At 48.0% G+C, this 58,300-nt stretch overlaps 1 protein-coding gene across 5 annotated transcripts; it reads right to left on the reverse strand.

The window, feature by feature from the left end:
• Positions 1–4,035: 4,035 nt before the first annotated feature.
• On the reverse strand, positions 4,036–46,012 carry DNMT1 (DNA methyltransferase 1). 5 transcript variants are annotated; one of them, XM_026481360.4, is made up of 40 exons: positions 45,861–46,012; positions 38,279–38,315; positions 37,213–37,320; positions 36,801–37,020; positions 36,093–36,171; positions 34,912–34,987; positions 33,030–33,064; positions 32,570–32,654; positions 30,322–30,356; positions 29,231–29,315; positions 27,459–27,493; positions 26,678–26,759; positions 24,786–24,820; positions 24,410–24,455; positions 24,235–24,315; positions 24,053–24,162; positions 21,274–21,392; positions 20,905–20,997; positions 20,143–20,294; positions 19,603–19,790; positions 19,314–19,497; positions 17,603–17,700; positions 17,254–17,401; positions 16,044–16,159; positions 15,661–15,865; positions 15,449–15,582; positions 14,279–14,452; positions 12,363–12,584; positions 11,113–11,305; positions 10,297–10,381; positions 9,988–10,116; positions 9,558–9,840; positions 9,094–9,235; positions 7,904–8,070; positions 7,301–7,478; positions 6,445–6,640; positions 5,951–6,117; positions 5,604–5,720; positions 4,684–4,774; positions 4,036–4,391 (listed from the first exon to the last, which is right to left on the reverse strand). In XM_026481360.4, the coding sequence occupies exons 1-40, from the start codon at positions 45,938–45,940 to the stop codon at positions 4,357–4,359; spliced, it is 4,845 nt and encodes a 1,614-aa protein (XP_026337145.3). In that variant the 5' UTR covers positions 45,941–46,012; the 3' UTR covers positions 4,036–4,356. The 5 variants fall into 5 exon arrangements, with proteins under 5 accessions (XP_026337145.3, XP_026337144.3, XP_048082978.1 ...); XM_026481359.4 differs by having other exon boundaries at positions 32,549–32,654; XM_048227021.2 differs by lacking the exon at positions 45,861–46,012 and adding an exon at positions 45,295–45,723.
• Between the last annotated feature and the right edge of the window lie 12,288 nt (positions 46,013–58,300).

Genomic DNA, 58,300 nt, shown 5'->3' on the forward strand with positions numbered 1-58,300 from the left:
AATGATCATCGCAATCTATTCTTTCCCCTGATTTATTCGCTGCCGTTCTGTGGGAGACAGAGCTTTCTCATCAGCGGGCACCACCTGCTTCGCATCAAACACATTCTTGCCAGAAAGGCCTGACTTCCCCCCTTTTTACTGACGTCAAAGTACGGCATTGTGTTTAACAGTCACCTCAAATGGTAAGGAGGCTTGAAGACATCCGTGGACGTCATCGTCTAGACGTACACCAACCCACTACATCACTGTTCTTGTCGATTCCCCACTTCCACTAGGTCTTTCTTCCCAGGAAAAGGCTGAGTTGAACTCTGATGGAAGAAGATTCCCTGCCAGGCAGCCAGAGAGGCAGAAGCTGCTGGAAGCCATGTCACCTCCCTCAGCCCCAGGGGGCTCCCCCTTGCTGGCTCAGACCAGTGCTCTTGGGGTACATGGAGGCAGGAGTACCTGACACGCAGCCACTCCCCTGGGCCACCCCTGAGGACAGGCCACCGCCCAGCTCAGAACCGGTGGCCAAGTCACAGCACACAACAGTTTCTACTCCTCACGCCAAAGTGAATCTTCAAATGGTTCTCGGTAGCGTGTCATCTACCTAAAACAAAGACTTCAACTGGAAAAGTTTCACAAAAATAAAGGAATTCGGCAGGTTGGCTAGGTTAAAACCAACAAACCACGTACCACACAAAGTCAATAATCAAGACAAGTTACTCTGTCCGCACAGGCGAAGGACCACTGCTTAGAAAGGAACATCCTCCCCCTCCCCACCCCCCAATAAAACCCCAAAAAGAAATCCCATTTACGTTGGTGATGGAAGGATTAAATATCTAGGAATCAAGTTAAGAAATCTGCAGTATCTGCGCCTGGGTGGCTCAGCTGGTTAAGTGTCCGGCTCTTGATCTTGGCTCAGGTCATGATCTGGGGTCCTGGGATCGAACCCCACCTCAGGCTCCACACTCAGTGCACAGTGGGCTTGGGATTCTTCCCTCTTCCTCTCCCACCCTCTCTGCCCCTCCCACTGCACTCTCGCGCTCTCTCTCTCTCAAATAAGAAAAATCTTAAAAAAAAAAAAATCTGCAGTATCTATATGAAGACAAATGTTGAGGGACAAAAATATCTGTAACCAGGGCAAGACCCTATTCTTAGGAAGGCAGGCTTGTCATTAGATCAGTTTTTCCCAGAAGTCTAAGTTTAATGCAATCGCTATAAAAATCCCACTAGGTTTTTAGAAGATATGCCAAATCTACAGTTTGACCCAGCCATTCAACTACTAGAAAGGTACCATGCATGTGGATTCGGACACATGAACCAATGTACATGCCACCATTTGACCAACTGCCCATTGAGGGACAGTAATTTTCAAATACAGAAGAGTAGAAAACCAAAAGTTTTAAAGTAAGAAAACTGTTTAATAAGCTATTTTTAAGTAATCTCTACACCCAACACGGGGCTCACACTCACAACCCCGAGATCGAGAGTTGCACACTCCACTGACTGAGCCAGCCGGGCACCCTCATCAACAGTTTAAAATAAAGGCATTCCTTCTACTTAGAAATAAGTACGGACGAACTGGTGATAGACATTGGCATAAATGAAACCCAGAAACATCACACCGAGTGAAAGGAACCAGATGCAGGAGCCCACACTGGACTGAATAGGTCTAAGTCCTCTATGGAGACCCAGTTGGACCAGAGGTTGCCTGATGGCAGGGGAAGGGGGGTGAGGAGGTGGGGAGCGACACAAGGGGATTCTGGAATGATGGAGACATTCTACAGCTTAAGGATGTGAGTTCATTTGGGGACGCCTGGGTGGCTCAGTCAGTTAAACGTCTGCCTTCAGCTCAGGTCATGATCCTAGGGTCCTAGGATCAAGCCCCACGTCGGGCTCCTCGCTTCTCCCTCTGCCTGCCGCTCCCCCTGCTTGTGCTCGCTCTCTGACAAATACAATCTTAAAAAAAGGAAGGAAGGAAGGAAGGAAGGAAAGAAAGAAAGAAAGAAAGAAAGAAAGAAGGAAGGAAGGAAGGAAGGAAGGAAGGAAGGAAGGAAGGAAAGAAAGAAAGAAAGAAAGAGAAAGAAAGAAAGAGAGAAAGAGAGAAAGAAAGAAAGGGAGAAAGGGATGTGGGTTCATTTATCAAAATACAAGCTGTACATTCAGGACTGGTTTCCTATTAGACCTCAACAGAAACAAAACAGAACCAAACCAGGGGCCAGCAAGACATTCGCAAGTAGAAAAGCCTTTGAGGCGTAGCTTTAATCGATGCCACTGTTGGTAGTAGGGGAAAAAAAATACACGCGCTGTACTCGGGCAGAGGAGGACTTCGGAAGGATTCTGTTATCTTGGTCAAGGGGTTTAGGAATGGGGAAAAGATACTTCCCTACTCACGATATACATTTTTTTTTTAGGAGGGAGGGGCAGAGGGTGAGAGAATCCTGAAGCAGGCTCCCCGCTGAGTGTGGAGCCGGAGGCAGGGCTCCGTCCCAGGACCCTAAGACCATGACCTGAGCCAAAAATCGAGGGTCAGACACTTAACCAACTGAGCCACCCAGGCACCCCCTCACAATATGCTTTCTAAATGAATTTTCAGCTTAAAAAAAAAAAAAAAGGTAGCGGGACAAACAGAAGGTATAATTGGAAAATAAAATCTGATAGGGGAACTTTAGCAGGCACCATACCAGGCTGTCGCTTACCATGTGCATTTGTGACCTGGCCAGTAAGCAAGCGGTGCTTCTTCTCATCCTTACAAAAGCGATGTTAAAAATGAGGGGTCCTAGAAATACGGAAGAAAGCACTAGTTTCTGATCTGGGGGGTTGGGAGGACCACATAGGCTCTGAGGAACAGAAAAGCAGAAAAATGTAAATCTAACCCCTAAAAATAAGATTCCTACATGGCAAAGACAGGACGACTCAAGGTCCAAGTAACAAGCAAGGGGGAAAATCGAATGCCCAAACGGCCAGCAGCAAGGACCAAGTCACGCAGCATCAGAGACAAGGAACAACTGCCAGCGGCCACCGGACACCTGAAAGTGTTCAATCGCTCCTTAAAATGCTAACAAGACTTTCTCTAGGCCATTGACGAGGATTAAAGAAGCAAAAGCCAGGGTAGGCTGCAGGAAAGTTTGCACTGTTGGTGGGAGCAGCGTTAAAACCTCTAGGGGGGTAGGTCAGTCACATGTTCTGAAGTAGAAACAGAAAACATTTACACTCAAGGATTCAGGAATCCCCCAGTATTTCCCCGAAGGAGATGGAAAAGCGTGTACAACCGACGTTCAGTGCAGCGCTCTTTATAACAGGAGGGAAACATCTGACCCCTTAGCAGGAAGGTAGTTTTAAGTTTGGACAAGGTTTAGTCCTTCACTCTTATGACTAAGACACCTGTGACTCACTGAAGGGGAAGCGACAGCTGAAGAGCCACCAAGGGCGCCCTTTACCGGTAGAGGTGGTAGGACAGGTGTTCCTTATCCTACCAGTGGTCCTCTCTGTCGTGTGTGCTGGTGACCAACACTTCTTCGTCTGCTTCTGCTCTGTTGGCTTCTATAGAAAGTCTTTTCCCAAAGACAAACCAAAGAAAAGGTTTGGCTTAGAATTCAGTAGGACTGAATTAGGCTGAATGCCCAGAAAGCCTACTTAAAAGATTCTCAAATAAAGCGTTTGTCTGTGGGTACCAGGCCAGGGCGCCGAGCGACTCCTCTTTCTCCACCATCCGCTACACAGGGCTTCTACCCTCATGGTCACAAGATGGCTGCTGCACCACCAGGCATCCCAGTCCTTTCTAGAGCAAAGAAGGGCTACACTGGGGAACGCCAATGAAGACTGCTCCTTTAAAAGGTTTTCCTGGGAGCCACGCTAACAAATTCCACTTGCATCTTCTTGGCCAGATCCGTCACAAGCTAACCCCCACCCCAAGCATGTACACGGCACACCTGGAGTGACCCAACTTCAGACCGACCCCTCTGTGGAGTCCCCTTCTGCTCTGAGGAGCCCATGCTCATCCAGACCCAGCTAAGAGTCGGCCCCGCAGAAATCACAAGTCACCAGCCAGGGTGATTTATAGGAGAGATTTATTTGAAGAAATATTACAACATATAAAAACTACATAAAGTCTTAATTTCCACTCATACAGTGGTAAATTTGATATAACGCATAATAAAAAACTTTTAAAATCCAGAATGCACAAAGTACTGCACAGTTTGATCACTAAGTCATCAGTTGATAAGCAAACCTCACAGAACAGTTTTATGCCAGACAAGGCCACAAACACCGTGAACGACACATCTGAACTGACAGACCGACAGGTTAAAAATACAACATCAGTGCATGTTGGGGATCCCTGGTGCCAGAAACACGGGCGACGGGAGGGCAAAACTAGTCCTTAGTAGTTTCCTCCTCCTTGATTTTAACTAAAGAGGAATAAAAGGTAAAGTCACTGCAGAGCACACAGACGACACTACACGAGCAGCAGGCAAGTGTCACAAACAGGCTAAAATCAAGGGCTGTGTTAACAGCCAGGTGTCGATGCTCACGGCCCACCACACAAGCAGCTGCAGCAGCTCGGAATGAACATTCAGTGAGACTGCTGCCAGGTGCTCCCCAGAGATTCCCCGGCCGCCCTGGCTAGCGTCTGAGCCAGGCCACGTGGCAGGCCTGAGCAAAGGCCCTGAGCCAAGTGCACGCCCGCTGCCCCCACCGTACCTGAGGCACTCTCTCGAGCTTTGGCCAACATACAGCGCTTGATCTCCAAGCCGATGGCTTTGGCCAGGGGCGGCGGCACAGCATTACCCACCTGCAGGAGGGAAGGTGGGAGATGCCTGGCTTGGCATGGCCGGGGTTAGCACCAGCCTCTTCTCAGAACAGTGATGAGGGCACAAAGACCCAGGTCTGCTCACAAGGGCCTCCAAAGCCCTTCCACCATGATGGCTCTGGGACCCTCCAACCAGCCACCTTCACACCCCAAACCCCGTGTCAAGACCACCCACAGAAGAGGGGCCTTTAAAGGGCTGTAGAAAAACTCCGATCCAGACATGGAGGTCACCATGCTTCACTCTGGCTAAGAGGAGTTGTTTCTAGAAAACAGGATTTGGGAAACAGGGGAAGGCAGGAGGTTGCTGCTATAACCCCAGGCACTGCTGGCTTTGTGAACCACGTGCAGGCAGTCTTAGATGGAAATACACTGAAGAGAGAGCCAACTCAACACCCTGAGAACCGGTGAGGAATTGGTGGTTCACGCCCACCCCTAGCAACTGTGAGTTTTCACCACTGCATTTACTCTGCTCCTTCACGGAAGTTCAGTGCCCTGGAACTTTCTCGTCTGGGCTAAACCTGCCTCAGAGCTGTAAACAGCAACTGATGTGCTAAATGACAGCCTGACCTGGGGGTACCCTGGGCCCTGGGGACAGGATCCCTCCTTCCTGAGGATACTGAGGCCAATCAGCCAACAAACTCTGGGTGCTCAGTGCCCCCTCAGAAGTGACCATGTGTCCTGCTTTCCACTGAAACATCCTTCCCCCTGGTCAGAGTGGCCTCTCTCCCATCAGGGCCACCCTGTGTGAGACACCGTTCGGCCCCTCCTCAAGGACAGAGGAAAAGCAGGCCCGGCTCCACGGCCCACTGACCTGTCGGTGCTTATCTAGGATGTTGCCGAACAGCCGGTAGGTGTCCGGGAAGCCCTGGGAGCGGGCACACTCCCGCACACTCACGACACGGTGCTGCTCAGGGTGGAGAACGCGGCCCTGGGGGTGAAAGGTGAGGTGGGAAAGGGGAACAAGACTGGGCCCACCTGCCCTTCGGGGCAGGAGGAGGGAAGCTGCCCCACGGGAAACTCCAGCCTTCGGCCTCAATGCTCAATCCGTCTCCATCAGCACAGAGGCAGGAGGGGGTGAGGAGTGCTCGCTTCTCATGGGCAGCTCCCACCCACTGAGCCCATGCCTCTGTCCCCTCCCAGGCACGCCCTCAGACCTACCTGCTTGCCCATGGGCTCAGGGTTGGTGACGGTCGTGCTGAAGAAGCCATCCCACTCCAGCCGTCCATAGAGGCCGGCCCAGTGGTTGTGCCTGTTGCCGGTGTGGGGCAAGCACCAGGGGATGAGGGTGTTGAACTGTCTAGCCGCAGAGTCACAGGCTTTGCCCGCTAGAAGAGAGGGCTGCGATGAGACTGTGGTTATGGAACAGGAGGGACAGAGCAGCCGACAGTCCCCAGCTGCAGACAAAGCTTTTAGGACGTCATGCTCTCAGCATCTATTTACAGCATGGCATCCAGGTCTGGCGTGTCTGTGCCTTGCCTGGGGCCTCAGGTCAGTGCACAGCAGTCCCCAGTATCTCCTGCTGGGAGACCCCAGGCAAGAGTGCTGCTCCTCGGAGGCCCCCGGACTGCTGCAGGCGATCAGAAGCTAAGGGGGGGGGGGTTCAAGGTAAACCCAAGAGAAGCCCCAACCCAGGGCACCGGCAGGGTCCCCACCTTCCACACAGGAGCAGACCCCGCGGAGGGCCCCAGTGCTGCTGCAGCCGTTCTTCTTATCATGGTACGTGTAGCGCAGCTTCCTGGCCATGGTGCCGTCAGAGAGCCGCACCTCGATATTCGGCAGGTCGCGCCAGTCTGAGCCGGGGGCCAGAGGGATGTGCCGCATGCGGGCGGCCACCAACGCACTCATGTCCTGAAAAAGCGCAGCAGGGCCCAGATGTCACTTCAACCAGGGAGCATTTAAGCATCCGTGGTAGTCTGGGCACCACCATTCTTGGAACTGGAAACACCAGTGACCAGGAACCCCTAAGGGGTTTGTATCCCATTGTGGGAGACAAACGTAGCCCAAATCAACAACCTGGGGACTGCATGTGCCATGAAGGTAACAGAGCAGGGACATGGAATAGCATGGGGGAGAAGGGACAGCTTAGGGCAAGCTGAGAGGGCTTCTCTGAGGTGGCGACAGGTGAGCAGTGCCCTGCAGGATCAGAGAACCAACTAGAGGAAGATGTGGGTTTGGTGTATCTGGGAAGACACACAGAACGTGGGCAGAAGAGATGAGGTCAGAGGCAGCAGTGGCCAGACACCTGCTCAGGACGAGCAGCAGCTCAGACGCTCTATGACTGTGTGCTACTGCGGGGGACATGGACGGTTGGGGCAAGAAGAAAAGCAGGAGGCAAAGAGGAGAGGGCAGGAGTCAGCTGAGAGGACACTGATGTAGGCTGAGCCCGAAGGGCCCAGGCCCAGCTCCTGCCTCCCACCCCACGCCCTGGCTGGGCTCCAACCACACGTTCCTTTCTCATGAGGCCACTGGACCGACTAGGCTGGCCCAGCTCTGGCAAGGCACTGTTACCTTACAGATGTGGTCCCTGAGGATGGGCTGGTACTGTGAGCCCCGGAGCTGCCTCTGGAACCAGGACTGAGGCTCCCCATTGTACAAGATCTCGAGCGCCGAAGCTCCATTCCGGACCTCAGGGAGGTCGGACATGGTGTCCCTCACAGTGATGGTTCGGAACGGGCCCGAGCTTAACCTGCAACGGCACAGCAGACAGCTGACAACTCTGGGGACCCAGGCCACGACTGTCCCTCATGTTACAGGTGCCATATCCTGACGGCTGGCACTGCCCCCTCCAGGGAGGACAACCTAGCTCAGAAGTCAAAGGACCACCCAAGGTCACGAGGGCGGCATCCTGCTTAGACCTTGTGTACAAAGAGGACAAGCTGTGCTATGGTCTCTGCTCATGACCACAGCCATGTCCAGCGGCTGCCCTGCACGTAGCCCTCACCTGGAGGTCAGAGCAAGACCAGAGGAGGTAAAGCGCTTGTGTGGCAGGCCCGACACCACACTGCCTGCTCTAACACGTTCTCTTCAGCTCAGGCCTCTCGAGAGACCCGCCAACACCAAACCTCCCAGGTAAAACAAGTGCCGTGACATGGGGGCAAGCGGGGCTCCCACCTGGTGATGTTGCTGACAAACTTCTTGTCGTCCACCACGACACTCAGCTGGCAGGCCCGAGGCGCGAACACGTGCAGTGGCTCCGGAAACAGGGGAAGCTTCTCTCCGGGGGCCGCAGCCAGGATGATGGCCCGCCTCCGCGTCTGGGCCACGCCGTACTGACCAGCCTGTGGAGCGCGCGCGCCAGACACACACAGTCAGGCGGGCACCTCCAACCAGCCCCTAATTAACTCAGTGGGTTTGCTCCCAACAAGAATAAGTGGGACCAGATGAAAGAGGAAAGATCCCATGCGGTGGCCACTAGTCCTTGGAGAAGATGGGAGTAAACCGTGCTGGCAATTCCAGCCAGCTCTTTTAAGAGCTCTACGCGGGACCCCATGATCTCAGCGCTCGGGGAGAAGAGCAGGCAGACAGCCAAGGAGCCCTGCGGCCTACCTAGCAGCAAGCGGTCACAAGAGCTGCCAGCAAGGTTTGATGGGTGAGCCCGGGACCCATGGAGGCCGGACATGGGGGTGGTGGTGGGCAGCCCAGCACTTCGCTCACACAGACACTACCTCACTGCCTTCCAGCCAGACTTTCTTCCCATTTTTGAGCACTGCTTCATCTTTAGTTATGCCATTAGTTACTGAACAGGTATATACAGACTAGCTGCTTTTCGGATCAAGCCTAGTTCCCTCTGATCACCCAAAATCTCTGTCCATGCAGACAAAGCTGCCAGTTGCTACCTGGAGTATGATCTTCCACCTTCTCCTGAGGTTTCTAGGTGAACTTTCACCCAAGGGATATTTCTGCTAACCGGTAACTCTGTGCACCCTTCCCCAATTCTGGTTTCACCCACCCCCTGGGCGGATCTAGCTGCTACCCAGAGCTCCACCGTTGGCCACCACCCTTTCCTCTCATGAGGGAGGAGCTGGAAACACATGGCCCCTCCTCCGGCACAAGAGGATAGGATTCTCCAGACCGTGAGAGGTAGGCGGACTTACTGGCACACCGGCTCTGGGCTCCCCAGACCTGCATGCTGCGAGCTTGGCGACGGTGGGTGCGGGCCCCAGCTGCCACCTCCCCCCACCCTCACTGGCACAGGTCACTGTAATACAGGTCTGTCCCGTTCAACGCCATTTCCAGTCAGAAACCACCTGCCGCACTCCAGGGACCACTGAGCCCTCCCCTGTGCACCCCCGCCTGCCCACCTGCAACACGCCAAAGGTGCACTGATAGCCCATGCGGACGAGGCAGCGGAGCGTGAGCTTCAGGACCATGGAGCGCTTGAAGGAAACGAAATTCCGGACGTTCTCCAACAGGAAGTAGCGGGGCCGGTAGTAGTCACAGTAGCTGTGGGAGGTGGCAGAGACTACGAGGGTCATCCACATGCACCAAAAGAAGACCTACTCCACCAGAAGCTACACCCGAATGCTCAACGCTTGCTCACTGGGAGGCGACACCCGCTGACTCTCCAAGTCCCTCTGCCGAGAAGCCAGCCATGAACTCCCCGGAGGCAAAGGCTGGGTGCCTCGGCTGCACACACAGCCTTCAGCAGGCACACCGGCTAACCCAGCGACTGCATGCTGCTGGCACAACTGGTGTCGCAGCCCCAGGGCTGGCCGTCTAGCCACCCTCAGGCAGCCCTGAACACAGGGGCTTCTACTCCGTTTACCTGAGAAAGGAAACCACCAGGGAGTTCTTGAACTTGGAGTAGGTACGAGAGTTGAAGCGGTTCATGCCACTAAACCCTTGGCAAGGCGGCCCACCACACAGCATCTCCACGTCTCCCTTCTGAGGCAGCTTCTGACCGCGGGGGTTGGTCGCCTCCCCGGCCATGACCAGCTTCAGCAGGACGTTGCAGTCCTCCGTGAACACCGTGGACCCAGGATTGTTCAGCCGAAATGCCTGGGCCGCAGGGTCCCACATCTCGATGGCCCACAGTGTTTCTGAGATGCCTGGGACATACAAGGACAAATGTGTGCAAAGAACCCCCTTGAGTCACACTCAAGGCAGAACTGTGACCGGAGCCCAAAACGTCTTCCAGGTAGAACCGGCCTGATCCAGTTTTACTAGTTCTGCAGAGAAACCCTCGCAGTATTTACCTGCTTGGTGGAATCCTTCCGACAACCCCCCACAGCCAGAAAACACATCCAAGGTCCGCAGCTTAGGCAGTTTAATTTCTGCCTCTGGTTCACTCGGCTCACACGTTTGAGACTTTGCCCTGCCCTTCCCTGGAAGAGACAGGCCACAAGTGAGGTCAGAGCCCTAACCTGCTCTCCTTAAACCCTCCTTCTGAATTCACAGTGAAGAAGGAGGTAACATCAGAAGCTGTATTTTCACACCAAATGATTCATCAGTCCCTGACTTACGTAAGACAGACTTGAAGGGAACCGTGTGGAATAATGACATACCTTTACCCTTCCCTTTTCCTTTATTTCCAGGGCTACGGGCATGGTTTGGAGGATCTTCAAAGCTTTTGTTCTTGGCATTATAGGCCTAAGAAGGAAAACCACAACAGTCTGGCAGAGAAACACACTGGTCCCTTTTCTAACAAAGGGAATTTAAGTTAATCTGATAAAGATCCACATAATTATATGGCCATAAGCAATTAGCCATCAATAAGAATACTTCGATTTTATTATGATGGAAACGGCGGTGGGGGGGAGGGGAGTTCTAGGATACAAATATTTTATGTGGCCAACACTGGAATTTCTGCTATTCTAAGTACCTGGACTACTCATTCTAAGAACAGGCAAAGTGATCACTGGGCCACCCACAGTGCAACCTGGGGGAAACACAGGTGTGTATCAACTTCAGATGAGCTAACACAGGAAAAGCCACGCTCAAACAATTTAAAAGCGATTAGCTTAATGGACAGACTCCCAGATCCTTTCTCAGTCACCAGTGCTCAGCTGTAGAGACCTCACCTGGCCACAGATGCCTGGGTGAAGCGGAGGAGGGGCAGGGCTGAGTCCGCCAGGGAAAGCGGCACCTTTCCCTAACTCACATTAAGGCACTGGTAGGGCTAGCAGAGGCCACCTAATAGTCTCCAAATAAACTGTAGGTGCATAAGGACTCTCAAATGTTACTTCTGGCTTAAAAAAGTGTTAAGTTCCAGAAGAACTTGAATACCATAGATTCATACCCTGGGTAGTTCATTCCACTACTTTCTTGGGGGCTGGGACTTTGACCTGAAGCCCCTCCCTCCAGTAAGTCCAGGGTACCACCTCAAGGAAGTAGAAGCGGTCCGGCCCCCCAGCGGAGAAGTCCTGGAGGCACCCAGGCAGGTCCTCCCCATACTCCACAGTACAGCGGCCCTGCACGGCCTTGAAGTCCACCACCACCTCCTCGTCGCTCCAGTAAAGCAGGTTGATGTCCGCATGGTAACTCGCTGGGGTAGACTTGTGGGTGTTCTCTGGCCTGAAAACCGAAGCGTCTTTGTTAGCAATTCTCTTTTGTTATTAACTGACAAAGAATTAAACAGCACCACATTTCTGGGGGTGCTCAGAAAACCAACAGGTAAAGACCACAACCCCCAGTTAGGCCAGCATCATTTCTTTTTTTTTTTTTTTTTTTTAAGATTTTATTTATTTATATGACAGAGAGACAGCCAGCGAGAGAGGGAACACAGCAGGCGAGTGAGAGAGGAAGAAGCAGGCTCCCAGCGGAGGAGCCCGATGTGGGACTCGATCTCGGAACGCCGGGATCACGCCCTGAGCCGAAGGCAGACGCTTTAACGACTGTACTACCCAGGCGCCCCAGGCCAGCATCATTTCTATCCCCCTTCGCCGGCACTACCAACTACCAACCGAGTGTGATTCTATGCCATGAACTCAGCAAAGGACCTGCTGGCTTCACCACGCACAACAGCTGCCTTCTGCTCGTTAAGCATCTAGAGCTTCCTTGTCTTGCCTATACTAGCCAGACTTCTCGTTTCTTTTCTGCTAATACAAATGATTATTACACAGACTTTAAAAAAGTCTTTGATATACATTAGTTAAGTGAAGCAACCTTATATCCATCTCTCTGATTAGTTTCAGGTTAGCTCCTAACCACTACGAGTTACTAGGATCCCAGAAGCAGACTGAGTGAAGCCAAGAACTTGGGAAACAGAGGGGAACTGCAGAAACAGGATGGGGCACCTGGGGAGAACAGGACAGAATGGGGAGGGTCAGGGGAGGGGGCAGAACTGACAACCCTAAATAGATGGCAGAGCCCAGGACATTCCACCCCTGACTTGTCACATGCTCGACTTCTCCTTAAGGATTTCTTTGGGGGAGAGACTCTGTCACTTTAAAACAAAGGTCTAAAGCAAGGCTATGAGATATAATTTAGTCACTGTCAGCACCCACCAGATAATCAGAAACACTTAGAAAAACAGCTACCTCTACCAAAGTCTTCAAATATCACTGTTACAACCCCATTTCCGACTTCTAGAAGGGTGCTGCCTCCTGGAAGAGCAGAGGCCCTCACTGACCTGTAGAACTTGTTGATTCTGATCTTGATGTCGGTCTCGTTGGGCCTGCCATTGCTCTTCTTGATACAGAAGATTTCTTTTATTCGGCCAATTCGATACGGCTCAGGGGCATCCAGGTTACTGCCTTTGATGTAATCAGAGTATTTCCGGTAGTGTTCTGGATACAGATCTTCGTCCACAGGCTCCTTGCGCGGGCGTTTCACAGGACTGGACAGCTTGATGCTACGGAGAAGCAAGCGCTATGCGTAACTGAACATGAAACCATAAAAAGCAATTACCTCAGCCTTCCTTACCAGCCGGTAATAGTACTACTTAACTCAAACACCTTATAAACTAATGCAGCTAAGTGTCCTGAGATGTAGAGAAATACTAAGACTCACCCACAGTTTAAAATGAGCATTCTTGGGGCGCCTGGGTGGCTCAGTGGATTAAGCATCTGCCTTCGGCTCAGGTCATGATCCCAGGGTCCTGGGATCAAGCCCCACATCGGGCTCCCTGCTCAGTGGGGAGTCTGCTTCACCACCCCCCCAACTACGCCTCCACCGCCTCACCTCCTCGTGCAGGCTCCCAAATAAATAAAATCTTTAAAAAATAAAATAAAAGGAGACTTGTCCATCCGTGCACTGCTGGCTACCACAGCTGCTTGCACTGTCTGAATCTGCCCAGCTCCCGGCCACATGGAAGGACTGTACTTCCTGGCATCGGACTCATTCTGCTCCACGAATGTGAGAAATGGCAAGAGAGCACTTCCGGGCGGGAACATTAAACTGCTAGGAGAGCCTCCAGGTTGCTTTCCCTTGGCTCAGACTGGCAACTTTGAAAAGGCAGTGGTTCCACCAGCTCAGCTCTGAGTGACCCAACTGCCCAAGTGCCCTGCTGAACCAAGATGGACACACAGTATGGGCAAGAAGAAAAGCCCCCATTTGAGGGCTTGTTCCCAAGGCATAACCTGTGCTCTCCCGACTGAGGTGCTGACCGAGGTGATGCTGTGAAAACCAGAGAGTGGAGACTCGTGGTCTGGGCAAGCCGAATTTGGCCTGACTACTGAGGTACAGCCGGTCATCCGATCTGGCTGCACGCTGTCAAGGCTGCCATTCAGGAAGGCCACTGCTGTGCTTTCCCACCAGGCCCCCTTAGTCTGACAGGTTCCAAAGGGGCCTCTGAGCATCTGTGTGGATGCCGTATTATGCAGTGAGCACCTGGGCACCCTCCCCTCTGCACCAAGGACAGCGGGGCATAAGGAGGCTACACATACTGACTGCACGAGGCCGGAAGGCTCTGCCCTCTGTGTTCTGTACTTCACAGTAACTGAATGGAGGGTAGAAACTGGGTTCCAACTGAGACTTTAGGAAAACGCAGCTGAAAGTCAGGAAACGGAGAAGTTCAGAAAGTGCTGGCTGTAAATGCAGCCACACGCTAGTTCTTAGAACAAAGACCGGCTCAAGTGTGGAAATTCCTCGGCTTTATTTGTCCCCGAAGAGCCCCAACCTTCTGATACGCAAAGAGGTCTCGATACTTCCTGGTAAATGGGATCACAACTCCTTTTCGTTCAGTCTTTACTCTAGGCCAAGCACTGGCCTAAGAGACCAGCAGGCGAGACCGTCCTCCCATGGGACAGACAGGGACCGGGCGGAGATGGGCTCCTTCCCAAAGCCTCACGGCTGGGCAGGGCCCGACCACGGGCACTCGCGCCCCCTTAGCTGGCGCATCCTCGGACTTTCTTCAGGCTTACGGCTACACTCTGCAGTGAGCTATACTCACTCTACACAGGACGGCTGGCCATCGCTGATCACCAGATACTACGGTGACAGTTCCAGCAGCAGCTAGTCCTCGGGTTCCAGGGTTGGGGACATCTCGAAGCCAACTCTGTACCGGTCCAGAGCTCATGCCCTGACCTGGGCAAAGTGGGTACTCACTTGAATGTGAAGGCCTCGGGGAGGAGGTACACGCCATCACCCACTCGATACTGGACGCCGTTCTTGGTGGCCGAGCTGTAGAGAACCCGGGTGTCCAGGTCCTCGATCTGTTCCAGGACCCTGGGAATTTCTTTTTGCCTCATTTCAGCCAGACGGGCACAGCTTACACAGAACCTGAAGGAGTGAAGGACAGAAACAAAAGGCCCTGAGCTGGTTGGTAGCAGCTACAGCAGCAGCCAGTGGCCTAACCCAGAGACTCCGATGACCAGCAGAAAACAGCTGCAGATATTTGAAGAAGTAGCTTTTCTGTAGTTTATGTTCACACTTTGAAAACACTTACTTGGGACCAAAGATATTTAACACAAGAAAATGACAAGCCAATTCCACTTTTGAGTATTTGATATAAAAACCCTAAGACAAAAAAACAAAACGAAACCCCTAAGACAAACAGAATGTAGAATATGGTAAAGAACACACCCCAAGCAAGAAGGCAGAGTGGTTCAGTGAGAACTCGACATTAAAGGAGTCTAATACCATTCTCTCGAAAGGCTGAAAAGCTAGCTGGTAAATTCAACATTATTTCTCATCAGTAAGCCCATAAAGGAGATCTAGAAATGGCCTTCATTGGAGATCAAAAGGCGGCAGCAGCGCAGGCTGACGGGAGAAACACCAGAAGCATGTAAGCCAGCCCTCCCAGGCTTCACCCCACCAGCCTCGCTGCTGCTTGAGAGACGCCAGTGCTACACTGAGTCCGAACAAGTGAGGTACAGAGGCTACAAAGGCAGGCATGGGGCACTGAACACCTAGAGAAAATTTAAAAAAGCAAGCCTCCCTAAAAGCAGTCACTCACCAGTTAGAATAAAGCAGCATCAGAGGTATTGCTTATGAAAGGAAACATCTCAGAAACACAAGGAAACATGCAAGATCTGTAGCACAAACGCCGAGAAGCACACAAAAACACTCGTCCTGCTCCTGGATGGGAGAGCTTCTGATGAAGCTGGTAAGTCCGCACCCAGTCCGTCCGTACACTTAAAGCAACTGCGACCCAGTCAGGCTGGTCTTTGATTAGTGGGGGAAAGAGACCCCGCCAGACAGCAGCACAGGAGAGTCTGGAGTGACGCACAGAGACGTGCAGGCCCCAGAGCACCACTGGCCGGGCCCGGCACTCACTTGTACTTGTTCTCCTCCGTTGGCTGGGTTTTCGGGGGGGACTCAAATCTTGCATAGTCTTGATCATACCACAGCTGGTAGAAGTAGGTCTTTCCATCATCCTCCGCCATCAGAGCCTCAGGATCCATGCCTCCCTTTGAGCACAAGGACGTGGGGTCAGCCATGACCCCATGCAGGGAGGGAAGGGCACGCGAGGGGCGCTGGGCACTCACCTCCAAGGCCCAGTTTTCCGATGGAGCTTTATAGACAACCTTCACCTTGCTATGGATGTACGAAAGCTGCATGTCCTCACACTCATCGACCAGGAACAGCTCCAAGGGGTCCGACGTGGCTCCGAGGACTGTGTCTGTCCCGGCGCAGAACCAGTGGGCGTGAAACATCTGCCCGTTGCTGCTGTCCTCCCACAGCGCAGTGACCCTGGAGTCCGAACAAAGCCACTCACTTGCTCGGCCAATCTAGACTGAATTTACTTAGGGCAACTTGTGTTTTATTTTTGCAATTAGCCTAGCAAAGAGCCGCTGCTGCTCTTCGTACATAAGCATCTCCTAGTTGTCTAAGAGAATGTGTGAAGTCAAACAAAGGAAAAGATACAAACCTTGCTAAATATAGCGGTTTTGAAGAGTCATCTGGAATAACAGAGACACAGTCCCCCACTTCCAGGGTTTCTGAGTCGATGTAAACCTTCTTAAAGTAATTCTTCTTCCCATCAGTCTGAAAACAAGAGCTTCATTTCAGGTGAGGATGGGTTTGAAGGTCCAGTCTCGGCTTGACCTACCTGTTCCTATTACTTTGCATAAAAGCCTAATTTCCTAACAATTTTGTTAAGTCACGAGGCTCTACCAACCTGGCTACAACAGAAAACATCTACCTCCCTTAGCTGGAAATCTGCATGAAGAGCACCACGTTTCCTCCTCGTCAGCCCTGCCCTTTAGTGTCAGCTGTCAGATTCCAGCATTTGATTTTAAACAGTACCAGTCCCAACTCCTAACGCCAAGATCCTAAGGCCACATCCCAGCCCCAACTCCTGTCAGCTACAAGGACCTACTTCTTCCACAAGGAAAGCTAGTTTCCACCTGAGAGCCTCGGCCCTGCCTCTCCCCCACATCTTTGTGAGGCTGGTTCCTCGCCGACCTTCTGGGTCTCAGCTCAGATGTTGCCTCCTCGAGAAGCCCCCAAGGCCCCAACCTCCCTCCAGCCCTCCACCCACCGGACAGTGCATGTGCCTATCCTCCTGTCCCAGAGGACCAGCAGCACAGGACAAAGGTTTAGCCACATCCAGGCTTACAGCAGCATCTGGCAGGGGTAGGCCTCATGCTACAGACCAGATCTTTGGCTTACAGACATCAAGGAAGCAATGCTAAAGGAAAGCAAAGCTCTCCAGCTTTGGTAAAAGCTGTGCCTTAGACAATCACAGAACTTAAGGGAGGCAATCTGCTAGTGTCGCAAAAACACCCACACCCAGGCCAGAGGGGGCAATGATGGCTCTCTTTGAAACAAGCTTTGAAGGAGAACAAGCCGACACCCCTAGGTCAGTGTCAAATGCCCACTTTGGAATGTTAGGAAAATGGAGTCCGTGGGCACACAAGCAAACAAAACAAAACAACAACAACAGCAACAACAACACACTTCTGGTGCATGGCCAAGGGCCTTGGCTTCTCTCACTGGCCCTGCTCCTTTCACAGGCAAATGAGCAGCTTTCTCCGCTCCAGGGCTCAGGCTGCTGAAGAGGTTTGGCAGTGATACACAGGGGGACAACTGCTTTGTTAGAGGTGTGGCAATAAGATGACCATCTGCTCCAGGATTACCTTGACAGCGTCTCCAACCCAAGAGATCCGATTCTTGTTCTGTTTCTTTTTCTTCCCCTGATGCATTTTTTTGGGTGATGGCATCTCTGGAATATTGTCATCAACTTCTTCATCGTCATCTGCCTCCTTCATGGCCATGTTGGGGCACCTATAAAGTTACTTGTTATAAGCAAATCCCCTTTTGTAAGTAAAACCTACTGGGTAAGATAATGGGGACAGGGCTGGTGACAACGCTAGACAAGGGAAGGCTGCCTGCTCTGGAAATCTCGGCCCACCTGTCCTGTACAAAGCTCATTTGTCATCAGCTGGTATTTTCCTCTGCTACAAGAAGAGCGTCAGCCAAACCTACCTCCTCTCTTGGCAAGCCTGTTTGCTCCGTCCGCTACCACCAAACTTAACCATATCTTTACAGGCTTTACACTGTCCACATTCGGGCTGTTGACAAACCTAAAAATTTTTAAGAAGTGAATGAAATGGCCATTAGTAACTACTGGTAACCAGTTTTTTGGTGAATTACAATTTTAAAAAATTGTATTTAGCCTCATTAGGTTAAGTATGAGAAATAAGTTCGGAACAAGATCCCATTCATACCCTCTAGGTTAGCAAATTTAAAAAGCAGGGCATGTGTTGGGACAAGTGCAGAGAAACGAGAGCTTGCAATGCTCAAAGGGTAAGCCAGCACCAGCATTTTGGAGTTTTCTAGACCAAAGTTAAACATATAACCCACACCCCAGCAATTTTGCTTCTATGTAGAGACAGTCACAAGAAACCTCATTCAAGGACACTGCCACGGCACTGTAACAGAGGGATAAGCTGGGATATTCCCAGAATGAAATACGACTAAATAATCAAAGTGAGTCAACTGGATCTAACCGCATCAACACGTAACAGGGGCATATACCAGTTGTGTGTATTTAAGAAGCTCTGAACATTGCACATACATGTGCTAGATGAAAAAAATAAAACCAAAAGAATGGTGAGAACATGTGAATTCCTGTTAATGAAACAAAAGGAAAACACAGTCCAGCAGACAGTGTGAACACAGGTTCTAAAGGAAGTTGTGGTATTTTCGCATTTGAGTTTTTGTCCAAAGTCAAATACAGGCGGACCTTAGTGCCAGGCCACCACAGTAACAGGAGTCGAATGAAGTTTGTGGTTTCCCAGTGCAGATGAGAGTTATGTTTACACTACACTGTAGTCTATTAAATGTGTTATTAAAAAATAGACTTAGGTCTTAAAAAAAAAAAAAAGGTGTTCTTTAAAAATTCTTTATTGCTAAATATATGCTAACCACCATCTGAACTTTCAGCAAACTACAATCACTGGGCACAGATCCCCATACAGATGATGAGAGTGAAAGACTGCAAGAATAACCACAGTGTGACAGACTCAGACTGAGCAAATGCTGCTGGAAAAATGGCACCAAGACTTGCTCAATGCAGGGCTGCCACAGAACTTGTTTGTAAGAAGCAAAATAACCCCCAAAACAAAAACACACCCCACCCCCCCGACAAAAAACACAGTATGTGCGAAGTACAGTAAGACAAGGTGGGCCTGCAGTAGACACCAAAACATCTCCTCTCTAGGTGACTGGAGAAATTAATCCCCCTAATCCTGAGTGAAGTAAATATAAGAATTCACAGGGAGAGAGGGCTTTTAAAAGGCCTCAAATCTATTTTGGATAGCATCCTTACTATGCTGGGAAAGTTACACTAGGAGACAAGGTTCCTGGGAAGATGTCCTCCCCGTCAGAAGCGGCAGCACCTCTGTGGGGTGATCCCTTCCTCTGCACTCACCCGGGCTGCCCGACTCAGTGCGATCCACACAGAACAGACGCCACCCAGGAGGTCAGCCTCTCTAGTGACAGGAGCATTAACACCGAAGTGCCGAAGCACACCTCTTTCCACAGCTGTCCGGTCAATCTGTTTGTCCCATGAGGCATGCAATCTCCCCCCCAGGTAACTGACTTCGGGTTAGGGGTGACATCTGAGCAGTGAGTCTCAAGCCAGAAGAAAGAAGTTCTTCAGATTACACACGGAGCCCAGCCCAAGTGAGATTACCTCACAGACGCCACACCGCCGGCGTTTGAAGGCATTCTCCTTGTCTTCTCTGTCATCCTTTTCGATTTGCTCTGCGAAGAAAGTGTCAAAGATCTGGTAGACCAGCTTGGTAGTGGTGGCTTTAGTGGGGCCTTTGTCCTTCTCTTTGGCAGAATGCCCAATGGTCCGACGTCTCTCAGCTCGCCTGGGACAGAGGTTTCCATGGTGTTAGCAGGCTGGGGAGAAGCGCCCAGGACGCTCTACCTTCTCTGGTCTCACGTCTTCAGTTTTACTTCTGCTGCATCCTTACCTTTTTCCTAGAGTGACCCCAGCCAACTTGATCAGGTCTCTCATGCAAGGGGTCAGAAAGATGGGCTGCTCATCACTGTCCCCAGCCTCATCATAACTCTCTACTTGTTCTACCACAAACTGGGCGTGTCGAAGGAGAGAATCCTCTGTGAATCGATTCAGGTTGAGCACAGAAGGAGGTACAGTGGTCTTTAAGAAAAACATCAGAAGTTTCTCTTAGGCTTAAGCAAAACTTCTTTTTTTAAGACTTTATTTATTTATTTGACAGAGCGAGAGAGCGAGAGCACAAGCAGGCAGAGGCAGAGGGAGAAGCAGGTTCCCGCTGAGCAGAGAGCTTGACGCGAGGCTCGATCCCAGGACCCTGGGATCATGACCTGAGCTGAAGGCAGACACTTAACCGAATGAGCCACCCAGGCGCCCCAAGCAAAACTGTTCTAATAAAACTGAAAAATGGTTTCTCATTTTAGATGAGTTTTCTAGCAACTTCTATGCTGCATGTAAATAGGCATAAATCCCAGGTTACAGACCCTGAGCCTCTCACCTCAATCTTATTGATCAAGTCTTCATAGGTTGAGTCTGGGTTGCTCTGCAGGAACTCAACCACGATCTTACTTATGTAGATCTTCTCCTGCATCACGCTAAACAGCGGCGCATACTCTGGATTGGGATCCATCAGAATGTATTCGGCAAAAGCTGAAGTCAACAGAAATTTTAAAAAGTGGTTTGAATCTAACGGCAGCTATGATGGCCAAAGGACAGGGATGAGTCTATGAAGACTCTGGAACAGTCTAAGTCATTCCATACGCCAAAGTCAACAAAATGCAAAGTAGGTTCAGAGTTAACTCATTCAGAAGTGGTCTAAGACAGTTAGAGAATGGGGGGGGGGGCGCCTGGCTGGCTCACTCAGTAGTGCACACAACTCGAGCTCAGGATTAGGAGTGCAAGCCCCACGCTGGGTGTAGAGATTCCTTAAATAAAATCTGAGGACAGCTAGAGAATAGGAGACTGGCCAAGTGGCCTTACTTTGGCTCATCTTTGTTTTTGGAATTCAGTCTGGGTTTGAGCTCCAGGAATAGGACCTGCTCGTTCTTCTAATTGGAGGGTCAGTTCAAGAGCCAGCTGTAACTCCCTAGAAAAGTCATCCCACTGGAACCTGACCTAGCTCCCACACAGTCACAAGTTAGTCACCTGCTGTTCATGTGAGCCTGAGGCATCCCACCAGAGCCCAACTGAGCCCCAGGGAGGACAGGAACAAAGGCCCCCTTCAGATCCCATTACAGTCCCCGACTGGCCGCATACTTACAAGTGCTAAAGCCAATGAGCGCCTTTTCACCTCCATCAAAGCCAGTGATCCACCATTCGTTTATGGGGCCAAGATTTTTGCCATTAACACCACCTAAGAGAAGAAAATGAAAGTTTCCTGAAAAGAAATGAACTAAGAGCTAGAACTCCCAGCAAACCCCAGAAGGGCCAGTGGCACTGAGCGCCCACAAGCCGACTTCTCTGGTCAGCCAAAGCGGGCAGTCTGCAGAACCAGTGGAGTATGCGAACAGCTGTCCACAGCACGGGCCTAAGTCCCAACTTGAAGAGGCAGCAGTTCCAGAAGAATACTGCTTTGTAGGTGAGTTTTTTAAGATCTCGTCCCAAACAGAACCTGGAGCGCCCCACTTACCTTCAAGAGATGGGTCATCATCATATATTGGTTTTGCATAACCGGAAAAGAAGAGTTCAACGTTCTTCTCAATGAGGCCGGTGTCGATCGGGCACAGGTGACCGCGCTTACAGTACACGCTAGACAGGCAACAGACAGCCATTACCAGCTGACCCATGAAGGCATGTATTAGTACTGAGTTCCGTTCAGACCCAAGGTGACGGGACCAGGAGCAAGTCCTAGACTCCTCCTTTTTCGGCTGCTAGAACACTAGATCAGCCCAGTGTCCTCACCCCAACAGTTCTACCCAATTCTCCCACCTGTGCATCAAGAGGACCTTGATGTCTGCAGACCCAGGTGTCTACAGGGGTGACACCAGGAGATCAGTGAGTCTTACGGTGGGAGGACAGGAAACCTCATAAGGGAATAGTAACTACATCTTCCTTGGCTGAATACTGCTAACAGAGAAACACTGGCTTCTCAGCCCCGTTCCACCTAGAGCCATGCAACCATCGCCTCCATCTAGCTCCAGAATGTTTTCACTGCCCCAGAGAAAACCTCATCTCTGGTAAGCAGACACTACTTCCTATTCCATCCCTGCCCCTGGCAATTTCCCACTCTGTTTCTCTGCATTTACCTACTCGTGATATTTCATATATGGTTAGTGTTACAGGAGTTTCACCTCAAAAAAAAAAAAAAAAGCTTAATAAAGCCTATTACATAATAGCATAAAAGCTGTACAAAGATATGGGAAGGACAGACTTCTGCCTCACTTGGAGGGTTAAATCTTGAGCTTGAAGGCATCCACAGTCCTACCAATCAAATGCCAAACTTCAGAAGAACATGAGATCAGGGTGTGTGTGTGTGTGTGTGTGTGTGTGTGTGTGTGTGTGTTGGGGGGTTCCTTCTGCTCCTGCCAGCCTCAAAGACTACTTTCTGCACCAGAGGTACCATCTTACCCCTTAAAGGCCCAGGCAGGCCACACATAATCTGCAGCTCTCGAGAACACCACCCTCCACCACGATCCCAAAGCCTAGGCCCTTAGAAGCCAGAAATCCTCATCCTGAAGTCTCATAGAACTTAAAAAATGAAAACACGAACACCTTGAGGTGAACTCCCCTACTACGTGCCAGGCATGATAGACAGACATGGGTAACAGCTCTGCCCTCAGGACTTAAAGCCCAGTGGGATACATGGACACCTATCAAGGAGAACAAGATACTGCGGACCTACAGAAGAGGAGGAAATAGCGCCCAGCCCGACAAGCTATCCACGGGCCCTCTAGGTAGAGGTGATATCAGCGAGAAGTTCTAAGTTCTAGGCAGGGGCAGGACCCACCAGTTCATAGTATGGACCCTGCCCTGGACTTGTTTCCACTTGCCACTTTCAGCCCAAGTACCAGAGGTCAGCAGTCCCTAAATAACTCAGGTAGTCTGACCCCAGCGGCCCAAGGCTAAAAAGCATATTTTCCCTGGGAAGTGTGTCTTAATGCCACCTCCCCACTGTACAGGAAGGGGTCTACAGCAGACGCCCTCTCAAGGACGGAGCCCGGAGACCCAAAGCTCTGACATTCCTGACGATGGCAGGCCTGGGTCCAGCTGCTGGTCCTCTCCCGAGCCTCTGTCCTGAGAGACAGCAGACAGAACAGGGGGGCATGCACGTCAGCTGTACCAACACAGCATGTTTCACTGGCAGACGTGTGGGCCCAGCCTTGAGGGTCCCTGGTAGATGGACAGCATCCTGACCCAGATCAGGATCCTGATCGTGTTGGAGAGGAAGATACAGCCAACCACCGAGCACAGGAAGCATGAAATGTGCTGCAGAACATACATACTGGGCTTCCTGTCTGAGGGCAAGAGAACCCCTAACTTGCGGTGGGGCTGGGATGTTATGGAAGTGATGCCCACCTGAGGCTCACAGCAGGAGTGGCGGAGGCAATCCACCCCCACCATTCTCCACAGAAAGGGCAAAAGCACCTGCCAAGGCCTTAAAGAAACCGTGGGCTAGTCCTGGAGTCAAGCCATTTCCCACAAAGTGAAGCCTCAGAGTGAGGCTGGAGCTGAAGGGACAGAGGGCGCGTAACAACACGGAGACTCTGCGCACTCAAAGGTTTGTTTGAGCCTTGCCGAAGGCATAGTCCAGATGCTAAGACCATCACTCAGAAAACTCAGGGGTCAGTGCCACAGCCTTCAAAGCCCTGCAGGATCGCGCCCCCTCCCTGAACCCCTGCTCTCTCAACTCCAACCACACCAGCCTCATTCCTGAGTCTTCCACGGCCAACAGGAGTCCACCTCCGAGTCTCTGCACCTGCGGTTCCCTCCACCGGGGGGGGGGGGGTGTCTTTCCCCAGCTATCCCCTCGGCTTATTTTCTAGGTCACTAAGGGCTCTGCCCAAGTCACTTCCCCTCCATTCCAAACACATTCTTTCTCCCACTTCTGCCTCCATGAAAGCAGGGACCTGCAGTGCTCCATCCCGAACACCTGGATCAGTACCTAGCATGGCTGGCCCTCATCTGACTGAACTTCAGGATACGTACAGACTGAAGATGAAAAACGTATAGCTTCAACAAACCACACAGCAGAGTTCTATCACATTCCTACCATCTTTGTGGTTCTTATCCAGGAAGTGATGGCAACTTAAGAAATGTTACAGGTTAGGCGCTAAAGAACTTCATTAGGATAGGGGAAGGGGGAGGGGGGAAAACCAAAACCAAAACCAAACAACTTCACTAGGATCTTAAAAATTTCGGCATCTTCGGGGAAGTACTGTATTACAAAAGAGCAGAAGTGTATCCATTACCTGAAGCAGGTCAGTTTGTGTTGGGGAAGAGCCTCATAACTCTCAAAGCCAGACTCGTTGGCATCAAAGATGGAGAGTTTCTCACTTGTCAACAACTGTGGCTCATCCACCTGGGAGACATCGGACCGTCAGGCAGCAGCAGGGACAGGGAATGGAGGGCGGGGAGTAGAGCCGGAACTCACCGCGTCAGGAGGATGCTGTTCGTACTTTAGTTCGGCATCGTCCAGGTACTGTCCACACTGCACACACCGCAGAAGATTGGTCTGGGGGCAGGAACACAAACAGCGCTCAGAGGGCCAGCGCTGGGCAACCCCACTAGCGCTGTAACACCGGTTCTACCCCCAGCTGTAGGTTTACCTTGGAGGACATTACTGTTTTGGTTCGAGCCATTTTTTTCTCAGTTCTGAGAATAAAGCAAAAGATGGTTTGGTTTTTTTAATCCTTAGAACATGTAGGAATCTACCAAAGCCGCACCTTATCTACCAACACAGATGAGCACCAGCTGCTGCCTCAGCGGTGGGGCGTGGGTCCCCTCCCCTCCTTCCACACGGAGGGGACCTGCCTCACGCGGAATGGGAGTGTTTTGGTCCTGAGCAAACGGACCCAATCAGATACAATCAGACCCAAGCAGCTAAGGCTGCTCCAACAATTCACTGAAAACCTCTTTATCTTTCTTTCTCGAACAAGAATTTTAATATGACCTGCTTTTACCAAGACAAAAATTAGTTCTTACGGTTCTTTGGATGTAGTTTTGCGTCTCTTCTCTTCCTAAACAAAGAGAACAAAAAGGAGTGAAGGGTACAAAAGTATTTTACATCTGAATAATGCTTCAGAATTTTATATATACAGTTATCACAAAACCTAGTCAGAGGCAGGGAGGAAGGCAGTCAAAGGACCAGTGAGACCCCAGCTATCTGCGGTGTGTAACGTTCTTCTTATATTCAAAATTCCTATAACAAAAGCCCTCCTTAAAAAGACTCCTAACAGAGTCCATTTTTTATTTTAAAGATTTTATTTGACAGAGAGCATGCAAGCGAGCAAGTGAGCACTCACAAGCCAGGGGAGCGGGAGAGGGAGAAGCAGGCTCCCCGCAGAGCAGGGAGCCCAATGCGAGGCTCAATCCCAGGACCCTGAGATCACAACCCGAGCCAAAGGTAGATGCTGCCTTTGGTTCGAGTTGTGATCTCAGGGTCCTGGGATCAAGCCCCATGTTGGGCTCCCTGCTCAGCAGGGAATCTGCTTCTCCCTCTCCCTGTGCCCCTCCCTCCCCCACCCCGCTTATGCTCACGCTCTCAAAATCTTTAAAAAAAAATAAAAATTAAAAAAAAGTTTAGCTTTCTTGTACAAGCAGTACCTCATAAGTCAACAACTGATGAGGGGTGCTATGGAATGAATTCAGTCCCCCCAAATTCATGTTGAAGCCCTAACCCAGAATGCGGCTGTATTTGGAAAAAAGGCTTTTCAGGAGGTGACCAAGGTTATAATGGTGGTCATAAGGGTGGGCCCTAATCCAACAGGACTGTGTCCTTATAAGAAGGGACACCAGGCTCCACTCTCCCTCCACACTCACACAGGGAAGAGCCTGTGAGGACATGGTGCAAAGGCAGCCATCGGCAAGCCAGGAAGAAAGGTCTCCCCAGAAACTAACCCTGCTGGCACTCTGATCCTGGACTTTGAGTCTCCAGAGCTATGAAAACAAATATCTGTTGTTTAAACCACCCAGACTATGGTTTTATATTAGTCTGCTTGGGCTACCATAAAGAAAGGGGAAACTTCTTTCTTGAATTAGTTTGGGTACATGAAGGAATGAGAGAACTGGACTATCACCAGTTTGCAACTCCCACTGATGCAGACTTAAGCAAGAACTGCTAAAAACCTCAAGTGAAAAGCTGAGAGGGACTTTATAAAGGATGGATCAGGCAACAACACTTGGGCCCAGTGATCAGTCTTGAAACCATGAACAGACAACTGTGCCTTCTGGTGTGACACAACAGGAAGCACGTGGCACCACCTCAGTGGTCCCCTGGGAACAAGGGACCGGTGTCTGGGTAAGCTCCCAGACCTAACCATCAGTCTGTAGGAGACAGGGCTGGAGAGAGAGGTGCAAACAACAAAAAACCAAAACCCGAAACTCTGTACAGGTAAGCCAGTTCCCTCCATAAACTGCAAGAGGAAGGGGAACAACTATGGATGAGACGGGACAAATACCAACCAAATTCACCAGCCAGACCTTGTCTGGGTCCTGATTCATCTCCACTGTTTTTTATAGGCAGGGAAATTTGAACAGACTAGACCTGGATATTGTGTTAATGGTGGCCTCATGGTGATATTTAAAAAGTCCTTTCCTCTTACAGGTAGTTCTTCTGTAAATATTTCAGCAACACATCTGGGATTTGTTCAGCATCATCCAGGGGCGAGGGAGGCTGGGAGAATGGGGAGGGACTGACAAACACTGGCCCACGAGCTGAGAGCTGTTGCAGGTGGAGAAGAATGCAAGGGGTTGCTACCCTACTCCGCCTACTTTGGGGTGTATGTGAATGCTTCCATAATAAAAAGTTACCTTCAAAAAAAAAAAATCACTTTGGGATGTAGGAAACACAGTAGGATTAAAAAACAAGAGCTTACCTTTTCGTCCTCATCTTTTTCCTCAGAAACTTGTGGTTTTACTCTTTCGGGTTCTTTCTCTTCAGGTCTCCGTTTGGCAGCTCTATTAGGTAAACAAATATATGCCAAATACTTGCTCAGAATAGCCATATTGCGAACTCATATTGAAAATAACAAATCTGGGGCACCTGGGTGGCTCAGTCAGTTAAGTTATCTGCCTTTGGCTCAGCTCATGATCTCAGGGTCCTGGGATCGAGCCCCGCATCAGGCTCCCAGCTCAGCGGGGAGTCTGCTTCTCCTTCTGCCCTTCCCCCCGCAACTTGTGTTCTCTCTCTCTCATTTTCGTTCTCTCTCTCAAATAAAATCTTAAAAAGAAACAAATTAATGCCTCCCTATTGAAAAGCAAGATATTCAGAATAATTCTTTCTTCCCATCCAATAAAGAAAGCCCCTTGTAATGGTGACTCTAAGAGGAGCATCGTTAAGTTGTAATAACCCCAGAAGAAGGCCCCCAGAAACTCCCTGTCACCCCTCCAATGTGGGCCACATAAGAAACACTGGGAGCTAAGAGACACATGAGATTGTGCAGGGATGGGACGGCTACCCAAGTGGCAGAGGGTAAGGCGTAAGGATGAGGGCCAGTTTAATTTCTTATCCAACCCTGCCCGAAAGGATCCAATCTTCCAAGAGTATCAGCAGCTCCCTGTAAACCTCCACATAGTCACAGATCTCTAGAACAATAATTTCAGTAACAAAAATTTCACAAAGCACAGCACAAAGGCACAAGCATTTCAACCACTTACAGATCTTTGGGTTGACTTCTGGATCTCCTTTCATCCTAAGAGGGTGAAGCAGGGGAAGAGAGAGAAAGAGGGGAAAAGTTAGTTTCTGAGAAAAGAGCAAGACCAAACTGACAGTATCAGTTAACGATCACAGCACTGTGGAACTGGAGAACAGGAAAATCCAGGCGAATCTACAGGGTAGAGATGAGACTTCCAATTTTTAACCTCATTCTCTAACCCCTCCAAACAAAAGCTGATCAGGAGTTGGCAAACAGTTTCTATCAAGAGCCAGAAAACAAACATTTTCAGATTTTGTAAGCCCCACGATCTGTGTTGCAACTACTCAACCCCGTCATTATAGCATAAAAACAGAGACAATACAGAAGCGAAAAGGCCCAGCTGTGTTCCAACAGAACTTTATAAAAATGAGCAGAGGGCCAGATTTGGGCCATAATTAGCCAACCCAGTCCCAGGAAAGCTCATTGTAAAAGGGAACATTATAGCCATTTAGCTTATGTTGGCCAAAACATCTGTAGTTCTCTCTCTCATCTGGTCAAAAGTGAAGAGCTCATATAGACGGGCATCAGGACAGCAGGGAAAAAAAAAAAATCAAGGACAAAACTCAGCAATCCAGTATGGAAAAAAAATCAATAAAAGAATTACCAAGAGTCACCAACTCCTTGTTATATACAATCTAGTACCTTCTGAGCTTACATACAAAAAATACCTCTGATAAATTAAACTCATTTTCACAGAGTAACAAGTCTATTAGTGGATTAAAATGGAAAAGCTAACAATATTACAAAGGGTCAAATGTGTGATCCCTCCATCCCTTTCTACCATGAGACAAAAGTTTCTGCCAGTCTGTCTACAGGGAATGGGTGCTTCGACACCAGCATTAAGGTCTATCCAGAGGGCCTGGAAAGGGATTCCGGGCAAGCACCTTTAGTAAGATAACCAGTATCTGGACAGAAAAGGTGAGAGACAAGACAACGGCAGAGCAAGCTGGAGGTGACAACAAAAGGGTCAAATGCCACAGAATGAGAATGGATGCCTACTGCCAACCAGGTGGGAAGTAAGGAAGTTCATGACCCAACAAGTCTGTGACCTTGGTCTCTGCTGTCTAGATCTCAACAGACAAAAAACAAAACAAAACAAAAACAAAACAAACAAAAACAAACCACAGAGACAATCCTGATTATCCCAGTTCAGCTTCTCTTAGAAGGGACCACACTGCTTCAAGAGCTGGAGATTTCCTGTGCTGCAGCCCCCAGGGCATGATACCCCCTCCCCTAGCGTTCAGGTAGCAGGACCGCCCTGCAGATGACCTTGCCATCCTGTATTTTTAAGAAGGCCCAGCCCTGCTCCACGTATAACGTTTTAGAGTTTAAATGTGTTCACTTAGCTGAAATGGGGCAGGGAGGGGGGCTGGCAGGATGGAGAGACCTAGACTCAGAACTCAGGAGGCCAGTAAAGCAGCACAGGTGTGGCTAATGTGTCTGAGGGGACACAGGTCAAGCCTTCTCACGGAGGAGCTAGAGAAGCTGGATGCACATGCCTTCATCAAGGCACACACAGGCCCTATCCACTGTGATGGACAACAGACAACTGAACGTTCACTGACATGCAGAGACAACCACCAACCTCCACAAGGGGGATTAGGTAACTTTCCCAGTCACCCCATGGGTAGGTAGGGCAGAATTTGAACCCAGGGTCCTGCCCCACGCCATGTGTCTCAACCACATGGGAACAAGAGCAAAGTGACATTTAAGAAACCAAGATTCAGTGTTTACCCTCTCGTCTCCTTCAGCCATTTCAGCCTGCACTCCAGTTTTTCCTTCTCTGTCTGGCTCCTCCTTAGACTTCGGTTTAGGTGTTCTGTCACACAAAACAAAATACATCCACCCCGATCAGCTCAGCGAGCCTGACGCCATTGCAAGCAGCCCCAGCGATAACTATACAGAGTCTCCTCCCAGGACTCAGAGCATGGATTGCCCTTCCCAGCTGAAGGGCAAGTCTTCCCTGCAGGAAACGCGGAAGGCATTTATTACTTCAGAACTCAGGATCTTCAGAAATGCCATCAACATTTCATATAGATGTGGCTGACACACACCAGTAGCTTAAAACAAAAACACACAACAGGATTCCACTGATTTCTTGTAACCTGATGGGAATTCTGCCTGCAGTGGAAGAAGACAAGTGTCTGGCCCTGAGGTCACCCCGTAGAGGTTCACAAGAGCTGGTCTGATGTGCAGTCGGCCCCAGCAACCATAGAAAGCCAGCTATCCACATGGTATCTTGGCTTCAGGACCCTGCCACCCCATCTGGATGTTCTGACCACCCCGAGACAAAGGCCCAGTCGCAACATTTACTTCAGCCAACTGGATGTCAACAGAGGCTTGAAGTGCTTTCCACCTCTGCCCGCACACTCTGCCACTGCCACAAAAGCACACCCAGGCTGGCCACGTCATGGAGCATCACACCCACCAAGCCTGGCCAAGATCAGCTGACAGTCACCAAGATGCAGACTCAAAAGCTAAATAAATGCTGTCTTAAGCCACTGGCCCTTAGTGGCAGTTTTGTTACACAGTGTCTCTGCAGCTGTAGGTGAGGAACACAGCTGCTCATTCAGTGCCCTTTAACACCACCTGACAAACTGCTTCCTGTATGACCACCACTGAGGAAGGGCCTGGGGTCCAGATCAGCTGAGGTCAAGTGAGTCCTGCTTTCACTATGGTGGTCTGACCTTCCACAAGCAGACCCACCCAAACACATGTATAACTTACACACCTGATGCCCTGCCCGGTCCACTCTTTACCAGAGCACTTATTTTAGCAATTAAGTTTCACAGCAGAAAGTACAAAGGCATGTTAACTATACTTACGGTTCTTTGGTTTGACTTCTGAGCCTCTTTTCTTCCTGGTGGGCGGGGGTGGGGGGCGCGGAGAGAAAGAAACTAGTTAGTTTTCCTTCACTTAGACCTGATTTTTTTTGGAAGATTTTATTTATTTGAGAGAGAGAGAGAGTGTGCACGTGCGCAAGCACATGCAAGCACACGGGGAAGGAGCAGAGAGAAAGGGAGATAATCTCCAGCAGACTCTGTGCTGAGCCCAGAGCCCAACACGGGAGCTCGATGCCAGGAGCCTGAGATCATGACCTGAGCTGAATCTAAGACTCGGATACTTAACTGACTGAGCCACCCAGGTGCCCTGCCCTGATCTTTCTGTAAGTGTTCCGTGGAAATAAAACCTAAAGTAATCCTATAGTCTAGCTGGTGGGAGTAAAGATCGCCTATCTTCAAGATAGCGTTTATTTCTGGTGGGGTAAGCTGGCAGGAGTCGCAGGATCTAAGAGTTCTATGATCCCAGTGTTTTACCTCCAAAATCCTCTAACACCTGTCATCGGGAAGTGTGGACAACCTCACAGACAACCAGGAACCTATAATAACAGCACAAAGCAGGATGGCCCCCTCTGAACAAGTGCTCTAGCTCACTGACAGCACATCATTTTGAACCTGAGTTTAAAGAGCTAAACACATCCCTCTGGAAAACACTGAGTTGTATTCAGCCTCAAACTCCACATTTTGTGAAGAGACCACAAGGGTTGGGGATGTTAAGAAACACATCGCAGACGATTCTACTACAAAAAGAGATACTGGGAGTCTGACCACAGACAAGGAATTTCAATCCCACCCAAAGCTCCTTTGGATGGTGGTCAAACAAGCCCACTACAACTGCCTGTACTCAAATGAGCTTGGAATGTTCTAACTATAACTGCTGTCTAATTTTAACTAGTATCAGGGTAGGAAAGGTGATCAGTTAAAGGCTAGCTTTAAGGACCAAATGGTTCAAGAATGATCATACATCTTAGCTGCTCCCCCACTAGAGCAATACTGTATACCCATCCTTTAAGAGCTCTGTTCCCAATAACAGCAGTAACTCGTCAAGTTTGTAAGAAACTTCTAATCGAGGCCTTGACAGGACACAAAACAGGACCAGATATTGCTCCATCCCCCACGATCGCTCAGTGTTAGCAGTTTATCATACAGGGAACACTGTCTAATGGTAAGGCTTCCGGTATTGAACCGCCATTCCTTCTCCTACCCCCTCCAAGGGGTTCAGGTAGCACAGCTCTATTTCACAGAACCTTAAACTCTGATTTTACAAAAAAAACTGTAGGTCCGGGGAAGATGGGGTGGGGCGGGAGGGGAAATCTGGTCCGACCTCAGTTAAGAATACAACTTAGGGGTGCCTGGTAGCTCAGTTGGTTAGGCATCTGTCTTCAGCTCGGGTCGTGATCCCAGGGTCCTGGGATCAAGCCCCACATCAGACTCCCTGCTCAGCTCAGCGGGGAGCCTCCTTCTCCCTCTTCTACTTCTGCCACTCCACCTGCTTGTGCTCTCTCACGTGTTCTCTCAAATAAATTCTTAGAAACAAAAACAAAAACACCCAAACAAACAAAAAAAAACCCACAAAAAAAAAACAAAAAAAAAAACCTACAACCCCCCAAAACAAAAACCAAAACCACACAACTTAAAGTGGGGGTTGCTCAGGTGGCTCAGTCAGTTGAGTGTCCAACTCTTGGTTTTATTTTGGCTCAGGTCATGATCTCAGGGTCCTGAGTTCAAGCCCCACATCAAGCTCCATGCTCAGCGCAAAGTCTGCTTGAGAGATTCTCTCTCTCTCCCTCTGCCCCTCCCCCGACTCAAGCTCTCTAAAATAAATAAAATCTTGAGGAAAAACCCCCCCCAACTTTATATCTGGATGCTGCTATAGAATTTCAGCACCACACGTGTTTGAAAATTACATTTCCACAAAGACTTGGTGAATGAAGGAGGCAGATGGGCAAGGGCATAAACCAAAGTTCTGCAATTGATGAAATAGGGTCCAGCTGACCCCCAAGCCCAACACTGGTGTGCTTATCACCATACCCATATAACCCCCCTTCCAGGTAATGAACAACAAAACAAGGGAGTTTGAAAAGCATTTTGGCTAAAGTCAATGTCATTTTGATTAGAATAAGTCATTTTGTTCATATAGGCTCCCCACTCCCCGTGATCCCCTTCCTAAAACCAAATGGGACTCAAAGATTAAAAAGTACAATTGACAAACTTGGATGTGACCAGGCTTTACTTTTTCATCTCTTTCTTCCTCTTCTTCCATGTGTGTTCCAGGTTTTACTCTTTCCGGTTCTTCTGCAGGGAGCGGTCTAGCAACTCTGTCAAGCAAAGTAGCACACACCCCAAGGGTGACTAACCCAAGCTCCTCCCCTGCAAGCAGTTTTCATAGGTCCTTCTCTTCCTACCCAAGAAAGCAGTCTTCATCTCAGAACCTTGAAAGGCACATACTACTTTAACACTTAACAGGACCTTTAAATCTGGTTCTGACAACTGCCAGTTGCCCTCAATTCATTCTTTGCAATGAGAATTCTACATGAATTGAAGGTTAATAATCTGACCCCAAATTCAGCATTCTTAAGCCATCTATGGTCGCCATGGCAACTCACAATAAAGCTCCTTAAAACTCTTCAGAAAAGTCATTTCAGTAATGAAGATTGCACGTTGTACAGAAAATACGTGTTAATTTTTCTTACTGTTCTCTGGATGTAACTCTCCGTCTTTTTTCCTCCTGTGTGGAGAGAAGGGAAGAAGACACGAATATTCATTTCAAAGAAGATCAAAATGAAAAGCATGGGTGAGAAAGCATTCACTACATTTGATGGAGTTCAACATGGCAGAGGATCTGGGTTTGGGGGAAAAGATCTGGGCAACCATCAGTCTGGTAGTGATGTCCCACCGCCCTCAAAATAAAGGAGAGGCCCAGGAGGTGGTCCAGCACATGTCCAGATACCAGCTTGTCTAGTGACGCTATGTAAAAGAACCAAAGGTCCTCCACCTCCTGTCAGGAATTCGTCAGCATTAGAAAAAAACAGAATAGTAATCTGAGAGTCACATCAGCAAGTAAGAATGACAGCCTCAATGGACACCAGCTCCTCTCGGATGAATACCCTAGCGCACCCTATCCCTACATTCACGCTATTTGCAATCTCCAGGATATCTATATATGTTTAAAAGGGATCAAAATATTGTGATAAAATAGATCTGTACCTTGTATGAGGTGGAGGTTACAGCAGTAATCTACACATTCGAGTATATACACATACATGTGAAAACTGGTAAGGTCTAGATCATACCAATGTCAGTTCCTGGTTTTGCTGTTGTGTCAGTTAATAGGAGCAGCTACCATCAAAGAAAGTTGGGTAAGTTACACAGAACCTCACAGTATTCTACTATTTGAAAAACATAGGAAAGAAATCTGTATGTGTATATATGGAAAATTCTGCCTCCAGGCTACCTTCAGACTGGAGCTACATCTGCTCCTCCCTAAGTCTCCAGCCTGTCGGCCTGTCCTGCATGTTTCACAGCTGCCAGCCTTAAGCCCATGAGCCGATTACTTAAAATTAATCTTACACACATACACAGTCTACTGGTTGTTTCTCTAGAGAACCCTGATTTTATACTAGTATACTAATACATTTTCTCTCTCAAACAACATAGAAGAAACTGAAATCCTCCCCTTCCCCCCCACACCGAAGTTCAGGGAGAAGGGAGATCAATGCACCAAACATCCTTTTGTACTACTTAGAAGTTTTACTAAATGCATGTAATACCTGTTTTTAAAACAGTAAATTTTCCAAACTTTAAATTGACTAAAGTAAGATGATCTCTGTATAATGACTTATGTGACCAATACCATCTGACACCACCGGTTTGGTACACGAAGTCTTACTCTGGACTATTGGAACAGACTGTTTTTACAAGCGTTCATCCACAAAGCCCCCAGGCCTTGCACAAACTCAAAAAATGACATATACGTTTGAAAAGAGAGATGAAAAGGCTATGTGAGCCTTCCAAAAGGTTAGGGTACAAGAAGCCACTCAAAAACAGATGCAAGTGGGAAAGAGCTATTCGTATTACAAGAGCCAGCCTGCTTCTGTCTGTAATGCTTTTTCCTAGGAGACAAGAGGCTTGGCCACTGATCTGAAAAAGTGGTTCCCCATGCCTCAGTTTCCCACTTAAGAGTGGGTAACCCAACTAAACTATAAATATCTGAATAAAGGTTATGAAGAATAACATCAAGTTTCTAAAAATAGAATCAGTCTGTCTTACAAGAGGATGTCAAGCCTACCTCAATGCTAGGGGTGGTCCAGTGACACCTGCGTGACCCCTCAATCCGGCTCCTCACCCAGAGCAATTTTACCCCTCACCCCAATCTGGCAGTATCTAATGATGCTTTTGGTAGTTACAACGGAGAGGGGAGAGGGAGGTTACTATTGGCGTCTACTGAGTGGAGGTCAGGATGCTGCTATGTCCTACAACCCATAGGGACGCCACTTAGGCCAAGTGTGAAGTCAGAACTATCAGCAAATGTACCAAAAGAAGGCAGAGTGAAGAACCTGAAAACGCCAGCCCTACCTGGTCTTTTTCTTCTTCAGGAGAATCATCCGATTTCGCTTTTTCCTGCTCTTCCTCAGGTTTCCGTTTGGCAGGGCTGTCAGAAACAGGAAAGCCAACTGTTAGCTCAGCCAGACACCAGACCTCCAACAGGCATGACAGGACTTTATTCCTCCCTCCCAAAAGCAGCCTCTTCAGGACAGATTCAAGTCATGGGTGCCTTACTCCCTCCAAGGAAATGCCCTTACTGCCAGGATATCGAAAGAGGCTTCAAGTTTAATGTTTGAGTGACAGGTCAGAATACCACCATTTTGCAAACCTAAGAAATCATGGATCTAGATGTTGATCAACAGCTGTTGGCATCACAGAAGAAACCCCACAGGCCTCTAGATGGGAAGACATGACACCATCTATGAAAAAGTCTCAAATAATCAAGCTGGAAACTGCTCAAGCTTCTAGACCTAACTACCAGTTTACAAGAAACATAAGACAAGGAAGACATTAGCCACCACAAGGATGCAGTTAGCTAGACCTAGAAACTCTATTGGACAAATGAACTAATTTCTTCAAATAAATGGCAAGAAAAGAGGAAAGAAATCTGCCATTTGAAAGGCTTACAACAAATCAAGTGAACACAATTTGCCACACACGAGGAAACACAGACACTGGCTATGTATCTGACAGTCAGGAATTATTATGCTTTATAAAGCACAAAAATATTAGAGTTAGGTTTTATCTTTTTAAAGAGACTGTTTGCTACATGTTAACATTTTATTCATATTTTGCTAGAATTGCTAAAAAAAAAAAAAAGAGAAAGACCAATTTTATCATCTAGAAATATACTGAAATGACACGTCTGGGAGAGGTTTCAAAGTAATCCAGTTGGGAGAGTGTTTATGGGGTACAGATGAAAAGATGGCCAGCTGGTAACTGCTGACACTGGGTGACAGGTACCTGAGGCAGGGGTGGCGGAGTTCATTTTACTATCATGGCTAGTTTTGTATGTATTTGAATATTCTCAGAAGAGTAAGAATACAGGTGTTGAGAAATGCTCTTCATCAGTATGTAATGAAAACTGCAAGATGAAAACCTATGCAATGTGGAACTCAAAACTGCTAAATCATACCCTATTAATTCCATTCCTGTTTACCAAAAACAATTTGCCCAGAGAAAAGATGGCTGTCAATTCATTATATACTGACCCCCTTGCGAAATGAGACAGGATGGTGGTCTGCCTGGTAGTTTGCCTTGTAATCCTGGGGCTAGAAGAAGAAGCTTCAGCTGTTTAAAGAAAAAAAAAAAAAAAAAAAAAAACGGCACCATGAATAAAGAAGTTCACAAATACAGTTCTTCGGCATTACGAAGCTAGTGCAGAGAATCAGGTTCTGAAGATTAAGTACCTTCTCTTTTTATTCCAACCAACAATAGTCTTGATAAAGGTAGCAGTTAGCACCTGCCAGTTTGCTGAGCCATGTTACTGGAGCCCTTATTTGAGGGGCCAAAGACTGAACCAGAGAAGGAGACAACTTCCTCTTATATTATCAAAAGATGAAGTGGCCAAGAACCTGACCTGCGCTAAGTCCCACACTCTTGTATGTTTTTAACAATTCCAGAAGAGTTACTTCAACTACAAAGGAGTCTATACATTTAGCTTAAATAGGTATATAACTTAGAAATAGTATTAATACCTCCTGTTACCGTATACATCCTCAATTTAAGCTATGTTTTGGGATCTCCTGCTCTACACTTGGGAAAGAACAAATCTGAAGAAGTATATACATCTAAACTAATTAGGAAGTATACACAAGAAACAAACCAGAAGGTACTGCCCCGGGGGGACCAATGGCTCCAAGTCTGGTACCACGTAAGAGGACAGCTAGTCTCCACCAAAATTAAATAAGTGGTCTTACACTTGGTCTCTCCATCGGACTTGCTTCTTCTGGGCGTGGAAAGTTTGGAAACGGGTTTGGGGGATTTATTTTCCTCTGTCATTCCCACTCTGCGGTCCTCACCACTTGTCTGGCTCCCGTTTTCTAGACATCCATTCACTTCCCGACTGAAAGCATGAGCTCCATTCTCCAAGGATAAATCTTTATTTAAAAGGGATTTGACTTTAGCCAGGTAGCCCTCCTATAGCAGGAAAGGATAATTTAAGTAGCAGTGAATGTAAACAAGTGGCAATAAGAGAATAAGGAAACACGCATTTCCTTTACAAATACTGGGTAACAAGGAGAGATGGGGATTATTCTGCCTCCCTGGTCACATGGGAGTTACATGGGAGGAGACGTTTTCTAGATGCCAGGATGCTGAGAACTGACTTACCTCCGATAATTCTTCTTTACGTAATTTGGTTTCCAAGTCACATAACTGATTCTTTATTTCTGTTTGCAGAAATTCATGCAAGAGATTCAGTTTCTCCTTCACACATTCCTAAGGGAAGGATATAGGTTTAGATGTCCCCAAACTCCCAAGTCACTAACGGACTAATACAGATAGTGAAGCTGCCTGGTCACGAAATACTGACTAAATGGCAGGCAATGCTGACTCAGCCTGAAAAACTGAATATTCACAAGACATATTTGTGATGTTTCCATCAAGATCACATCATACCATCTCCAGAGTGGTGAAAAATGGGAAGATTAGGAGGTGTGATAGAGACATATAACAGTGTATTAGAAAAAACTGTGCTTTTGAGAAATGTGACCAGGTCAAGTTACAATTCAGAATGGATGGTGTGGAACCTAGATTGAGAAACTTATCAATGAGTTACCAAGAGATTAGCAGCACGTTAACACAGAACATTAAGAATGATATCTAATGAAACATGAGAGACTATGGACTATGAGAAACAAACTGAGGGCTACAGAGGGGAGGGGGGTGGGGGAATGGAATAGGCCGGTGATGGGTAGTAAGGAGGGCACATATTGCATGGTGCACTGGGTGTTATACACAACTAATGAATCATCGAGCCTTACATCGAAAACCGGGGATGTACTGTATGGTGACTAACATAATATAATAAAAAATCATTATTAAAAAAAAAAAAAAGAATAATATCTAAGTTATCCTCAAAACTACGGAAAAAAGCCAGGGTGCACCTGAGTGGCTCAGTCAGTTGAACGTCTGATGAGGTTTCAGCACAGGTCATCATCTCATGGGTTGTGGGATCAAGCCCTACACTGGGCTCCGTGCTAAGCGGGGCATCTGCTTGAAGATTCTATTTCTCTGCCCCTTCCCCCAACTCGCACACACAAACACTCTCTAAAATAAAATAAAATCTTAAGAAAAAACCTATGGAAAAAAAGCTGACTCCACTTAAACTTTTTATGAGCCACGAAGTATCTGTCAAATAGTAACATTTGGTAATAAAATTTAAGGTGGCGATTACCTTTTCTGTTAGGCTATCTCTTTCCAAATCTTTGAGCCTGTGGGAAGAAAACAGGGGAGAAAGAAAGGCAATTATGCAACTCTTTAAGAACGAAAACCACAGTTTTAAAGAACTTTGGAAATAAATTTGACAGGTAGGAGTGTCAGGGAAAAAAAACAAAAACAAACAAACAGGGGCGCCTCGGTGGCACAGCAGTTAAGCGTCTGCCTTCGGCTCAGGGCGTGATCCCGGCATTCTGGGATCGAGCCCCACATCAGGCTCCTCTGCTATGAGCCTGCTTCTTCCTCTCCCACTCCCCCTGCTTGTGTTCCCTCTCTCGCTGGCTGTCTCTATCTCTGTCGAATGAATAAATAAATAAAATCTTAAAACAAAAACAAAAACAAACAAACAAAAAACCACCATGGTGGTTTTCTCCTACCCGTGAGCTAGAAATCCTACTATAATGCCTGTAGTGGTCATTAAGAAGTCACTTGTGATCTGAATGAGGTCCCCCCCCACCACCACCCTTTAGGGTGCAGTTTTTCTGATGTTGAGAGAATAGAGGAGCTCTATAACAGTATTATTTCCAAAGGAACTAGGAAAAATGGAGGCAGGCCATATACTTGGGGTCCACCTGTTAAATGACCTACAGGTGGTCTTCCTCTAGTTGGTCTGGCAAGACCCCATGAAACGGCACACCACAAGGTGGCCGGTGTTAGAAGGACTGGGCCAGGGTCATAAGATGCTATGGGGAACAGCCAGCTAACATTTCCAAAGGCCAGGGTGGGGGTGGCACCATTCTAATGAGGAACATAAGAAAAGGAAGTAGGGGTGCCTGAGTGGCTCAGTCACTTAAGCATCCTACTCTGAATCTCAGCTTAGGTCTGATCTCAGGGTTGTGTGTTCAAGCCCTGCACTGGGCTTCACACTGGGCGTGGAGCCTACTTAAACAAACACATACAACAACAACAAAAGGGAAGTAAAGGCATCTGGTGCAGCAGGGAGTACCCACACTCAGGGGTGACAGGTGAAGTGAGAAGAGTTGTTGGCTGGCACCTCACTAGAGAGCTCTTCCTTTGGAATGTTTATACCTAATCCTTCAGGAGTGCAGAATTGTTATGAGTTTGGCTGAAAAAGCACAGCCTGATATGATCACTGAAGATTAGCGTCTTGCCTCTCTTTTTGGGGGGAAGGTGGGGGGAGAAGAGTCAAGGAACAAGAGCAGAAGACACTGATGAAAGGGAGGTGAGTGGACAAACTGTGATTCCTAGGCTGGGTGCCAACTGTGGACAGTGTGGGGAGAACAGGTCTAACCAGCTGGGTTAACATCAGTCACTGGAGAAGAAGTGCCCAGGCCAGGGACAGGCCTCTACCATCTCTGGACACTCCCACCAAGCACCCATACATACAACGTACTCCAGTATCACTAGCCAAAAGGGCAAGAACAGAGGTCTCCCAGGCTGGTTTTTCCAAAGAGCAAATGTGAGCAGCAAAACCAGGAATGCAAGAAATAGGCTTTGCTGGACTAATGTCACACAGAGGCTGCTCGGAGGGCATGTGGGCCTGCCTCCAGCTTTGATCCCCACCACATCTGTAGGTACCTTCTGTATGCCAAGCCCTGTTCCAGGCAACGAGCTGGGTCATGGGATGCAGGGACTGCCAGGCAGCGACCTTCAGACCTGAGTGGTCAGGAAAGGTCTTTCTACGGAAGACCCCAACTGCAGACACAGTAGTAGTATATGCTATATATCCTACACACACACACACACACACACACACAGAGTACACGCAACCCCTTCAAAGTCATTGTACCCTCGAAGTAACTCAGGTCTGGGAGAGCCAGATGAGAAGAGCTGCAGAACTCTGTACGCACAGCCAGAGGCACACACGCTGCTGCAGGAGCCTCCCATCGGACTTTGCAGTCATTCTACTCACAAAGCCATGGCAAAACACGGCCCCTTGATCCTGAGGTTACCTCAGGTGTTGAGGACAATGCTCAGCAGACTATGAAGCCCTTCAAAGTACCCTTTTCACAATGCTGACAACTACCCATCTGGACACAAATTCCGTCGACCTCTCCCATGAATTGGGATTGTTTAGCCTGGCAGAGTGGGACAAAAACTCTTCAGAATACCTAAAATGTCTTGCCCTGTGAAGATGGATTATAACCTGCCTGGCCCGAGATAGGAAGGTCAGAGCCCAGGGCAGGCACTGAGGAGCCAGAAGTGTGACAGGGAGGAGACTGGTCAGGGCACCTCCCCCGACACCCCGGCTTTCACCGAAGAGTCCATCCCTTTCCCCGCAAAACTGAGGCTGGCACCACCTCACATCTGCTTTACATTCAGGGCCAGGAGGATTAGAAACAGACGTGAAGGACCAGGTAGAATACTCAGAACAGCAGCCATGTTCTAAGAGATAAAACCTTAGCTCCCCTCCAGCCCAAGATCCCATGATTCATTTCTAGTTGCTTCCCTCACAGTCCTATAAGGGAAATAAAATATAACTGAAGGAATAAAGCAAATACAGTTCAAACCTGAGGGCTTCTGAAGAGCAAGGGTATAAAAAGCATCAGAAGGACTAGCCCAGGGGAGAAGAGCGCTCAGTGGGAATGGAGCAGGGGAGCTGCCCAAACAGGAGCATTACAGTGGGGGAGCAGGCTCAGTACGCCCAAGAAACCCACACAAGTCAGGCTGGGTGCCAGTCTGAGGGAGGTCAATAACATCAGGCTAAAAAATTGATTTTGTTCCATAGTTAAACCACTGAAGGAATCACGGGGGTGGAGGGGGGCGGAGGAAACCGACATCAGAGAAATGTTTTAGGAAAATTAATCTGAAAAAATACATAATGTAGATTAGACAGGAAGAGATTACAAGATGTTAAATCACTCTTTAACACCCTAAACTAGAAATGCTGGTCTGTAATACGATTCAGCAGGAATGGAGACCACACTAGAGAAGTTACAGAACTTCATTAACGCTGCCTCTTGTAACTGGCCACATGGCAGATGGGGTAGGGCTATAGATGGTATCTGTGGTAGGCAGGGTAATGAGTCCTTCCCAAAAAAAGACGTCCATGCCCTAATCCCCCAGAACCTGTGAATATGTTGCCTTACTGGCAAAAGGGACTCTGCAGATGTGATTAAGGTTATAGCCCTTGAGATGGGCAGATTATCCTGGATTAGCCAGGTGGGCCCAAACTAATCACTTAAATCCTTAAAAGCAGGAAAACTTCCCAGCTGCATTTCAAGAGATGTGACTAAAGAAGGGTGAGAGAGAGATGTGACGTGAGAACTAGCTTTACTGACTTTAAATATGGAGGCAGTGGGCCATGAGCCAAAGGATACATCACCTCCAGAAGCTGGGCATGGTTAGAGCCAGCAAGAGAAGAGGGACCTCAGTCTTACAACCACAAGGAACTGAATTCTGCCAACAATCTGAAAGAGTGGAGAAACATTCTCCCCTACAGCCTCCGGAAAGGAATGCAGCCTGCTAACACTATTTCATCCAGCGAGACCCATACCAGATTTCTGACCTACAGAATCGTTAGAACAAATTTAGGTTCTATTTAAACCACTAAGATAACTTGTTATGGATGCAATTAACAACTAATGCAGATCAGAAATTGAGAACGTTCTGGTAGGGGAAAAAGTAAACCGCCCCTGAGTGTGAAGAGTGACATCTCCGTGAACAGTAGCTCAGTAGCTACTAGATGGCTATTCAGCAGCTAGAAATTAAAACTGGCTCTCCGGAGAGGCATCAAAACTGATGTGAGTCCTGTCCAGCTGAAAGGACTTGTAGCAGCTGGGCCTAGGACTGGAAGAGATAAGGGTCCAGGAATGAAAAAAAGAAAAGGGGGGGATGGGAGGGGGATTCAGGGAAGAGAGAGGCTCCCTGGTAGTAAACAGCATCACAAAAACCAGGGATAGAAAGGATTAAAAAAGCAAGATACCAAGAGATGAAAGAGGACAGAACACCACCGCAATCCTTGAGAAGAATGCCTGATCAAGAGTAGGACTGGATACCTGGCACAAAAGTGAAGGTGGCCTCAGAAGGAACAAGTCTAGACCATTCTACAAGAAGCCAAAGAGGAAGGTTGGAATGATAAGCAGGAATACACATCATCTCTACACGTATACACTGCTACATTAACATCTGCCTCAGTAGCAGATCTGCATGTTGCTACTCTAAATTATGCTCCCCTAATGGAAATGAAATATACAGCTGAGCATGTGATAAGTAGCACAGAAGGTTTTCTTGCAGGGGCTGCTCTGCCACACTTACACCTATCAGCTTAGTTGGTCTTCATAACGCCCAGGTGGCTTCAGTCAGTTAAGTGTCTGCCTTCGGCTGAGGTCAAGATCCCAGGGTCCTCTGATCGAATCCACATCGGACTCCCCACTCAGCAGGGAGTCTGCTTCTTTCTCTGCCCCTCCCCCTCTCGTGCATGCTCTCTCAAAGACAAATTTAAAAAAAACAAAAAACAAAAAACACCAAGAGGTTAAACAACTTAGCCCTACAGCTATGGTAGGAAGGAATTTGAACTCCAGTAGTCTGCACCTCTAGAATACTCCTGCACAGGAGAAACAGAAGAGTCAGATTTGCCCTCTTCAGTACCCAATCGGTGGGAGCCATGGAACTAGAGCTAAGAACTTGAAACCCAGCATAATCTAATCATAGAACCACTAGCAGTTAAAAAAGCCATCACAATTACTTAGGCTAATCAGAGTTGTACAAAGGAGGTTGCTACAATCTGTGTTTGAATCCAGGCTTCATTAAAGGGGAAAGTCTGGCATGCATGCCTTTCAGAGTCTACTCTACACCAAGCTACAGATACAGTAAATAAGGCAAACAAATCACCATCAACTCCAGGGTTGCAAAGGCAACATGCAGGGCACACAAGCAGAATTCAACACCCTTCCTGTTATGGGGGAAAGTGATGGTCTTTCTGAACACAGGCTTAAGGATGAATGGATAGTAGCCAACTTAGGGAAGGGGCAGATAGAGCTCAGTGTCACACTGGCTGCTCTGCATGGTCTCAGGCCCTGAGAACCTAAGGTTTGTATGGCTTGTGAGAAGAGCACAGGATCAATCAGGCAAGTGGACAGGGATTCTGGACTTCAGGACCAGTGCACCAGGCAGTGTGTGGGGCAAGGAAATCATCAGATTCAACTTTTGTAAGAGGATCACAGTTTCCACTTATAGAAAAGACTCGAATAGCAACAGGAAGACCAGTGAGAGATTTATCACTTTGTATAAATGGTGGCTTGGACAGAATAAGAAATATAAGTGGAAAAATGTAGCTCGTCCTGAAAGGCATAATTTTTAGATTTGGGGCATATTATACTTCGAAAACGAAGTTAAAGACTTAAAAACCCAAACGCTGAAAAAACTTTCTGGTATTACTACATATCTAATGGAACTATGTGTTTAAAAAAAGATGACAAATATAGACAAGTTAGCAAAAATGACAGAAAAGCATGAGGACCAGGCCTAGTTTTGTTCCTAGAGTATTCTACTGGACTTAAGTATCTCTTGTGTTATAAGTTATACTCCTAATTTTACACCTCAACTTACAACTCTAAGTTTAAGGGAGTGTCGAATGCCATGTTTATGTATTTTGTACACTGAAATTCAAAATGTAAGAGAAGATGTTGAAAGTCCTAGAAGCAGACAATTTCAATGTCCACCCCATGGTCTAAGGCAGAAACCCAAAATTCTGCACCTACAGTAGGCAATTCTGGTTCAAAGTAATATGGAACCTACGGTTAATGGTGGATGGTAGAACTCACCTACGAGCATTCAAATTCAGCCAAACACTTGCACTGGCCCAAGAAAACTCCTAAGCCAGTGGCTTGTTCAAAAACCCTAGTTGGAAGGAAAGCTTTTGGCAAGAAGCAGACATCAGCAGGAATCCTTGCTTCCTCATAGTAAACTTCTACAAGCATCCACTCTTAAGAACTCTTGAGGATTAAATGAGAAAATGTCAAGTGTAATATACAACTAGTGACTGATTGGCAGAACTGAGAAAAGCTAGATTAGCCAAGAACGACGCTAACACGTGGGACTTTATGTGCTAGGCATATTCTCATTTCATCCAGTATCAGTTTAAAGCCCATGTTAGTGTGGTCCACAGTTACAGCCTGTTTATGACACTTGCCCAAGGTCAAACAAGCCAGTGGAGATGAGAGTTCCCACCACCAGAGTAAAGAAGACTGCGGCCAAACATCTCTGTTGGGTCTAACATCACCAAGCCAGGGACTTCCGTAATTCCATTTCAAGTCCTATCTTGGGAGGATAAAGATAGGGATTCTTCAGCAAGACACACCCCCTCTGTGATTAAGAAGTGGTCTGAACCTTAAACACCTGGTAGGGAGCCCCAAATACCACACCCCCATACACACACACCCACACACTCCAACTCCAAAACCCCAAAAGGCTGGCCTGGCACAACCATAAGAAACAAACACAGGGAAATAGGGAAATGGCAAACCAGCTCACAAATCCGGTTGAAGCGTTCATGCCTGGTCAAGGTTCCAGTGACTAGTGTTCCAAGGAGTGCCCATTTTCAGGAGTGAAATTGGTGCCCTTCACAAATAGGGGCCCAGTATTCTTGCCCACGACCCACCTGCACAGAATTGCCACAGCCAGTCCCGACATGAACTGCTGTGCAACACACGCACACACAAGAAACTGCGGCCATTTGTGTGAAGCGCACGCACACACACACACACAGAGCCACTTATGTGGAGCACACACAACCTCGCAGTCACTTGTGTGACACACAGGCACACACACAACCCCATGCCCACTTATGTCACGCGCGCGCACGAACACACACGAAACTGCAGCCAGTTCTCGCTAGCAAGGCTTCCTTGACGCCCATGGCTCATAGGCACAGATTTACTGGAAAAGACCATTCAGCCTTCATGCTGCCCGAGCCCTAGTCCTGCGCTGCATGGTGAGAGTTCCTTCCAGAACGCGACTTCCCCAGCAGTCCGAGATGAAGGAAGCCCCCCAAAGAAGACGGGGGTCGCAAACCTGAGCCGGCCGCGCCCGGGCCCCGAGAGGCGACGTCTGTCTCTGGAGGCCGCCATCGGGATGCGCTGCGAGGGGTCCCGAGGGGGGCCCCCCAAATACCCCCAGGGACCGGACCAGCCCGACCCCCCAAGCGGGCCGGGCACCGGAAGTGGAGGCCGAAGTGCCCGAGCCGAGGGGTGTCCTGAGGCCGCGGGCTGCCCACTTCCTGCGTGACCAGACTGGCGGCAGGAGCCAAGCCCGTGGCTCCTCCAGGCAGGGGATCCCCGAGGAGAACCCAAAGCTCGCTCTACTTTGAGATCAGAAGTGACCCCAAGTTTCTAGTCACCAGGGAACTGTGAGGGGCCTCGGCCCATTTTGGCGCCAAACGGCCAGGGGTGCGCGCGACCGGAAGTGCCACCCTGCCCGCGCCAACCGCCGCCGTGCCGTCCCGCGCATGCGCGCCCGTCTGTCAGCAGCAGCCACGGGCTACGAAGAGGGGAAGCAACCCCCCCCACCCCCAACGCCGTGCCACTTCTCCACCCCACCCCATCCCCCCGCCCGAGTTCACAGACGCCCGCAGCACCTACCGCCTACGGACATCATCGGGCAGTGAGATGGCTCGTGAGGCCAGCGTGGGCACCCGGGCCGGGGCGGTGCGGGCAGGCATCTTGGAAACTGCAGCAGAGACGGCGGCGCCGGCGGCAGAGGCAGCCCTGGCTTTTCGCGCGGAAACCAATGGGGAGGGGCGGTGAGCTGAGGCGGCATGTACCATCTCGGCCCCGACGTGGGGGAAGGCGGGACGTACCATAGGGAGAGAGGCCAGACCATGTGCGGGCAGATACACTGGAGCGGTTCGTGCTCAGAGGCCGCGCAGGCGCGAGATGGGCGCACACCCCCGCGTTGAGTTGTGGGCTCGTCCAAGCTCCGCCGTTTGCTGGGAGCCCTGCCTGAGACGTTCATTCATTCATTCATTCCTCCTAGTATGCTGGGGATAAAACAAGGAGCATCCCCACACGGCTCCAGCATGTGGGCTCTTGGGATTGTAACTGAAGACTTGAACCCCACACCATCTATATGCTCACTATAGTGACCTTGGATAGGTCATTTGGACCCAGCTTCCTTTTCATCTTTGAAAAGGTGCTATTCGCGGAAAATCTTGAGGACGCACAAACTATACAGCTAGCATCACCAGTGTGGTGAGCCCCGGGCCACTTCCACAGCCTGTGTGTTTAAAAACAAAAAACAAAACAAAACAAAACAAAAAAAACCCCGCCAGAACCTGGGGAAAGGATAGTCTCTTCAAATGGTGTTAGGAAAATTGGGTATCCACGTGCAAACAAGTAAAATTGGATACTTACACCATATAAAAATTAACTCAAAATGTATTAAAGACCTAAATGTAGACTTGAAACTATAGAACTCTTAGAAGAAAAAGGGGGGGGGGACAGTTTCACAACAGTGGATTTAGCAATGATTTATTGAATAGGACATGAAAGCACAGGCAATAGAAGCTAAAATAGATCAAAATTTATGCACAGCAAAGGAGTCAACAAAGTGAGAAGGCAACCTATAGAATGGAGAAAAAATTGCAGACCATGTATCTGATAAGGTATTAATATCCAGAATAAAGAGCTACATCTCAACAAAGGTAACAACCTGATTTTAAAGATGGGCAAACAATTTGAATAAACCATTCCCTAAAAAATACACAAATGGCCAACAGGCATATGAAAAGACACCCAGCATCACTAATCAGGGAAATGCAAATCAAAACAACAATGATATGTCACCTCACGCCCATTAGAATGGCCACTATCAAAAAACTTAATATATATATATATGTATATATATATAATTATTATTATTAAATATATATAAATTAAATATTATACACACACACACAAATAAGTGCTGGCAGGAATGTGGAAATTAGCATCCATGTGTACTACCAGTGGGTATGTAAAATAGTACAGCCACCATGGAAAAGAGTGGAGGTTCAACAAAAGGTTTAAAAATGAAATTACTGGGGGCACCTGGGCGGCTCATTTGGTCGAGCATCTGCCTTTGGCTCAGGTCATGATCCCAGGGTCCTCGGATCAAGCCCTGTGTCAGGCTCCCTGCTCAGCGAGGAGTCTGCTACTCCCTCTCCCCCTGCCCCTGCTCTCTTGTCCTCTCTCTCTCTCTCTCAAATAAATAAATAAAATCTTTAAAAATAAAAATAAATAAAAATGGAATTACTATATGATCTAGCAATCCCACTTCTGGGTATATATTCGAAAGAATTAAAAGCAGGATCTCGAAAAGACATTTGCATACCCTTCTTCACTGCAGCATTATTCACAGTAGTCAAGAGGTGGAAGCAAATGAAATGTCCTTGGAAAGACGAAGGGTGAAGAAAATGTGGTATATACAATGGATTACTCAGCCTTAAAAAAGGAAATCCTGCCCTTTGTGACAACCTGCAAGAACCTTGAGGTCATGATGGTAAGTGAAGTAAGCCAGTCGCAAAAAGACAAATACTGCATAATTCCACTTATCTGAGGTATCTTCTAAAGTAGTCGAAGCCTCAGAAAGAGAAAGAACGAAGGGGGTCTGGCTGGCTCAGTCAATAGAGCAGATGGCTCTTGATCTTGGGTGAGTTCAAGCCCCACACTGGATGGAGAGATTACTTTAAAAAATAGATAATAGGGCGCCTGGGTGGCTCAGTCGGTGAAGCGTCTGCCTTCAGCTCAGGTCATGATCCCGGGGTCCTGGGATCCAGTCCTGCATTGGGCTCCCTGCTCAGTGGGGAGCCTGCTTCTCCCTCTGCCTGGTGCTCCCCCTGCTCGTGCTCTCTTGCTCCCTGTCAAATAAATAAAAATCTTAAAAAATATACAAATAGATAGATAGATAGATAGATAGATAAAAATAGACACTAGAACTGCAGAAAAGAAGAACCATGGTGGGGACCAGGGGCTAGTGAGCGGGGGAAAAAGAAAGTAGTTCAGTGGAAACAAATTCAGTTTTACAAGATGAAGAAGTCTCAGAGATCTGCAGCCCAACGGTGGGCATGCAGTTAACACTACTGTACACTTAAAAATAGTTAAAATGGTAAATGTTATGTTTTTCACCACAATAAAAAATAAACCATTAATAGAGGGCAAACTTAAAAAAATTTATCTGCCGCAACAGCAACAAAAAAGCACCAGAACAGTGTTAAAATTACAGTACATTTTTACATTTTCATATTGCAGAATTTATAAGTCAATTTGTTTGTAAATACACACATAAACTAGGTTCCCCCAACAGCCGGTGGGGAAAGATCAGCCTGGCCAGAAGTGTATCTCAGACTGTTTGCAATGGGTTATCCATACAGGGCAGGATCCAGGAAGACTGAAATATTAGTAAGACTAAAATTAATAGCTATTAGTATTTTTAGCAGCACTTACATACTCTACTACTCTCTTCAGAGGAATTCTTTTAACCCTGGGATATTTGTCACAAAGGAGTCTGGCTCAGAGGCTGCTTACCCAAGATCATAGACTAAGTAAGCAGCAGGGACCATGAATCCAAGGGTCTTTAACTCCAGAGCCGGAATGCAAAACAGTGATCCCCAACTGGTCAGTTGTCAGGCCTCCTGGAGGCCCAGAGGCAGCGCTGGGGGAAGTAGATTAAAGAGTAAGAGCAGAAAGGGGGTGGTAGTTAGAAGACCATGTCACCAAGGGAAGGCTCAGGCCCTGTAGACCAGCCAGAAGCCAGTATCTGGGCCCTAACACATCTTAAGATACAGCGTGCTCCCAGGACGGGGGAGAGAGGGGAGATAGACTATAATCCTTTGTCAGGGGCCTTGGCTCCCAGGAGAGCAACTGCATTTAGCTGAGGCGCCATCTCGGTGATTGTCTTTGTAATCCCTTTACTGAGGGATGATTCAACTAGTTTGGCACCTGGGGCAAGGGCTCAGGGACATCAAGATTTGCCCAAGGGATACTGATGGCTCCTGAGTACCTCCAGAGTGACCGGTTAGACCCCTGGAAACCCCTCCCCCACCTAAAACTGGGCTCATCCCTTGAGAGAAGTGAACAGAACTTCCAGAAGAAACCAAGTTCAGCTCTTGCTGGCATTAATTCCGCCTCCACCTCTCAGTCTCCAAAGTAGTGCTCATGAACACCTCAAGTGAAAGACTTATCAGGCCTGAGCTCCCTGCTTTCGAGGCCACATTCCAGCCTTCAGCTGAAGGGCCATACTCCAGAAGCCAGCAGAGGCTACGTGTCGGCCCAACCAAGGTCAGGGCAGCCCTAAGAGCCAGGGCTGGTGGAGAGATAGCCACATGCCTTGAGCCACTCAGTCAGAAGGCCAGAGCTGAGTCACCCACATGCTGGGGAATTAGTCATGGCCGCTGAGCTCTCGTTTGGTGCCAGGCCCAGCAAAAGCCTCAGGCGGTGGCAGCAAGACTCTAGGCTTCAAAAGGGACACTTTGCCACTCACCCTAGACAGGGGCCGGGCAGGAAACAACAGGCTAGGCCTCTCAAACACTCTCTCTCTCTCTCTCTCTGGGCTCAAGTGTCCAGGAATCAGATCTGGGGAAAACAACTCTGGAGTGTGCTGGGCAGACCCACTTGCTTCTTGCAGGGCCCTTAAACAGGCAGATGGCTTTGTTTGGGTCACAGAAGGCTTGGTACCAAGCCCAGCAGGTTTTTCCTTCAAACAGCCCTCGAATCAGTTTGCTGTTCTGCCCCTCCAAGGACACCACCCCAACCTAGATCATCCTCACCTCTCTCCCAGATGACCTGCCCAGCGTCCTTCCTGGGCTGCCATTCAGGCCTCTCACCACATACCCAGCTACTGAATCCCATGGCAGGGGAAGGAATCTTCTCAGAATCCATCTGATCAGGTCACCTCCTCCCTAACCCATTGAATGAGCCTGAATGGCTTCTCAGTGCTCTTAGAGTAAACCCAACCCTTACGCACTTAGCCCCACCCACATCAGCTGTTACCATCGCTCCTTTGCTTATCCCAGTTGAGCCCCTTCCTGGTCATTCCCGGCCCTTTCCTGCCTAAGACCTGTGGTAGCCAGCCTCCAAGAGGCCCCAACCTTCTTTGCCTTTTGGTATTCATCCCCTTGTGGGGCCTTCTCCCACTTGGAACCAGGGCCAAAGGAATACGGTAGAAGTGAAAGTGCAGGACTTCTGAAGCTGGGTTATAAAAGACATCACACCATCTTGTTTTTGTGGGGGAAGCTACAGCCATATTGTGAGGATGCTCAAGCAGCCGGGTGGTGAGGTCCCAGGGCAAGAGGAACTAATCTGCCAGCCATGTGAGGGAGCCACTTTGGAAGTGGCTCTTCCAGCCCCAGGCAAGCTTTCTGACAACTGCAGCCCTAGCCAATACCTGACTGTACTGTATGAGAGACCCTCAAGCTGGAATTGCTCACTGTGTTTCTCAATTCCCAACTCACAGCAACAATGAGGCATAATACATGGGAGTTGTTCTAAGCCACCAGACTTCGGGTTTTTTTATTCTATAACCACAGGTAATTGTTGCAAGGTTTCCACATTTGCTGTTGCCTTAGCCTGGAAAGCCCTGTTGCGTTACACACCCATTTCTCCTGCTTGGAAAATCTTTAATCCATTCTTTCTATTTTGACTCAACCATCACCTCCTTCAAGGGGACTTTCCTGATCTCCCCCAGCCCAACAGGTGTGTCATACCTCCCCATGCCCAACATCTAGTAAAGTGCCCAGGATATAGTTGGCACACAATAAAGACTCATGGAGGGACACCTGGTTGGCTCAGTCAGTAGAGTACGTGACTCAATCTTGGGGTAAGTTCAAGCCCCATGTTGGGCATAGGGATTACTTTTTAAAAAGTTGGGGGGGGGTGCCTGGGTGGGCAGTCAGTTGAGTATCTGACTTCGGCTCAGGTAATGGTCTCAGGGTCCTCATGGTCTCAGGATCGAGCCCTGTGTCTGGATCCCACTCAGCGTGAAGTCTGCTTGTCCCCCTCCCCCTTCCCCTTCCCCTCACCCTCCCCCCATTCATGCACATGCACTCTTTCTCTTTCAAATAAAAATAAAATCTTAAAAAAGAAGACAATGATACCTCATGGAACCCTGCGTAGGTGAGGGTGTAATGCCTGTTCCTCCCCCTCCCAGCAGTAAATGTTCAGTCTACAAACGTTCATCAAAATGACAAATGCACACGTTTTTGTTCAGCTATTCTACTTCCAGAAATCTCGTAAGATTCAGTCATGCACGTACGCAAAGTGAGAAGTGGACGCAGCTATTCACTAAGTTTTGTCTGTAGCAAAAGACTGGAAAGAATCTAGTTCTCCATCAGTGAGATTTAGCTAAAGAAAGTGTATTTCGGGGCGCCTGGGTAGCGCAGTCGTTAAGCGTCTGCCTTCGGCTCAGGGCGTGATCCTGGCATTCCGGGATCGAGTCCCATATGGGGCTCCTCCGCTGGGAGCCTGCTTCTTCCTCTCCCACTCCCCCTGCTTGTGTTCCCTCTCTCGCTGGCTGTCTCTCTGTCACATAAATAAATTTAAAAATCTTAAAAAAAAAAAAAAGAAAGTGTATTTCATTCACATAGTGACAGATCTCACAGTAACAAAAAACAAAGGGGTATTTTTCCATATAATACCTTAGAGGTTTATTTTTATTTATTTATTTTTAAAGATTTTATTTATTTATTTGACAGAGAGAGAGAGAGCCAGCAAGAGAAGGAACACAGGCAGGGGGAGTGGGAGAGGAAGCAGCAGGCTCCCAGCGGAGGAGCCTGATGTGGGGCTCGATCCCAGGACTCTGGGATCACGCCCTGAGCTGAAGGCAGACACTTAATGACTGAGCCACCCACACGCCCCTTAGAGGTTTATTTTTAATTGCTAGTAGGAAACAAAGCAAGATGTAGAACGGAATGCATAGTAGGATACAGCTTATGTGGAAAAAAAAGGGGGGGGAGAATTCTGGATATTTACTTGTTTATACATAAAGCCTTGGGAAAGAAACAAGGAATGGTTAACTTCCTGGAGATAAGGAATGTTAACTAGAGGGTAGGAGCTTTGGGCAGGAAGAGGAGTTTTTCGGAAGATTTCTTTGCCTTTTTGGAATGCTGATGCTGGAGCATGTGATTATTTATGTCAAACAAAAACAACTGGCAGAGCAGCAAGAAAAGCCTGGTCTTTTCAATAAATGATGCTGGGCCCATTGTATGGCTATACGGAAGAAGGTAAATCTTGATCTCTACCTCACACCATATACAAAACTCAATTCCAGAGGTCTTCCACATTTAAATGTGAAAGCAAAGTCAAGAAAGCTTTTAAAATAAAATATACAACATCTTTGTGACTTTAGGATAGGCAATTGTTTCTTTAACAGGACCTAAAGCACATTAATCATAAAGGAAAATGTTAGGCTGTATTAAGAGGATTTTTTTTTTATCAAAAGATACCACTAAAAGACAAGCCATAAATATATGTCCACTGACCAAGGACTCATATCTACAATACACAATGAATGCCTTCAAATTAATAGAGAATTATCTGTCTCTTTAAGTGGACAAGAGTTGAACAGGTACTTCACAAAAGAGGATATCCAAATGGCCAAGACTCGTACGAAAAGCTGCTTAACGTTAGTCATCAGGGAAATGCAAAGTGAAACCTCAGTGCAATATCAGCTTACACACACACACACACACACACACACACCCTGGGATGGCTAAAATGAAAAAAGAAAAATTTGCAAGTGCTAAAAAAAAAAAAATGCAAGTGTTAGCAACACCAGAACACTCCTGGAGAAGTCCAAAATGGTATGGCCACTTTGGAGAATGATTTGACAATGTCCAAAGCTAAATGTACCCCTGCCCTAATGACCCAGTAACTCTACTCCTGGAATGAGTGCCTCTATCCACCAAAGGACATGTACAAAAATATTCATAGCAGCTTTGTTCACAATAGCCAAAAACTGAAGACCACTCAACGTCTAACAACAATGATACAAATAATTACGTATTCATACAACGTAATACTAAACCTAGAGGTCACAGGCTTTTTTCTGGGAAAGGTCAGATAATAAATATTTCAGGACTTGTGGGCCATATTCTCTGTCACAACAATTCTGTGCAGTTGTAAAGTGAAAACAGCCATAGATAATTATGTAACTGAGTGGACACAGCTGTGCTCCAATAAAACTTTATTAGTGGACACTGAAATTTGAATCATCTCATACTATTTTCACATGTCCCAAAATGTTGTTCCCCCCAACAATTAAAAAGTGTAAAAACCGGGGCGCCTGGGTGGCACAGCGGTTAAAGCGTCTGCCTTCGGCTCAGGGCGTGATCCCGGCGTTACAGGATCGAGCCCCACATCAGGCTCCTCCGCTATGAGCCTGTTTCTTCCTCTCCCACTCCCCCTGCTTGTGTTCCCTCTCTCGCTGGCTGTCTCCATCTCTGTCAAATAAATAAATAAAATCTTTAAAAAAAAAAAAGTGTAAAAACCTTTCTTAGCTTATAGTTCCTACAAAAGCAGGCTGCGAGGTGAATTTGGCCTTCAAACTATAGAGTTTACAGAACCCTGCTATTCAGTATTGAGAATAAGCACTCTATGTTGGCTAATTGAATTTAAATTTTTGAAAAAAGCACTCAGTAACTCCATGCAAAAATACAGACACATCTCAAAAACATTAGGCCATGTGGAAGAATCCAGGCATAGAGGAGGACCAACCACATGATTCCGTTTATGTAAATCACCAGAGTACTTCTCCCCACTTCTCTAACCCACTTCAAGCTTGGGCCTCCTTGCTTCCTGCCTTAAGACACTTAAGTCCTGTCTTGCCTCGCTCAGCCCACCCCAGGCTTCCCCGGTCTGCCTGAGTCCTGTGGCCACCACTCGTCGTAGCCCCCGCCCCCCGCCCTAGAGGAAAACAGTGGACGGACCCTGGGGAATCACCCACCTCCTGGAGCACGAAGCGAAAACACACAGCGTCCGCTCCGGAAGTGCAGAGAAAACCTGCCTCACCACACTGAGCAGGAATGAGAAGTGGGCCTTCCTTGGCCATTAAATCGGAGGGACTTCGCGTGAAGCACCTCCTTCCCGGAAATGACCACTAATTAACCACAACTGCCTCTCCAAAGGCAATCACAAGTTATTAAAAGTACCTGGCAAAGAGACGCGACGTGACAGTCTCCAATGAGGGCATTGGGGATGCCTCTAGAAGTTCCTCACACTCCCGACTGTGCCTAGGAGTCCTGAACCAGCCGATCAGGTGGAAGGAGCCAGGAGGGCACACGCGGCTGTACCTCCACCTGGGCAATGCTGACATTTGGGGCCCAATAGTCCTTGGTCACGGGAGACTGTCGTCTGTACGGCACGATGATCAGCCCCATCCCATCTCCACCTGCAGGTGAGGCTAGAAAAATGTCTCCAGACATTGCCAAACATCCCCCCGAGGTTGCGGATCACCCTGGATGAGAGCGATTTCTACGTAGACGGGACAAAGCAACGGCCTTGTCCGAGCCAGTATCTCACAGGCTAAAATCAGCCCCAAGCCAGCACTCTGAAAATTCTAAGTCACGGATGGGTCACATCAGGAGCAGCTCAGAGTAAAGATGCAGAGTCCTGGGCTGGGCATCAGATTCTGCCAGCCCTGGTAGGGTCCAGGAAGCTGTACTCTTCACAAGCTCCCCACTTGTGGAAGTTTCAGAAGCATTATCCCCAGCTTCATTGAGGTGTAATCAGCAACTAAAAGCTGCGTGTAGGGGCGCCTGGGTGGCTCAGTTGTTAAGCGTCTACCTTCAGCTCAGGTCATGATCCCTGGGGTCCTGGGATCGAGCCCCACATCGGGCTCCCTGCTCAGAGTCTGCTTTTCCCTATCCCTCTGCCTGCTGCTCCCCCTGCTGTGCTCTCTCTCTCTGTCAAATAAATAAATGAAATCTTTTTTAAAAAAGATTTATTCATTTGAGAGAGGGAGAAAGCAAGTTGTGGGGAGGGGCAGAGGGAGAGAGAGAAAGTCGTCAGCAGGCTCCGTACCTGGTGCAGAGCCCAACGTGGGGCTTGATCTCAAGACCCTGAGATCACGACCTAAGCTGAAAACCAGGAGTCGGACGTTTAACCAACTGCACCACCCAGGCACCCAGAACTTACTCATCTTATAACTGAAAGTTATGTACCCTTTGACCAACATCTCCCCATTTTCCCCACTTCCCAGCCCCTGGAAACCACCATTCCACTTTCTGCTTCTGTGAGTTCCATTTTTTTAGATTCCACGTATAAGCAAAATTGTACGGTATTTGCCTGTGTCTGGTTTATTTCACCTAGCATTGTGTCCTCCAGGTTCATCCATATTGTTGCAAATGGCAGGGTTCTCTTCTTCATGGCTGAATAACATTCCATCGTGATTATGTATATATGCGTCTCTCTCACACATTTTGTTATATATGTAACTTATAAGTATATATGTGGGACATACATATGTATACAAACATGTATATATATCTCCCGTTTTCTTTATTCATTCATCATTTGATGAACACTTGGGTTGTTTTGGTATCTTGGCTACTGTGAATAATGCTACAACGAACATGGGAGCACAGATATCTCTTCAAGATACTGACTTTTTTTTCCAGTAGGCTCTACGCCCAGCATGGACCCCACCGTGGGGCTTGAACTCATGACCCTGAGATCAAGACCTAAGAGGAGATCAAGAGTCAGACACTTAACTGACTGAGCCACCCAGGCTCCCCCAAGATACTGATTTCATTTCCCTTGGATATATACCCAGAACTGGGGTTATTAGACCATATGGTAGTTCTATGTTTAATCTTATAAGGAACCTGGGTACTGTTTCTCCATGATGGAAACTTCTTAACACTGTATTATATATTTATTTTTATAGACTGTCTCCCCTACTAGAATGTAAGATCTCGGAGGGTAGGAATCAAATAGAGCACTCATATGTATTTTGAGAAGTTGGGTTTCTTTTTTAATAAGCTTATTAAAGCAAAATTTACACGCCTTAAAATTTTCACCCACTAAGTATAAATCAATGGTTTTTAGTAAATTTACCAACTTGTTCAACTATCATCACAATCCACGTGATTTTAGAATATTTCCATCACCCCGATAACAGCCCTCATGCCTGCTCACAGTTAATCCCTATTCCTACCTCCAGCCCCAGGCAACCACTAACCTACTTTCTGTCTCTAAATATTTGCCTCTTATGGACAATAGAACCATATAATATGGGAAATTTTGTGTCTGACTTCATTCACTTAGCACAATTATTTTGAGTTTCATCATGCTATTGTGTATACCAGTATATATGTAATATATACCTCTTTTTTTTTTTTTTTGCTGAGTTATATTCCATTGTATGGATATACCCCATTTTGTTTCTCCATTCACCAGCTGATGGACATTTAAGTGGTTTCCACCTTGGGGCTATTAGAAAAATGCTATAATGAACATTCACATACAAGTCTTTGTGTGGACCTAGGTTTTCATTTCTCCTGGGTAGATACCTGGAGTCAAATTGCTGGGTCATATGGCAAGTTTACATTTGCCTTTGTAAGAAACCACCAGACCTGTTTTCCGAAGCGGCAGTACCATTGTACATCTGAGGTTGGAATTATTAACATATCCATTTTGCAGATGAAGAAACCAGCTGAAGTTTGTCAGATGGCTCGCCCAAGGTTGGCTTGGGTTGTTGACTATTGGATTTGAGAGGTCAGGTTTGTCAGACTTTCTAGTTTGCACCTTTAACACACCACAGTCACCACGAAAAATGAATCATCCACCCAAGTTCATTTCCTTTTTTTTTGACCGATCTGACTTTTCCAGACAAGACATTCGGGGAAATGTGGTGAACATCAGATGTTTGAATTTTGGGAGAGTACATTTGCTTCGTAGACAAATGAGACAAAAGAGCCAGGATGTGGAGATGGGGAGGTGGACCAGAAATCCTTTGGAAATAATGGATCCAGTCAACGGTTGTCCATGGATGACCAGACCATTAGGAATCGTTGGATGGGGAATTTATCAAGGCGGGATTAGGCTGATGGCATCTGAACATCTTGATCAGTTTTAGTTACCAGCAAGAGAGAGAGACAGCCAGACTTCATGTCCTCCTGATGGAAGTTTCCAGCACTACCTATCAAGAATTGAAGCAAAAAATACCAATCTTGAATCTGACAGGGGACCTGTTAAATGACCCCTTCAGGTTACCATCAACCAATACCAAACTATGGGAAACTCTCCAGGACAAACAACCCGGTTTCTTCAACAAATGAGTTAGGACAGAAAGGAGGGAGAGAGGAGGAAGGAAGGAAGGAAGGAAGGAAGGAAGGAAGGAAGGAAGGAAGGAAGGAAGGGAGAGAAAACTGTTAAACCGCATTAAACAAAGCTAAATAGGTTTCACAAGAGAAGTTTGTTAAACAGTACTTCAGAAGGGGGCCTGGGTGGCTCAGCCAGTTAAGCTTCTGCCTTTGGCTCAGGTCATGATCCTGGGGTCCTGGGATTGAGCCCCGCGTTAAGCTCCCTGCTAAGCAGGAAGTCTGCTTCTCCCTCTCCCTCTGCCCTTCCCCCCACCTTCCATCATGCTTTCTCTGTCTCTTTCAAGTAAATAAATAGAATCTTTTTTTTTAAAGATTCTATTTATTTGTTCATGTGAGACAGAGAGAGAAAGAGACAGAGGCAGAGGGAGAAGCAGGCCCCCCACTGAGCAGGGAGCCCGATGTGGGGCTTGATCCCAGCACCCTGGGATCACAACCTGAGCTGAAGGCAGATGCTTAACAGACTGAGCCCCCAGGCACCCCATAAATAAAATCTTCAATAGGGGCACCTGGGTAGCACAGTCATTAAGCGTCTGCCTTCGGCTCAGGTCGTGGTCCCGGCGTTCCGGGATCGAGTCCCACGTCGGGCCCCTCCGCTGGTAGCCTGCTTCTTCCTCTTCCACTCCCCTGCTGTGTTCCCTCTCTCGCTGGCTGTCTCTCTGTCACATAAATAAAATAAAACTTAAAAAAATAAAAATAAAAAAAATAAAATCTTCAATAAAAACAAAA

The sequence above is a fragment of the Ursus arctos genome, unplaced genomic scaffold (genome assembly GCF_023065955.2).
Source record: "Ursus arctos isolate Adak ecotype North America unplaced genomic scaffold, UrsArc2.0 scaffold_14, whole genome shotgun sequence".
Taxonomy (NCBI): domain Eukaryota; kingdom Metazoa; phylum Chordata; class Mammalia; order Carnivora; family Ursidae; genus Ursus; species Ursus arctos.

Excerpts from the sequence above, each read along its gene's own strand:
- DNMT1 (XM_026481359.4), bottom strand. The coding sequence starts at position 45,940 with ATGCCTGCCCGCACCGCCCCGGCCCGGGTGCCCACGCTGGCCTCACGA. Across the intron at positions 21,393-24,052 it reads CACAAACTGACCTGCTTCAG|CGTGTACTGTAAGCGCGGTC; the intron begins GTAATGGATACA and ends TTGCCTGTCTAG. Across the intron at positions 10,382-11,112 it reads ACCGCTTCTACTTCCTTGAG|GCCTATAATGCCAAGAACAA; the intron begins GTGGTACCCTGG and ends TTTCCTTCTTAG.